Source organism: Zingiber officinale, chromosome 5A (genome assembly GCF_018446385.1).
Source record: "Zingiber officinale cultivar Zhangliang chromosome 5A, Zo_v1.1, whole genome shotgun sequence".
Lineage (NCBI taxonomy): Eukaryota > Viridiplantae > Streptophyta > Magnoliopsida > Zingiberales > Zingiberaceae > Zingiber > Zingiber officinale.
Window position 1 is genome coordinate 4,904,780 of NC_055994.1, and position 72,089 is coordinate 4,976,868.

The 72,089-nt window shown below is 37.4% G+C and overlaps 3 protein-coding genes and 2 non-coding genes across 10 annotated transcripts in view; all 5 read right to left on the reverse strand.

Annotated features, from left to right (window-relative positions):
- Positions 1–6,055: 6,055 nt before the first annotated feature.
- Positions 6,056–6,255, reverse strand: LOC121983675. Its single transcript, XR_006112693.1, has one exon. It is a non-coding gene; the product is annotated as a U2 spliceosomal RNA (small nuclear RNA).
- Positions 6,256–6,645: 390 nt separating this feature from the next.
- On the reverse strand, positions 6,646–6,839 carry LOC121983551. The gene has a single exon (XR_006112592.1). It is a non-coding gene; the product is annotated as a U2 spliceosomal RNA (small nuclear RNA).
- Positions 6,840–26,828: 19,989 nt separating this feature from the next.
- Positions 26,829–42,872, reverse strand: LOC121979338 (transcription elongation factor SPT6 homolog). 4 transcript variants are annotated; one of them, XM_042531313.1, is made up of 18 exons: positions 42,764–42,872; positions 42,496–42,638; positions 42,347–42,403; positions 42,119–42,245; positions 41,959–42,046; positions 41,734–41,869; positions 41,516–41,630; positions 41,221–41,419; positions 40,923–41,111; positions 40,733–40,840; positions 40,245–40,628; positions 39,908–40,018; positions 39,016–39,795; positions 35,441–35,570; positions 34,206–35,371; positions 33,897–34,106; positions 32,657–33,065; positions 26,829–29,269 (listed from the first exon to the last, which is right to left on the reverse strand). In XM_042531313.1, exons 2-18 carry the CDS (start codon positions 42,527–42,529, stop codon positions 27,147–27,149), a joined length of 6,366 nt encoding a protein of 2,121 aa, XP_042387247.1. In that variant the 5' UTR covers positions 42,530–42,638; positions 42,764–42,872; the 3' UTR covers positions 26,829–27,146. The 4 variants fall into 4 exon arrangements, with proteins under 4 accessions (XP_042387247.1, XP_042387246.1, XP_042387249.1 ...); XM_042531312.1 differs by having other exon boundaries at positions 42,496–42,868; XM_042531315.1 differs by having other exon boundaries at positions 42,119–42,236; positions 42,496–42,864.
- Positions 42,873–43,548: 676 nt separating this feature from the next.
- LOC121979340 (probable arabinosyltransferase ARAD1) lies at positions 43,549–48,936 on the reverse strand. The gene is made up of 9 exons (XM_042531316.1): positions 48,356–48,936; positions 47,239–47,412; positions 45,755–45,912; positions 45,526–45,673; positions 45,290–45,405; positions 45,071–45,209; positions 44,112–44,222; positions 43,961–44,029; positions 43,549–43,881 (listed from the first exon to the last, which is right to left on the reverse strand). Exons 1-9 carry the CDS (start codon positions 48,881–48,883, stop codon positions 43,762–43,764), a joined length of 1,563 nt encoding a protein of 520 aa, XP_042387250.1. The 5' UTR covers positions 48,884–48,936; the 3' UTR covers positions 43,549–43,761.
- Positions 48,937–68,737: 19,801 nt separating this feature from the next.
- The window catches only part of LOC121979341 (serine/threonine protein phosphatase 2A 57 kDa regulatory subunit B' kappa isoform-like), a 3,776-nt gene continuing 424 nt past the window's right edge, over positions 68,738–72,089 (reverse strand). For 2 of the 3 annotated variants that reach the window (XM_042531318.1, XM_042531319.1), the window contains 2 exons: positions 70,706–71,947; positions 68,738–69,415 (listed from right to left, as the gene is read on the reverse strand). In XM_042531318.1, the coding sequence (XP_042387252.1) occupies positions 69,050–69,415; positions 70,706–71,869 (1,530 nt within the window). In that variant the 5' untranslated portion in view covers positions 71,870–71,947 and the 3' untranslated portion in view covers positions 68,738–69,049. Of the gene's footprint in view, positions 69,416–70,705; positions 71,948–72,022 lie in introns of all 3 variants that reach the window. The other variant, XM_042531320.1, reaches the window with a different exon arrangement.

Below are 72,089 nucleotides of genomic sequence, written 5' to 3' on the forward strand. Positions count from 1 at the left end.
AAGCTCAAAGATAATGGGTTCAATTAAGGATCCTATTTTGGTAAGGCATTTATATTCGTTCAAAGATGAAAAACAAGCCGATTCGAACCGGGCATAAAATAAACCAAGCCGTTAAAATGATTGTTCAACTTTAACTTAATTTCTTTTTTATGAACTTGAGCTTAATTTGAACTTGGTTTATTTAGATATTATCAAACTCTCAATTCAAGCTCTTTTGATTGTTTGAAATTTTTATATTTTAAGCTTGTTTGATTAGTTATTGAACTTTATAATATAAATTTATTAGTTCATTTTGAAAGTTTTCCTTTATTTATTTAACAAATTGATAAGAGTTTTATTTATGAACATGGTTCACCAATGATATTCACAGACATGGATATGTTCACCAACATTATTCATGAAAGTACATGCGTTCAAGCTTGTTGGTTTAGTTAATCGAGTTGTTAAATCTTGTTTATTTAATTAATTTTATGTATATTAAATAAATATAAATAAATTTTTATCAAGTCAAGCATCTAGTTTATTCACTAATATTTGATTTATTTATTGCCCTAATATTCCGAATTAATAAGGATAAATTGAATATTTAATAACAACTTAAAGAAATTTGTCCGTGAAACCAAGCATCGTGTGAAATATTGTCTTCTATCCACATGGTTCACTTTTGACCGATTGAAACGTATTAAAAATTATTTTTTAAAAATATTTAGTTTGTTTTATTTTTTTTTTTGAAAAAACTCTTCGGTGACTATAATATCAAAATCATGAAACATGTTTACCCCTTTCAAAAGTTTCCCTCCTCTAAATGTTTATTCTATTCATTTAAAAATTTAATGTTCTAAATTTATGCTATCAAATTCACATATTAGACATGAATATAATAAGAAGAATTTTAAAATTATGTTAATCTTAATTTGAAATGATTTAGAGTCTTTTATATTCAATCGTAAGTTTCATCCATTGATTACAGTGAATTCTAAGGATAAAATTTATCAAGCGTTTATCATATGTCCTAATATACTAATGCTTATTAATTAACATCATCAATAAATTTTTAGAACTCTTCTGATTCAAAAAGTATCAAATTTTCAAATTGTTGACAAATGTTTCATGATTGATAGACTTACTCCCCTCGGATGGGTCTAGTGGTTAGTGCATGTGGTGTTGCCACAATGAGGTATGGGGTTCGAATCTCGGCAAAGTCGAGGTAAATATCTCCCTTATGTGCTAGTCACTATTTCAAAAGCTAGTAGCCGTTCGTGATTTATCTCCTCCGTGTTGGCCTTGGAACGGGTTGGCGGAGGCACTGGGGGCGAGCGTATTCACCTTTTGCCACAATAATTGATAGACCTACAGTATTCCTTTACCATTTTGAATTAAAATAAATGTCCTCCTAATGTATTCATATCTGCTTAGATCTGAATTTGACCCTATAAATTGAGAGCCGTTAATTTTTTAATGAGTAAACAAAACTTTACGGAAGATAGAGAAATTTTTAAGAGTTGTAAAATACGAGGGGTATAATAAAAATATATTGTGTGATTTCGGTATTATGAAAGTTAAGCGGGAGAAATTAAAATTATCAAAATCTACATGCGCTTTCAAAAATCTAAATTAAATGGCCTCTTCGACTACATTGGAAACTAACTATTTTTTCACGGTTTGAGGCATTTATGTTCCCTTGTAAGGACGCATTGAAAAAACTAAAGAAAGTTTAAAGTTTTCCATGGAAAAGTCTTCAAGCCTTTTTTCATAAGGGAGGATGAATTCCTCATCCTTTTTGATGTTTACTTGCCGTCAAATAATGGATGGAGGGATTTATGAATTAATTTGCAGATCACTTTTTAAGGGTTTTTTTGTCCACTCAAAATCGGACGGAAAACCCTTCTAACTTTGCTTGTTGTGTGGGCTACGACACTTGCCTCACCGTTGATGACTCCATTCGAGCGTCCGACTGAAAGTGGCAACGTCGCTCCTCTTGGTTCTCAATCTGCGGCTGCGTGTCTTTCAATTTGTGCCCACTTGATAGTCGTCATCGTGTTAGTCAATTCATTATATGAATTTGAATACGCATGTATGAGTGGAATCTAATTCATTTATTATTTAGATCAAAGAATTATTGATTGCCCCACCCATCAGTTTTGATCATTAGTTAATCAGTCTTCTATATCTTTTATATTTTATAATTTAAGTATCTAGTTTTTCAAATCGATTAATTCTAGAGATGATATATTCGGTCTTATGAAAATTTTTCATCAATTATCGGGATAAATCGAAAAGTATTCATGGAAGTCCATTCAAGTGGCAAACATTTTTAAGTTTGTTGTTTTATTAAAGAAAAATCTTTATAATGTGTCACAATACTTTAGACATCTGATTAACCACTTAGAGGATCTAATTGTTGCATCTAGTCTGGGGGCAGTTGATTAATTTCTTATAGTTGTTGCATGTAATCAAACTAAAATTCGAATGTGAATGTATAAAAGATAATCCAATAGACGTCAATCTAGAATTCTAGAGAAGAATTTATCGTACTGGTTGTATGATGTATTGCAAAAATAAATGTATAAAAGATGAAAATAATTTCCATTGATAAAAACAACCTAAGTTAACAATAAACTTTTTATTTGAGAATAAAATATTTTTTGTTTGAATAATATTGTGATCGATTGATAAATTGATCCACGATTAAAAATGTGAGCGAGCTTGATAATTTTAAACCATTCGAGCTATATGAAAAGTAGTGATGGGAGCGTTGGATTTATTTTCTCTGTGAATGTTCATGAATTGAACATTGATATTCCAACAACTATCTTTAAGAGGCTTTCTGTACTAAAGTTTTATAATTTTTCTTTCGTTATCTTTTTATTATATTTTATAAGAAAAGAAATATTTAATACGAGTTCTCTCCTCTACAAAAGGAATTTCTCCAAGCAGATTTTAAAAATGATCCATCTTATAAATTTGGCAGTAAACGAGTCAAGTTTTATGGCATAGAAATTTAGATACGGTAATCGAACCGAGCTAAGTCAAGTCTAAACTAAATCAAACAATTGAAATAATTGTTCTCAATCTTCACAGTTCTAAACTTGATCTTGCTGGGTTTTATTTTCCCGTTGCAACCCTGCAACGACTTGGGATACACCCATCCCAGTTACACAAGCATGCCGACGGATACAATTAGCATGCAATCCAGACACAAAAGTAAAGCTACCAGAACTTACTGCAAACAGTTGTCAAGAAAACCTGTTTGCTAAATCCAGCACAAGGTAAGGTAGTCTAGCACCTTGTCTGCCGCATCCTTCCAGGCCTCTGCTAAAAGTCCCTTTAGTCGCACCTACCACAAAACGGTGGGGGACTTGGGACTAGAGGAGGTTGCAATACTTGAAGGTAAGGCACGTTAAAGCTAAAGGAACGCAAAAGATAGTTTTTAGTCGGGCAGGACGAAGGTGAGAGAGGCTCCACACACGGGATGATTGATGAAGGCCTAGGGCCGCAGAAGTAGCGGGTGAGTCGCTCGCCTTGGAAGTCACTCCCCCTTGTGGTTGTCCCGAGGAATCGAGAAGCGAAGCAGTGTGGCCAAGCGAGGCAGAAGTACTCGCTTGGGTAGGAAAAGATACCCGAGTTAATGGACGGGTTGAAGAAGGCATTTGTAAAGCAAGGGGGGCAGGATGAACTGCACATCTGTTAACTTCTCCGAAGCAGCATCACAAGCGGGCTTGTGAAGATGGTCTCCTAATTTAGAAGAAGAAGGGAGATCTTATCACCACTCGGTCGACCAAATTACGGGAAGGAATGTTCTTAAAGAACATGGACTTGGGTCAGGACTTAACCATGAAAAACCCAAGTTCCGATTTTTTGAGGTTGTAGAAGTGATGAAAAAGATGGGGAGATATCGTATTAGCGGCAGATGATCACCATTCCACACATAGCACAAAAGGCATTAAGTGCAAATTGAGAAAGAGGAACATGAAAATACCGACTTAGGTCAGAAAAAATTAGGGAATGGGAAATCGAAAACCAGCATGACGCCGATTCTTTAAGAAAGTGACAAAATCAGGAGGAGGATGATAAGGGTGGTCTTGAGGACTAGGAATGCAAAGACAATACGTTTATGGGATCTCCATGTTCAAGTTGGCCGATTCAAGGTCATTGTTATCAATCAGAATAGAAGGTGGCATTCCAAGGGCGAGAGTTTCTTTTGCTTAAAAAAGGGGAGGTCCTCCCCGTTGGTCAGGTACGTGCACGCATACGCATCTTCTACATTTCTACAATTCGCTCGGTTCTCAGTCTGACTTGAGCGTCAGAGACCTTTTGCCAAGAACCTCTTCCCTGGTTGTGGGCACTAGCGCTCCCGTGTGATTGGTCTATGGTGCGCACAGATCCTCCAGCTGTCAACGTTCTCGCCTCATCGCCGGCATCCCCATCCGACTCAGATTCCATACAAGGTCAATCGACTACAACCTCGCCCTTTCGTTCCAGCCCATGCTTATGCTGGGCATCACCATTGGCGTCGACCTCATCGTGTCTTCCCCTACCGGCTCATCATCGTGCTCATGCTCTTCCTCATCATAAGTTCTTCCTCAAGATCAATGTTCAGGGGCGTTCAGATGTGGAAGCAGGAAACTCTCCTCAAGGCAGGCCATTGAGCTATTGAAAGTCTTAGTTATTTAGCTACCCTCTTCACTTAAAAGTGCAAAGCTAAGACAATCCAGGATGATGATGATCAGTGCTTTGAATTTGTTTGGATTGCTTAATTTGGAAGAGCTACATTGCTAGGTCTAAAAATGGTAAAGACGAATCATGGAAATTTGGCTCGTCTTGAATGTATATCTTCTATCACCCGTCAAATTCTAATTCCAAATTTTTTTTTGTCGCATCATTATTGCGGATGTTATGAGAGGTGATATAAAAGAGGTTATTTCCATTGGCGAAATATGCTCACATTTTTACTTACGCACATACGTATTTATTGTTCATCTTCTCCACTTTTTGCTCGGCCACCTCACTGACTTGATCGTCAGAGTACATGTGCTAGGGACCCCCTCCGTGGTTCTCACTCTAATATTCCGTTTGATCTCTCTGGTGTCATCTCTCCTTCATCTCACAATCTTCTCCCAATCAATGACAAAGCCACCTACCCAACTCGCAATCTCCACCGCTTTCAGACAAATTCAACTTTGGCGGTGTCTGTGGGAACTTCGTCTGAATTTGAAGCGCGGAGATAGAAGAAGCTGGACGACTTACTACGATTACTTTGACGCGAGAGGATTTGGAATTGTTGATAACTGCCCGAACGCAAAAATTGGTACCGCAATAACAAGCAGCAACCCGAGGTACTTTACCACATGATCCTGCTGCGTCGATAACGGACCCTCACACTAAACGAGGAACTATAGTAGAAGGCCCAATCGGGATCCAGCTAATTCCTCCAACGGCTTGCTTCGTGCAACAATCTGCTCAGCCAATCAACCTCCCGCCTATTCAACCATTCATTAATAAAACTATTATCAAAACACTAAATAAAAAAATAAAATGAACAATTAAATTTAAACTATGAAATCTTAATAACCAATCAAATAAGTAAAAAAATTTAAATAATCAAATAAGTTTAAATTTAGAGTTTGATAATATCTAAAAAGATCAATTTCAAACCAAACTTAAATTGAGAAGTTTAAGCTAGGCTTAAGTTATGAAGACAAGAACATCTAAAGGAATGAAAGCTTACACCATATTTGAATCAACTTATATAAAATAAAATAAACTTCAAAATATCTTTCACACGCTAAAACTTAACTTTTTATACTTGAACACGCTAAAACCTAACTCTCCTTATTTACGACCTAAGTTCAATATCTTCTACAAATGCCTAAGTTCACGAGTAATACACTAGATATGTTTTTCTATCAAATAGAATGGAATCAACAAAGGCCAACCCCCATATCTAAACCCTCGACGTGCAATACGCAAGATTGCAAAACAAAATAGGTTTTAATTAGTCTTGCCCAATTTAATATAATTTTGTAATGCTAATCTTGATATTTAAATTATATTGGTTAGATGCATCAAACCCATACTATGGTGCAACGTAAGGGCGACACACACGAGGATCCCAGTAGCAAACTACTATGGTGAACCCTCTCCCAATAAAAAATTAATTTAACATCGTAATAGACCGATGGCTCACTTATCAAATATTTAATTAATAAGAACATATACTATACTTGATTTTACCCAAAAGACTGAGAAAGATATAAATTGAATAGTTACATCCTATCTTCTTTTGAAGATCCAAACCATGCCCGAAGCGCTTAATTCAGCGACGTGAGACTAAAGTTCCATGCTCATCACCCTCTTTAGTATAGTCTCATGTCATAACATGTTGTACGAAATAGGGGTTACACGCAGCCATCCTTATACTCGATTGCCCATCTCTCCGCCGAAGCTCTCTGTCGATATAGTAGCTCGATATGTTGGGATCACACTTTCCAATTTATACATGAGGGAAAGGCTCTTGGTGGCAGCATTGTGTATTAACAAATATCTAATGTTTTTTAAAGAAGGAAACATAAAGACTTAAATTAAGAATTAACTCAATTTAATATAGCTATTATAAAGCTAATTTTGTTATTTAAATTATATTTGGTCGGGTGCGCCAGCCTAAGCAATAGTGCAACACAAAGGTGACACACAAGGATTCCAATAGCAAGCTATTGTGAACCCTCTCCCCATAAAAAATTAATTTAATATCATAGTGGACCAATGACCCACGTATCAGATATTAAACTGATAAGAACAGATACTACACTTGATCTTAGCCAAAAGGCCGAGAAAGGTATGAATTGAACGGCATAATTTTTCCTTGCTTTAAAGTTCTCAATCTCATTTGATGAGGTTGATTTAGCGACATGGGACTAAAGTTTCATTGTTATTCATTCCTCATGCCTCACCTCCTCTCCGCCTCCTGTTTCAGGTTTAAGTGCAGAACGAACGAGTACTCTCTTTCTCTTTCCCAAAAAATGATCAAATCAAAAAGCGAGTGAGGGTGATCAGCACCCGACCGAGTTAAAACCCCATGCCACGTCGCGATGCAGCAAGCACTTGGCTCCTCCCCTTCTCGGCTGAAGCTCTCTGTCGCTTTGGCGGCTCGGTTTGCCCTCTTCATTAGGCGGCACCTTCAAGACGGAACCTATTTGCTATTTGCTATTTGCTATTTGGGTGCCGAGGTCGACCCTGCCCGATTCCAGGTTCGGTCACAAGCTCACAGTCGATCCCAGCGCCTACCACGGAGTGAGTCCACCGTCGAGAGGGTAAGCAACTGCGCTTCCATTCCATTCCTCCCTTATTCATCCTTGTGGTTTGCGAATTCGTTCCTTTGATCTCCATACTTACCACGTACTATTCCCTTTTCCTGAACCACTCGTTCTGGTTGGTGCATAATAGTTCAAAAATCTCGCTTAACCAAGTATTTACTTTACTGTGAAAATAAAATTTACATTTGTAGATGATCTAGTTGATGGGATCACAAGCATAGTTGTGTTAGGAAATGAAGTAAAATATCAAATCTGGTTTCGGTTCCTCATCCTCACCAAGTTTGTCTTGTCAACATGTGAGCATAGTGTTGTTAGGAAATGAAGTAATACATGCGAACATGGGGCTTGCTAATTCATTTAAGTTTAAACATGCTACGCATTTGCAATTTACAGAAAGATTAGTTTGGATTTCTTTTGACATGTATTTCGAGCCTGCTTTAAACTTGCTAAGTTGTGGTGATAATTTATCATTTCTGCAGTCGTTTATATCCTGCTTGAACAGTGAGGCTGATTTTTGCCATCAGCAATCTAACCCCTAAGACACCTAAGACACCTTCTCATGTTGGATTTCTGCAGACGTTTATGTGGACTGTTCATCAGCAATCTAACCCCTAAGACACCTTCTCATCCCTAAGACACCTTCTCATGTTGATCGTTCTTCTCTGTTTGGGATGTTTGCCATAAAGGTACTATTAATCTTCTAGAGATAAAAAAAATTAAAAGAAAAAGCTAAACTAAGCTCTGGAATTTATCTTTTTCAAATGCTCCGACTCTGCACCAAATTTCTGCTTCAAAACAATTTTTCTTAACTTAATTACTGGTAATTGTGTCTCTTAACTGAATCAATAATGAGGTTCCAGTATCTTTTTCCAATCTAGCAAGTTGTATTACTCCACATCCTACCCAACAAGAAAATCATTTTACTTTCCTGAGTTGTGTTCCAATTGGCCTACGTGCAACGACAGCGTTGGAATTGCTAACAAATCCTTTTCTACAAACAAATGATGAGTCTTTTGTTCCATACAGGAGAGGCCAAAGTGGATGCAGATTAGCTCACTTGACGAGTTAAAAACAAAGGTGGGCACGTCATTGGCATGATTCTCCTGGTCAAGATGTTTGAAAGTAGCAAAATGGCGACAATAGCTACTAGGATGGATTTTTCTATTGATACGGCGATAAGCTGGGGGCTCCGAAATTGGGGACAAAGTTAAGAAGGCTAGCTGATGTGGTAGTCAAAGTCAAAGAGGGTTCAACAATCAAGGCTAGCACGGTCGCCGAGCTCGACCGAGCAATTCAGCCGATCGGACCTTTTGTCCGAGTGGCTCCCGAGTCCTCAAGGTACCTAACCTTTGTTAGTCGATCCGTCCCGCTCAAGAGCGATGTCCGATTGAACAGCAGATAGGACTCGTCCGGCTCACCGTTGAAGTGTTACAATTAATAGCCCCTCAACCCAATGACCCGATATTCGTTTTTGATATTTTGTGTAAACGCTGTCAGAGAATCAAAGAAATATTACCTGTGTTGTCCGTACGGTGGAAGTTTTCACCCTGCAAACTCAAAGATGGTGGGTTCAATTTAGAAAAGACTGTAGATTGGCAGAATGGTTGATCCTATTTTAGTAAGGCATTGATATTCGTACAGAGATGAAAAATGGGATTATATAAGGGGTCTCCTCTTCAAGGCGCGGGTAGGCTTTGCTCTAAAAATTCACTGTTTTTCGTCACTGTCCTTCACTCATTTCTTTAGCTCATTCTCTAACTGGAGCGTTAGAGTGCCTGCGCCAAAGAGCCTTCCCTGACCAGTCACTGACGTCTCTTCCTTCTTTGTTCTTCTTTGACACACAGGTTCGCTCATAGCACCAACTTCCTCTTGAGGGGATGTACCCGATCGGGATCCTCATAAGGGAAAGGTTTCCGTAGCCAGTAACTCTCTCGAACGGTAAGTGTGTCGTTCTGACTGGAAATCTTAGAAGACAAATTACCGAGCCTTTTTCAACCCTTGGCGATTGGAGAATATGGAGGGCGATTGACCCGGATGATCACCTACTCAAGTTTGAAAATGCAGTCATCCTCCATCAATACATGGATAGTGTCAAGTGCCGAGTGTTCTTAACTACCCTCTCTGGCTCCGCACAAAGATGGTTCAACCGACTCTCGGCGGACTCCATCTACAACTTCAAGGATTTTCAAAAGTATTGTCTGCACCACTTCGCTAGTAGTCACTGATATGACAAAACCACATTAAGTTTATTCTCCCTCAAGCAATGGCGCCCCAAGGAGGCGTTGAAGGCATACATCAAATGATTCAATCAAGTGGCCATGGGTGTCCCTTCAGCTACTCCAGAGATTTTAGTGAGTGCTTTCTCCCTAGGACTTACAGTTGAGGTCTTCTTCTGATCCCTGATCAAGAAGGCCCTAGGGATTTTGATCATATGCTAGGAAGGGCAACAAAGTATATCAACATGGAGTATGCACAATCCGCTTGATAGAAAGAGGTGGCCACCCCTGCTACTGTCTCTACCTCAGAGCGCCGAGCCTGTCTCCCTACTCATGCACACAAAGTGTAGGACCGTTGGGCTGGCTAGAAGGGGGGTTGAATAGCCCTGCAAAAATCAAAATGTAAACACTCTTCTCGAACTCTTAAACTAACACTTGTAAAATAAGAGAAATAAATTAAAACAGAAAAGAAAAAGGCACACCGAGATTTACTTGGTTACAACCGGGAAGGTTGTTAATCCAAGAAAGCGTAGCACTAGTATCTCCTTCAGGCGGAGAAGCCTTTTACAGCAATGAAGCGCACAATAGAAGCTTAAAACAGAAAAGCGTACAAGTGTAGAAAGAATGCTTGAGTTCTCAGTTGATTGACAGCTTCTGGACCAAGGCTATATTTATAGTCTTGGTCGGGGCGCCTAGAAGGGTTCCGGGCGCCCTGGGGGGGATAAAACTTTATCCCCCAACGTCCAGAACGCGAAACACGCATTCTGGTCAAACTTCACGTTCCGGGCGCCCCGGGCTGCTCCGGGCGCCCCGGAGCAAAAAGTCAGCTCTGGTTGACTTTTGCGTCCGGGACCTCTGCACCGTTTTAGTCCCGCCTCGGTCCGGGTCTTCCGCTCCGGATCCGCTTACTTGGGTGATCTCTGCCATCTGGAAAAGGGCTCACCCGAACCCAACTTCCGGTCTTCTCAAGCGGGCTTCCCTCCGGCTTCTCGTCCCTCGGAATTGCCGCGTGTTTCCTTCTCGTCCGCCAGCGTACTCATCCGCAGTCTTCGTCCCTCGGTCGTCGACCTTCTCGCTAGCTGCGTCCGTTGCTCCCCGAGCAATCTTCCGCTCCGGCTTTCGTCCCTCGGAACCACCGCGCGCTTCCTTCTCGTCCGCCGGTGTACTCTTTCGCAGCACCTCGTCCCTCGGACTGCCGTCCTTCTCGCTAGCTGCGTCTTCCGCTCGACTACCTGTGTTCCTAAGCTCCTGCACACTTAGACACAAGGTTAGAAATAACGCAGGACCTAACTTAACTTGTTGATCACACCAAAACAACCTTGGGGTTCCAACAATCTCCCCCTTTTTGGTGTGATCAACCCAAGTTAAGCTCGGGTCAAAACTAGACATAAAATTAAAATAAGTTATTGCAATAATGTGCAACAAAATTAAATTTCAAAAATTTTCAATTTTCAATTTCTACCTCCCCCTAGACTTATACTAATTCTTCTCCCCCTTTGATCACAAAAAAATGGGGTTTACAAAGAACTAAGAGTTAAAGACTTAGACTAAAAAAAAAATTCTTAAAGACTTTAAGCAGAAATTTTCAATTTCAAAATGGTCTTTTAACTTAAACAAAATTATCTTATGAAAATTTTTCTAAATTAACAAAAAATGAGAATTTTTCTAAGTAACTTAAGCAGAAAATTTTTCTAAGTGAAAACTTTGAGAATTTTTCTAAGTGAAAATTTGACTTTGGCAAAAAGTATTTTTCTAAGTATACAAATATTTTGAAAATAGTTTTTTTTTTTTAACTTTGAAAGCATTAATTAATTCTAATTTTAATGCTTTGACAGAAAGTTAATTAAACATTTATTTCAATATTTTGGCTTCCAGGTCGTGGCGAGACACTAGGCCTTCTTGGTTATTGGAGCAACAACCACTTTCTTAGACAAAACTTCATAGAGAAATTCATTGTTTAATTTTCTCACTGAAAAGCGCTAATTTAATCTTAATTTTAAAACTTAGACTAAGCAAGATTTAAGAACCCAATAAAGGTTCCAGCCTACTGGATTGATTAAAAATTTCTTAGGGACATATTTTCTAGAGATATTCTTAATTTGTTCCGGGTGATATCTATAATACCAATTTAAATTTTTAAATTTTCTAGAATTAGATGAACATGCATGATTTTTCAAATTATCTACTTGAATTTTCAAATCATTATTTTCAAGTTTCAATTTTTCATTTTCCAATTTTGATTTATCTAATTCTTCTAGAGGGCAGGATTTAACTAAGATTATTTTTAAATTTTTTATTTCTTTTTCTAATTTATAGCAGTCTTTAGTTAATAACTTAACAAATTTATAAAGTTTATCGGGAGGAAGTGAGCGTACCTGACTTACCTTGTCGAGTTCGTTTTCCGTGTCTCCCCCTGAACTACTGCTTTCCTCTGACGAAGCTCCCCCTTCATCGATGCTCTCGATGCTCATTTCGGAAGAGCTTGACTCGCAGTCGTCGTCTTGATGACTTGCCATTAGAGCAAGTCCGGAGAATGCCTCGACTTCCGACTCCGACGATGTATCATCCCACGTCACCTTTAGGGCTTTTCGCTTTTGGATAGGCTTCTTACCCTTTTCCTTGTTCTTGTTCTTCAGCTTGGGGCAATTGTCCTTGACGTGCCCTTCTTCGTCGCAGTGGTAGCAGCGGATCTTCCTTTTCTTCTTTCCCTGTGGATGGTTAGTAGATCTGGATTTACAAAGCTTCTTGAATCTTCTTACCATCATTACCATTTCATCGTCATCGAGAGAGGATTCCGACTCTGGTTCGTCTCTCGAAGCTTTGAGGGCGGCGTTATTCTTGGGCTCCTTCATTCCTGCACATCTTGACTCATGCACTTCAAAAGTAGAAAAAAATTCTTCTAACGAGATCTTTTCTAAATCTTTAGAAATATAAAAGGCATCTACTAGTGATGCCCATTTTGAATTTCTAGGAAATGAATTTAGTGCGTACCATAGCGAATCTCGGTTACTTACCGTTTCTCCGAGATTCGATAGTCCGGTGATGATCTCTTTGATTCTCGAGTGCAAGTGCGCGACTGTCTCATCTTCCCCAAGTTGCAGGCTGGTGAGCTGATTCCGAAGCAGATCTCTTCTGGCGAGCTTGGCTTCGGAAGTCCCTTCGTGCAGCTCGAGGAACTTTTCCCAAAGTTCCTTTGCAGAGTGGTATTGTCTGATTCTGTTTACTTCTTGAGGTGGAAGAACGCTTAGCAGATGGTATTCTGCTTTGCCGTTCGCCACGAATTCAGCCTGCTCCTTTTTTGTCCATTGACATTTTTCCTTACCTTCTGGAGCTACAAAACCGGATTCCATTGTTAAAGTTAATTCAAAGTCTGTGGTAAAAAATACCTGCATCAGATTCTTCCACGTAGCGAAATCTCCTCCATATTTCGGCGGGTGGATGCTTGGTCCGGCCATTATCTTTGCTTCGATTGGCGGTTAGTTCTCCTGAAGCGTCTTGGCTCTGATACCACTTGTAGAACCGTTGGGCTGGCTAGAAGGGGGGTTGAATAGCCCTGCAAAAATCAAAACGCAAACACCCTTCTCGAACTCTTAAACTAACACTTGTAAAATCAGATAAATAAATAAAAGCAGAAAAGTAAAAGGCACACCGAGATTTACTTGGTTACAACCGAGAAGGTTGTTAATCCAAGAAAGCGTAGCACTAGTATCTCCTTCAGGCGGAGAAGCCTTTTACAGCAATGAAGCGCACAATAGAAGCTTAAAACAGAAAAGCGTACAAGTGTAGAAAGAATGCTTGAGTTCTCAGTTGATTGACAGCTTCTGGACCAAGGCTATATTTATAGTCTTGGTCGAGGCGCCTGGAAGGGTTCCGGGCGCCCTGGGGGGGATAAAACTTATCCCCCAACGTCCAGAACGCGAAAGACGCGTTCTGGTCAAACCTCACGTTCTGGGCGCCCTAGACTGTTCCGGGCGCCCCGGACAGTTCCGGGCGCCTCGGAGCAAAAAGTCAACTCTGGTTGACTTTTGCATCCGGGACCTCTGCTCCGTTTTAGTCCCGCCTCGGTCCGGGTCTTCCGCTCCGGATCCGCTTACTTGGGTGATCTCTGCCATCCAGAAAAGGGCTCACCCGAACCCAACTTCCGGTCTTCTCAAGCGGGCTTCCCTCCGGCTTCTCGTCCCTCGGAATTGCCGGGTGTTTCCTTCTCGTCCGCCAGCGTACTCATCCGCAGTCTTCGTCCCTCGGTCGTCGACCTTCTCGCTAGCTGCGTCTCTTGCTCCCCGAGCAATCTTCCGCTCCGGCTTTCGTCCCTCGAAACCACCGCGCGCTTCCTTCTCGTCCACCGGTGTACTCTTCCGCAGCACCTCGTCCCTCGGACTGCCGTCCTTCTCGCTAGCTGTCTTCCGCTCGACTATCTGTGTTCCTAAGCTCCTGCACACTTAGACACAAGGTTAGAAACAACGCAGGACCTAACTTAATTTGTTGATCACATCAAAACAACCTTGAGGTTCCAACACAAAGGACCCAGTTCGGGCCCCAGTCGCATCTCTCGAGTAGAGGCCAGACATGTTTGAGCATATGGAGGTCCGTTCGTCTAGCCCCGCCAATGGGTCCAACCTTCCTGCACTTACTACCGGTCAGGAACACTAGGAATGTTATAAGTACAATCAGGGTATGCGCCGTATGGCTAACCAAGAGTTCTGGCAGCGATCGTTGTTTCCAAACAGTCGGCGTAATCAACAACCGAACGAACTACCTAGAAGAGGCCCTCGAGACGCTGACTGACCTTGGCCAGTGCTCCAACACCAAGAAAACAAGGCACCAGCCCTCGTCCAAGTCCAACCTGAGTGTTCCCTAACTCGGCAAAAAGAAAACCGCGCCAATGTTGGTCGGGGAGGCACAGACATGATAGGCTATAGCCCAATCGACGAAGATTCCAACTGGGCTAGAAAGTTACACGCATACCGACTAGAGATTCACACAATCGGCTACAGCCAAGAGCAAGCACAAGGACCGAAAATTAGTTTCGTCCCAAATGACTTGGATGGGGTGGAAGTATCCCATGACTACATCTTGATCATAGAGGTTGTTATATCAATTATAAGATACATTGGATTTTTGTTGATATAGGAAGTTCCGTTAATATCATCTTCAAGAAGATGTTTAACCAGATGTAGATTGAGAAGAGTGAACTTTAGCCCATGACGACACCTTGGTATGAATTCACTGGCAATGAAGTGCAGTCGATCAGACAAATCAGATTGAGTGTTTCTCTAGGGGAGGATCCCCTGATAATAACTGGAGGTCGATCTTCATAATTGTGGATACACCCTCGGCCTATTTTGTAGGATCGAAACGTGCTAGAGAGGAGCCACCAGCTGCGAAAGTTATCTCCAACTCCTCGTAATCGATAACCTCCGCAGCCTGTGTTGTTTATCCATCCGAAGGCGCCTTCAAGCTCATGGAAAGCGACTTCCATCCCGTCTCCAAGGCGCCATCAGGCGCATGGAAGGCCCCTCCGTGCCTCTCCGCACAAGCCTTCGGCCAAGGTGCTCGAGGCGTCTCCAACACCATGTGAGGTGCCTTGAGCATTGTTCATCTGAAAGCAACCTTTGTGTTTCAGCTCCTGCAAAACATGTTAGTCCAAATATATATAGATATCCTACAAAACAGACTTAATATATTAAAATATGATTAATAAAATGTTTGACAGTCTCCGAACTGTCCGATTCTGACTTTCGAATTTTTTGAAACCCTAAGTCGAATCGATGCCAACTGTTCTCTCACCTACTTCTCTTAGGAGAAATTACTTTTTACTATACCGGTCCTCCAGACCGTCTAGACTTTTACTCAGTGTCCGACACTTCAGAACTTCATGCTAAACGTCTGATCCATGACCAATTTAGTCTTCCATTTGGTGGTTATGGCCCCTAGGATTTTCACCTAGAGTTCTTGACTCTAGGATTTCGACCAAAGTCCTCGACCCGTTAAGATTTCTCCCAGTCCCCTGGACCAGGATTTCTTTGCCTAATGCAGTTAGCATTTCCCGTCTGTCTAGCATCAACTAGGACTTTCATGTATACTCAACCACATTTGTTACATCACACGACAGCTTAACTTTGAACCTTTTGTCATGATCAAAACTTGGGTTCCATTGTTTGATGCTTTCTATACCAAGATATTATGTGATTTTAGGTTGATCGGCGCTGAACGTGTTTCGAGCGGTCGAGCGGTCGTCTTGACTTTTTGTCAAAAGATCAAATTCCCAGTGGATGACCAGGTGGGCGAAGTAAGAGGAGATCAGTTGGTGGTGCGCAAGTGCTACATCGACGTCGTCAAGACCGAAGCTCGCGTAGCTCTTAAGATCCAGCGAACGGAGGTCAACGCAATACAAGAAGTGCCCCGGTGTAAATATACGAAGAAAAAGAAGTGAAGATCCGTCAAAACCAACTGGAGGCTACCAGTCAGATAGCAGTTGACCTGACCCCCGAGGTCAAATGGAACTAATCGCGTGTTGAGATTACTGGCATATCTCCAACCGTTATGGAGCATGTGCTCCATGTCCTACCGGATGCTCGGCCAGTTAGCAAAGTAAGAGAGATTTCGGAGTTGAGCAAAACAAGATCATTCGGTCAGCAGTTCAATTCCAGACTCTTGAGTCTTAGTGCCAAGTTATAAGCGAGTTTCCCTGTGCCCTTCGATCATCCGGTCGGAGATTTAATTTCAGACTATTGAGTCTTAGCGCCGAGTTATAAGTGGATTTCCCCATGCCCTTTGACCATCCGGTCGGAGGTTCAATTCCAGACACTCGATCCTTAGTGCCGAGTTATAAGGGGGTTTTCTCGTGTCCTATCAACTAGAGGTTCAATTCTAGACTCTCGAGCTATAGTGTCAAGTTATAAGTGGGTTTTACTGTACTCTTTGACCATCTAGTCGGAGGTTTAATTCTAGACTCTCGATCCTTAGCGCCACGTAATAAGCAGGTTTCTCCGTGCCCTTCGATCATTCAATTGATGGTTAAATTCCAAATTCTCGAGCCTTAGCGCCGAATTATAAGTGGATTTCTCCGTGCCCTACAACTATCCAGTTGAAGGTTCAATTCTAGACTCTCGAGCCTTAACATCGAGTTATAAGTGGGTTTTCCCTTGCCCCTTCTTCGAGTTATAAGTGGATTTCTCTGTCTTAAACCATCCGATCGGAGGTTCAATTCCAGGCTCTCGAGACTTAGCGTCAAGTTGTATGCGGGTTTCCCCCGTGCTCTTCGACCATCCGGTTGGAGGTTTAATTCCCATCTCTTGCGCCCTAGCGCTACGTCATAGATGCCCCCCCCTCCCGTGTATTTATGGGGAGATTATGTAGCCACACTCTCAACACCACTCAATTGCCCACTCGGCACGATTCAACCGCTTGCTCGCCATGACTCAACTGCTTGCTCAACACCACTCGCTCAGTACGATTCAGTCGCTTGCTCGGCACAACTCGGTCGTCAACTCAGCCAATTGGCCGGATAAGTCGATTATGATCAAAATGGTTGACTGTTATCTATTTATTGTTCACTTGGTTGATATTTCATCGAGGAACCTCTGGTAAGGCAACAAAGATGAGGTCATCCGAGAGCCACTAAGCCAATGGCCACGTATGAGTATTAGAGCAAAGGTTGATCGATCGATCGGGAGAATTCTCAACTTTGGGATGTTAGCGAGATGTGCTTATGTGTTTAGTAGCTATTTAAGCTTGACTAGAATAGATTTGGTCACAAAATTTGATGCAATACAAAGAGAGGAATACAAGGTCCTAAGAGCAATAAAAGATATTCACAGTAAAACAACTTAAATTCTTACAACAAAGGGGGTGATAAAGCCCCAAATACTGACGTCTCTTCCTTCTTTGTTCTTCTTTGACATACAGGTTCGCTCATAGCACCAACTTCCTCTTGAGGGGATGTACCCGATCGGGATCCTCATAAGGGAATGGTTTCCGTTGCCAGTAACTCTCTCGAGCGGTAAGTGTGTCGTTCTGACTGGAAATCTTAGAAGACAAATTACCGAGCCTTTTTCAACCCTTAGCGATTGGATAATATGGAGGGCGATTGACCCGAATGATCACCTACTCAAGTTTGAAAATGCAGTCATCCTCCACCAACACATGGATAGTGTCAAGTGCCGAGTGTTCTTAACTACCCTCTCTGGCTCCGCGCAGAGATGGTTCAACCGACTCCCGACGGGCTAGTAGTCACTGATATGACAAAACTGTTAGGATCTTCGGATGCGGCTAGAGAGGGGGGTGTGAATAGCCGACCCCAAATTCTCGTTTCTTCCTACAATTTGAGTTAGCGCAGCGGAAATAAAAGATAGAAACGAAACGGGAGAATATCAAACCTCAAACGCGACGATATAACGAGGTTCGGAGATGATACTCCTACTCCTCGGCGTGTCCGTAAGGTGGACGAATCCTATCAATCCGTCGGTGGATGAAACCCCGGAAAACTGGCTAATGAAAACTCCTTCTGGGTGGAGAAACCTTGCCACAATTTCTCTTGCAACAGCAAGATCAGAGTACAAGAAATACAGCAAGAAGCCAAGAACAATATGAATGTAAAAACACTAGTTTGCTTGCCTTCTCGTCGACTGTTGATGAAGCAGCAACTTCACAGATGCCAACCACAGCAGCAATTGATCAGTTGGAGACTCAGCCGAGGGAAGCTCACACGAAGCTTCAGTAATGGAGAGCTCAGCAAAGCTCAGATCGCAAGGAGGAATAAGAAGTTCAAAGAAGCTCTCTGGTAGAGGCCTTCAACCTCGATTTATAACCTGAACCTGCGAAGAAAGAAGACACAGAAATCTAGCCATTGTGACTCAACGGCTAGACCTGGACCGATCAGGACACATCCTGATCGGTCTGGAGTGATGCTGATCGGTCTGTGGACCGATCCCCCTATTGATCCCCCTATTGTTCTCTTCTTACTGATCGGTCACCAGACCGATCAGATAACCTACAGAGAGCTACTGTGTGGTTACTGATCGGTCACGAGACTGATCAGATAACTAAGATATCATTGGATCGGTCGACAGACCGATCCAGACAGCCAAAGTATCACTGGATCGGTCAACAGACCGATCCAATGCCTCTGTTGGTTTTAGAGCTTCCCAGCCCTAAACCCTAACGTCTTCCTGGTCAGAGAACGAGCTACCGAGCCCTCTCCGACTTCTACGTCCGGTCCAGAGAACGAGCTACCGAGCCCTCTCTGACCTAGTCCAGAGAACGAGCTACCGAGCCCTCTCCGACGTCGTCCGGTCCAGAGACCGAGCTACCGAGCCCTCTCTGACCTAGTCCGAAGAACGACCTACCGAGGCCTTTCCGACTCCATCCAGTCCAGAGAACAAGCTAACGAGTCCTCTCTGAACTAGTCCGGAGAACGAGCTACCGAGCCCTCTCTGACTCTATCCAGTCCAGAGAACGAGCTACCGAGCCCTCTCTGACCTAGTCCGGAGAACGGGCTACCGAGCCCTCTCTGACCTAGTCCGGAGAACAAGCTACCGAGCCCTCTCCGACTCTATCCAGTCCAGAGAACGAGCTACCGAGCCCTCTCCTACCTCCCATGTCAAGCCTCCATACTTGGATTTTTTCCCCGTGCCCAGCTCCCTGCTTGGACTTTTCCGTGCCAAGTCTCCATACTTGGACTTTTCCCATGCCAAGCTCCCTGCTTGGACTTTTCCGTGTCAAATCTCCATACTTGGACTTTTCCCGTGTCAAGCTCCCTGCTTGGACCTTTCCATGCCAAGTCTCCATACTTGGACTTTTCCCGAATCAGGTCAACTCAAGTCGGGTCAACCAGGTCAACCTTGACCAAAGGTTGCACCCACAATCCCCCAAGTTCCTATTCTTGTCAAACATCAAAATATAACTTCTCCATTCTTGTCAAACATCAAAATATACCTCGAGTCAGGTCAACTCGAGTCGGGTCACCCAGGTCAACCTTGACCTAAGGTTGCACCAACAAAAACCACATTAAGTTTATTCTCCCTTAAGCAACGGCGCCCCAAGGAGGTGTTGAAGGCATACATCAAATGATTCAATCAAGTGGTCATGGGCGTCCCTTCAGCTACTCCGGAGATTTTAGTTAGTGCTTTCTCCCTATGACTCACAGTTGAGGTCTTCTTCTAATCCCTGATCAAGAAGGCCCTAGGGATTTTGATCATATGCTAGGAAGGGCAACAAAGTATATCAACATGGAGTATGCACAATCCGCTCGATAGAAAGAGGTGGCCACCCCTTCTACTGTCTCTACCTCAGAGCGCTGAGCCCGTCTCCCTACTCCTGCACACAAAGGACCCAGTTCGGGCCCCAGTCGCATCTCTCGAGTACAGGCCAGACATGTTTGTGCATATGGAGGTCCGTTCGTCTAGCCCCGCCAATGGGTCCAACCTTCCTGCACTTACTACCGGTCGGGAACACTAGGAGTGTTATAAGTACAATCAGGGTATGTGTCGTATGGCTAACCAAGAGTTCCGGAAGCGATCGTCGTTTCCAAACAATCGGCGTAATCAACAACCGAACAAACTACCTAGAAGAGGCCCTCGAGACGCTGGCCGGCCTCGGCCAGTGCTCCAACAGCAAGAAAACATGGCACCAGCCCTCGTCCAAGTCCAACCTGAGCGTTCCCTGACTCGGCAAAAAGAAAACCGCGCCAATGTTGGCCGCAGAGGCACAAACATGATAGGTTGTAGCCCAATCGACGAAGATTCCAACTGGGCCAAAAAGTTACAAGCATGTCGACTAGAGATTCACACAATCGGCTGCAGCCAAGAGCAAGCACAAGGACCGAAAATCAGTTTCGTCCCAAATGACTTGGGCGGGGTGGAAGTATCCCATGACTACATCTTGATCATAGAGGTTGTTATATCCAATTATAAGATACATTGGATTTTTGTTGATATAGGAAGTTTCGTTAATACCATCTTTCGAGTGGAGGCCAAACATGTTTGAGCATATGGGGGTCCGTTCGTCTAGTCCCGCCAATGGGTCCAACCTTCCTGCACTTACTACCTGTCGCGAACACTTATGAGTGTTATAAGTACAATCAGGGGATGCGTCGTATGGCTAACCAAGAGTTCCGGCAGCGATCATCGTTTCCAAACAATCGGCGTAATCAACAACCGAACAAACTACCTAGAAGAGGCCCTTGAGACGCTGACCAGCCTCGACCAGTGCTTCAATTTTATAAAAGTCAAAAGCATATTTAATATTATAATATTATTTCTTTCTTAAATTTTATTTTTCTTTCACTATTTTATTAATAATTCACCGATATTTTCTAGCTAAATATTTTTGACTAAATAAATTTTATTAATAATTTATCAAAGTTAAAATTTATAAAAAAAACAGTTTAGTTCACGAAACTCCCGTTAATACAGGATTATGAGGAATAGTTTATTATACGTAGTGACTATATCTAGTACACGAACCTATTTCCTTTAGGTCATACAATAATTTTACCGTTGTGTCGAGACTTTCATTCCTCGAAGTTAAAAATGATTGATAATTTTTTTAAAAAAAATGTAATTAAAATTTATATTAAAAGTATTACAATAATTTATTTCTTGATTCTAAATTAGTTAATATAAAACATTTTTTATTTTAAAAATTTTGCTAATAATAAAAAAAGTGAGGTTGACATAAGATAAAGTTATTGTATGTGACTTAATGGTTATTACTTCTAATTGTATAAATAATCATTGGCAATATATGAAATTGTCCTTTTAAATTTTACTAATAAAATTAAATGTCGCCCCCGGGATATAGTTGAGTTGATTAATATGGGATAGATATTGTTACAATGGGCAAGGTATCGAATCTCGGCAAAGCTAAGAAAAATGCTCTTCCCGCAGTGGCCAATTACAGCTTTGTCGTAGGGTCGATCGTATTGGGCTACTAGGGTGGCAAATTCCACCTTTTACTATAAATAACAAAATTAAATGTTTCTAATGATATTTATTTAAAAAATATTAAATTCTTATTTTCGTCTAGTGCCTCAAGATTTATTTAAAAAAATATTAAATTATTTTTTTCCTAGGACCTCAAGAATAGGAATGGCAATTTCACCCGAATTCGATGGAGAATCCGACATCCGACCCGAATAGAGGAGGGTATGGAGGGACTATCAATACCAGATACCTAACCCGAATACCCGATTAAATAATATATATAAATATATTAAAGAAAATTTTCTTTTTCCAAAATTAACTTACTATTTTTGTTGATATTAGGAGACTATATAGATGTTTAATCTATTTTTTTAATTATATATATTTTTTAATAGGTTGTTAATTTTAATATATTTTTGTTGAATGATAATAGTTGGATAGAAAGAAGAAAAATTATAACTATAGAAAATATCCGATCATTTAATGGGTATGGGTATACTCATCGGAGATCCTATATCCGATGGGTATGAGGACGGAGGATATAATATCCGACTCGAACCTGACCCATTGTCATCCCTACTCAAGAATGATTAAGACGGCCCTACAGGAGAGGCCAAAGTGGATGCAGATTAGCTGACTTGATGAGTTAACAACAAAGGTCGGGCATGTCATTGTCATGATTCTCCTGGTGAAGATGTTTAAAAGAAGCAAAATGGTGACGATAGCTACTGGGATGGATCTTCTATGCTACTCGATATGTATATTCTATGCTACTCGATTGTACATTTTGCACAATCTTCACAAGTCCGATTGAAAATTTCCGAGTTCTCAGATGTGCTGTAAGGTAGATTATAACAAGCTCCCCTCTATGGGTATACTAAGCAGCAAGAATAGGATTATGATTTCATTTCATTGTGGTGCGTGCTACTAAGTAGCAAGAATAATATTGTCATTTCATTTCATTGTGCATGTTGGTGCATACTAACACGATGAACAAGGAATGAAATGAGTTGTATTAACAAGTAATGAAATGAGTTGTATTAGTTGCTATGACCTATGTTTTTATATGATTTTTCTATCCTACTCTTTTCAAATTTTATTCTTAACCACCTGGCTGAACAGTACATTAATACGAATTTGAGGAGGTGAAACTAGTCACCTTGGTGTCCCCTCTAAGATGCCCCTTCACTATCTAGAAGGGGAGATAAATCATGGAAAGCTTTGTACAGCTACAACAATGTATACAAGGAGAGGTTGAAACAATCAGTGGGGTATTCTACATCCGCTAAGAATTAGACCTGATCATAGTTCAGAATAGACAGTTTGAAATCGTCGAATCGATGGTTCCTGTGGAGTCGACTCTTAATCTTATCCATATAAGACGGTTATGATTTGACTATGATTCAAGATTATTCTATTATTTTTTAAAAAAATATATAAATTTATAAAATTATTTGATAACATTAGAATAATTATATAATAAAAATATTAATTAATTGTTAAATAATTAATTAATATATAATAAATGATTATAAATTACTTAATTAATAAAATATATATTTATTTTTTAAATTATTAAAAGAAAATATAACAAAGAAACCGGTTATTAAATAATTAATTAGCATGTTAAAACATTAGTAGTTGTTTAGGATGTTTATTTCTAATTTGGAAGACCTAATTCGAATCTCTTCACCCACCAATAAATTATTTTTTTTGAAATATATAGAAATTTAGAAAACACAAACACAAATTAAAAAAACAAAAAAAATCGATCTCGAACTGGCAGGCCAATCGGGTCTGGTTTAGACCCAGCCTAGGTCGGGTCTACTAAGAATGATCCTTAAGAGTAACATCCTTAAATGAATCAATCGCAATTGGTTTTCAGGATCCCTTCCGGTGTTAGGGTTTTTACTATTTAGTCTTAGTAAAGTTCCTAGACGACGTATTTTTTTTAAATGAGATTTTCGATAACGATACATAAAGACTCCTTTTTTATTTTATTGAAATTAAATTGTTTAAGAATAAACAAAAAAAAGACAATGGATGCATTTGCCATAGTTCCAGCATTACGACAAACCCGTGTCAAATATATAGTTGATTTGGGTGCTCTAACCAAAATGAATCCAATTTCAGCTATGACCTTCTCCATTACATTGTTCTCATACACACAATGGCAGAGCCAAGTGAACAAGTACCCGGGCTGTAGCTCAGGGCCCAACGGCGATAAAAAATGAAAAAAGCTTGGTGTTACTATGGGGGAAAAAAGTGAACAATAGTGGAAGGTAGCCTGGGTATCCGTGTGTACGTAGCCCACAACTTGGGTAGATCATCCGGGCGGGCTCCGCTAATGCATACACAGGAATACCCCTGTTAGCCGGCTTTTGTTGCAAATTCTAGAATTAGATTGGATAGGCTGATGGGATATTCATTTAAGAGTTCTGGAAAGGATTGAAGAAACTTTATATCCAAACTCTAGGGGTCTTTGAATAATCAAACATTCAATCAGGATAGTCGGTCAATTCTTTTTTTTTTATAGAGTAAAATTCGATTCAATAAAATTCGTTTGAGCTCGTTTAATGAGGTTTGTTAAAATAAATAAATCAAGTTCAAGTTTCACTATACTCGACTTGTTAGCTCGTGAACATGTTCATTAGTAAGCTCATGAATCAATTTTTAAATGAAAAAATAATAATTTTGATATTGAATTTATAGATTTTACACTCTACTTATGAAAAACATAGACAAATATATTAAATTTATTTATTAGAATAAAACTATAATTTTTAATAAGAATATTATAATTTTCTCTAAATATATAATTTAATTTTTAATGAATATTTAAATTTATAATTTATATTTATTAAACTCATTTAGACTCGATAAAAGCTCAAATAAGCTCGTGATTCATAAATATATTTATTAAATAAAGCTCAAGCTAAACTCAATTATAAATAAACTAAACTCAAATATTCAAAAGTTCAACTTGACTCGACTACATCCTTACATGCATGCTTCTAAACCTACACTTGGATATATAATCTGGTTGTTTCTCTGCAGTTGACTCCTGTTACACATATGAGTAATTTGAGTCTGTGTCAAGGTTTATTAAGCTGGATTCTGCGGACTTCTGTAGACTTCTGTTACACATGAGTAATTTGAGTCTGTGTCAGGGTTTATTAAGCTGGATTCTGCAGACTTCTGTTACACATGAGTAATTTGAGTCTGTGTCAGGGTTGAGTAATTTGAGTCTGTGTCAGGGTTTATTAAGCTGGATTCTGCAGACTTCTGTTACACATGAGTAATTTGAGTCTGTGTCAGGGTTTATTAAGCTGTATTGGGAGCAATGCGATGTATCCAGGTCCTGGATTGGGAACACCGTTCTTCTCTCGGTTGAAGCTGAATTGACCAGATCCACTCTTTTTAGGAGATCAAAAGGCAACAAAATATCTATGCAATAAAATGTCAACCACTTTTAATATAACTTAACAATATTCCTGATATTAAAATAAATAAAGTTTATTTCCAAACTAACTCACAATTTAATAATATTTTAGTAAAGATCCTTTTCATTTAAATATTTAGGGGGCGTTTGGTTAAATGATAGGAATGACTATGGGTATGAGTTTGATAATAGGATGGAATGGAAATAGGAATGGAAATGAAACCCATCAAGTTATATGGGTTTGGTTGATTCTCATAAATCTAGTAATCATTCCGAAAATGTCATTCCCAAACCCACAATCCAAACACTATCTTTTACTATCATTCCATTCCCTCATTCCCAAACTCATCAACCAAACACCCCCCTTAACTTATATTTGACTCATGCAGTAGTGTAACATACAATAGTGTAACACAAATATAAGTTACTATGATGAATCCTCTCCCCATAAAAAATAATATCATAATGAATTATCCTCATAAAAAATTAATTTAATATCATAATAAATCAATGTATTAGATATTAAATTAATAAGAATAAATACTATATTTAATCTTAATCAAAAATATGAGTTGTCTATCTGCAACCTCCCTTCTTTTATAGATCCAAATCGCACCCAAACCATTTGATTCAAGGATGCGCGACTAAAGTTCCATGCTCTTCGTCCTCGTTAGTATAGTTTCATACCATACTGTGTTTGCACAGGACAAGAGTTACTCGTGGTCATCCCTACCCTCGACCGCCCACCTCCTCTCAACACATAGCTCATCCCCTCCTCCGCTGAAATTCTCTATCAATTTGGCAGCTCAGTTTGCTTGGATCATACTCTCCGGCTTCTACCGGAGGCATCGATGTTTGCTTGGATCATACTCTCCGGCTTCTACCGGAGGCATCGATGATGTCACATGCAAGACTCTTGGTGGCCTCTGTTTTCTCCGGTCACTGGAAGAGCACCTCTTCCGTCGGGATCCATAGGACAAAGCAAGATATTAAATGTTTTTCAAAGAAGATAATTGTATCTTTTTTGTTTTTCTCTCTCTCTATATATATATATATATATATATATATATATATATATATATATATATATATATATATATATATTTTGCATTCAGATGCAACAAACTCAGACACAGATAACATAAACCTTGAAAACTCGCAAGTATTTCACTGCTCATTGATGTCAGCAAGTTAACAATCAAAGGAAATTTTACTCGAATTGGGAATGGCAGTAGGTACCGTGAATATTTTGGATGAATGATAGCGTTGCATTCTAGCTATGATAGTTATTTGAAAACGGTAGGAAAACAATTCGAATATTCATATCGAGATCCTTCATCATCTTTACATTCTGAGTGCCTAAAATTTTAATGAATACTAATAAGTCCTGAAATTCTTTTCAGTATGAAAGAACAAAAAACTTAACATAACTTAATTTTAAATTTAAAACTTTATCAAATCATCAATTAAAAATTAATTATTAAAGAATTCAGATAATTAAATAATAACATAATAGTACGGTAGTAAGATGAAGGTTTTAATGCATTTGCTGAGGGTAGATTCTGCTCCTTAGATCTCTACCAGAACACATACGTTGTTTACTGAATTAGATCATTAGCTATGGCACTGGTGAATATGGTGAGGCGACACTAAGCATCAAAATAAATTCATTTTAAATGTATACTTTAATAATGACCATTCATTAACTGATTAACTTACCCTGTCCATTGCCCAGGCCTGTTCGTTTTCACAAGAATCTTGTTATCATAACACAGTAAACGCAAAGCAACTCTTAAACCCGAACACTTGATCTAGCAATAAACGGGTGAAATCTAAAAGATTTTTCATCAAAAAAAGTCAAATTCAAATTTGCATAATACCACTATCGAAGTTTTATTTTTTAACTGTCGCCCTAAATAAAAATTCTCATATCTAATATAATAACCACATCTAATTTAATATGGAAACAAGGTTAGATACAAAATACCTTAGATACGCTGAGTAAAGGACAAACGAGAATATTACATCCAAGGTTTCTAAAGGGAAGTGGTTCAATGGAGGAGATTGGCATGTTCTTTGAAACTGCTCAAACTCAAAGCAAATTCACACCAGCAACATGCAACTTATTGAACCAGTTGGATCGACAAACAAAACAGTTGTTAGGCTGTGCTCCTAAGACTTTCATTTCAGATATCAGGTAGACTTGGACTAGATATGGCATCTGATCTGAGTCACCTTGATTTACCCATCCTTAATTCCACCCACTACCAGCTCCACCATCAGAGTTACCACCCCAGCCACCTTTGCTACTGCCACCATTGTTGTTGCCACCCCACCCTCCGCCACTAGCACCAGCTGAATTATCATCATTCCCATCAGCAAAACTACGTGCCTGATCATTTCCATCGCTGCTGTTCCCACCCTGACAACTTCCACCGCCCCAGCCACCTCCGTTACCAACACCACTGTTATTACCAACCCAGCCACAACTACTTCCCTCATGGCCACCAGCATTTGTATCACCCCAGCTAGGATGACCATCACTGCCTCTTCTTCCACCCCGACCACTGTTGCTTAGTGATATGTCATTAACGTCAGCAAAACCACTTCCCTTATCCCCACCACCATTACTACCCCACTTATCCTCCCCGCCCTGGCCGCCTCCAGTGTCCCAGCCATCTGTGCTACCTCTGTCACTGTTATCCCTGGCTCTGCCTCGGCCCCTGCGGCCACCATTGTTACCAACTCTCCAGCTACGACCACCACAGCTTCTTCCACTGCCAGCCCCAGTCCATTTGTCGCCGCTACCATCAGAACCACTTGCAAGATCTGCATCATTACTGCTTCTATGGTTGCTGCCCCTGCCTTGGTTGATTCCACAGCTCCATGAACCTGGGGCACCCATAGCATTGCCATTACCAGTAGATTCAGAATCCGTACTATCCTTCCCAGCATGTCCCCGCCCGCTGTTGTTCCAACCTCTGCCCCTCCCCCTGCCTCTGTCCCAGCGGCTACTAAAATTGCCTTCTGCTCCCCAGTTGCCAGTGCTACTGCCTCGTCCACTCTGACCTCTGTGACTGTCAGCACCAGTCGCAGCAGAACCACTACTCCAATCCCCATCATGATCATTGCTGCCTTTACTGTTATTCCCATATCGGTTACTTCCTCTTCCCCAGCCACTTGTGGTGCCACCAGTATTGTTACTACCATCCAGGACAGGATCAGTAATATCATTTCCAACTTGTCCCCACCCACTGTTGCTACTACCTCTGCCCCCCTGGCTACTATCATTACCAACTGCTCCCCAATTACCAGTACTGCCAGTCCCATCTGAATAACCACCACCAGTAGCAGCAGGCGCACTACCCCAATTCCCACCAGCATCATCATTGCCTCTATTGTTGTCCTGATGTTGGTTACTTCCCCAGCCACTTGTGGCACCAGCAGCATTGCTATTACCAACTGAGCCAAGATCAGTAATATCATTTCCACCTTGTCCCCACCCACTGTTGTTCCTACCACTATTCCTTCCCCTGCCTCTGCCCCTGCTGTTATTGCTACTACCTTCTTCTCCCCAGTTACTAGTAGAACTGCCTCTTCCGCTCCAACCTCTGTAATTGCCAGCCACAACTGACTTGTCACCACCAGTTGCGGCACCACCACCACACCAATTCTCACCATGGCCATCCCCGCTATTGTTTCTAACTCCACCACCTGCTTCTTGATTGCCCCAGCCACTTGTGAAGCCATTGCTGCCTCTATTTCCAGCCCCGACAGCATCAGTACCACCCGTTCCTACATCTCCTGAAGGTCCCCTTCCTCCTTGGCCACCAACATCATCCGTCGCACCCCAACTACCATCGCCACTGCCCCTGTGACTGCCAGTCCCAGAAGACTCATCACCACCAGTTCTCAGATTCCCCCAGCCACCAGTACTGCTGCCACCACCAGATCCCAGATTCCCCCAGCCACCAGCACTGTTGCCACCACTGCTATTCCCAGCCCAGACACCATCAGTACTATTGTTTTTATCTCCTGAGCTAACCCATCGCCCTTGGCCACTTACATTACCTTCCACACTTCCCCAACTCCCACCACCATCAGTACCTGAATTCGTGTTGCCACCCCAACCACTACCACCATCTCCGCCACCCCAGCCACCTTTGTTGGAGCCATCTATGTTACAGCCACCCCAGCCAGAACCTGCAGTATCACCCTTCATTTCCTCATAACCACTGTTGTCGCTTCCATCAGTACCAAAATCACTTCCTCTTTCACGACCACGCCCACGCCCACGTCCACGTCCACGACCACGACCACGACCTCGCCCTCGTTCATTTTGATTGCCAGTATTTCTAGAGTTAAATCTTCCATCTGCCAGGAAAAGCAACAACGAGAATTATCCTAACCAGGCGATGGCAAAGCTTATAAATAATACAAGACAACATTAACTCAGAAATGTGTAGCCAATTAAGTTTGTCAAACAGTGACTTCCAAAAATAATTCACAGAAGCACAAGTATCTTATTCTCTTTTCAGCTGGAAGGAAGTACAAAAGAAATCAGCAACTTTTGAGAGAAATAATAGAGAATGCATAAAACCTATCAACAATGTAAAGCCGGTTGATATACCCCTAAGAAGATCCAGCATAGAATTTCAGGAGCAGCATTCACCTATTACCACTATTCTAATCCAGATAAGGATGGTAGTAAATGCCCTTAACCATGTATCTGATAAAGATTAGAAATGAAAGCTCTAGTGGTCAAACACTTCCCTTTCTCAAGCAATCCTATAGATGGGAAGCATCAGATTTCACATATTGACTAAAACATGTGATTCGACCAATAAAATCAAGGATAATCTATCTCAACGACACACACTTCAGGACTTCTCTTCTCATTTTATTTTCTTTATATATTGCATAACTATTCTTTTTGCAGCTCTACCTAACATTTCTGCCTACAAATTTTTATTGATAGTACAGTGCACTTCAACTTTCTTAACCACTATTGTCCCATAGATGATAGATGATATATTCATTGCCTAACCGTAATTAAACACCTTTAAATTGAGAACAAATATTCTTTAACAAGTTACATGCATGTGATACATACGTGCATGAGATACATCTTAAGTTACATTAAGTATTCAAATAATATTACAATATTCATCCTTCATAATCAAAACCTTTAATCCTTTAACAGAATATTTGACTTAAAATCAGTGTTTTCAGAAGCTGCACCATGCTGCTAGGAGCGACACTCCCAGGTACATTTAGTAGTTCAAGTGAGACAGCATAATATGCTCAAGACACAAGAAGATATGCCTAAATAACACACAATATCTTTTTTTATATTCTTATATTTTTTCTTAGACCTAAAAAAAGAGCGGAAAACCTAGAACATCTAACAACTCAATCTTTTGAATGTTGAAGGTCATGATTACATCCTCTGGAATATCTAAATTAGTTGTATACTGTAACAGGTTTATGGTACTAGTGACATTGATGCTCTTGACTAATAGTGTCATGCGACATTATATGGGCTCAGTTATGACTTATAATACAAAAAACATGGAATATATGACTGTGATTCTTTAATGGGTTACATAAATATGAATTCCAAGTATTACATTTCTGTGACTGCGAATGAATTTCTTTTGAATTTAGGGAAACTAATAAAATGATGTAAGTGTTAAATGTACTTAAATATGCTGCAGATACTGATATAAAGCATATATTTGATATTTTGAAAGTTTGCCTTGCCTCTCCTAGGTACATATACATCATGCCTGGGATGTATGATGTCTTAGTGCCTAATTAACCTAACAGGTCAAAAAATAACAGATCAAATGATTAGCTTGAATTGTCACTATTTTGCCACTGACAGATTTTTTTTTACCACTTCACCAAGCTATGGCAAACTAGCTGAGCATGTAATAATCATGTCAAGAAGTACGCTAACAAACCTCATGGAATTCGAATTGAACAATTCAACAACCAATAATAATTTGCAGAGTGGAAGCAATTCAATCATACTAAAATTTTGTTTCCAGAATTCACAGAAATGTGTTGAGAACTATCAAGAGTTGAAATATATAAACAGTTAAATGCTACTAATCACCTAATGCATTGTGTTTTAGATGTCTCTAATTAAAATGGCATACCCAGAATTATCCATTGCAGGAGAGGTTACAAATTTCCTTTTTCTTTTATTGAGAAGAGCAAATAGAGTTAGCAAACTTACCCCATAAAATGAAGTGTACTTCTAGTAGTTAATGTGAGGGTGGAATAATAAACCTTTACCAGCTACCGCTGAACTTTTTCAACAGAAAGATAAAAAGGATGGACTGGATCTTGAAGAATGTGGATGATTTAAACAATAAAGATATTGCACATTGAACAAGAATCCAAAAGTGGATAGGAATCCACAATTTATACTTCTCAATTTGCTAAAGAACATATATATATATATACACACACACACTAATTTCAGGGTTTGTAAAGAGATGGTCACAAAAGGAAGTTCATAAACCAAAAAACAAAGAGATTTCAAAGAAAACCTTTCACTTTAAGAAAAAATGTAGATCCATATAAGTTGCTTATGTCCTCTCTAGTAACCTACTTGCCCTTTTAATTAAAGGGCATTCACAATTATTGTATCAGACTAACCAAAGCAAGCCTAATGAATATGCCTGAGACATTTAGACCAGCTGCATTAAATTTACGTTAAATTGGCAGCCATATCAAACCATGAATCTAAGAATCAAACTGGCAAAAAGAACCTCCAACCAATGTAGATGAATCATTAATGATTTAAGTACAAAACAAGAATAAGATGATCAAAACATATAAACGATCATAAGACGTTAATAATTGATAAATTAATCTGCAACTCTGCAGAGGCATGTACATCATCATCTATAGAGAGTTCAAATGATTTATCTTCTGGTTCCAAACAATCAGTCAAGGAAATAAAGCAAAACAATAAACAATATCAAGCTAATAAAACAATCCCAATTTCCCAAAAATGCAAGCCGGGAGTAATACAATAGAATATTCAAGTCAGTCATTTCGATTTCAAGGATCTAAATATTAGCTAAATTATGAAATCAATTTATATCAAAGTGCATGGCTACCACCAGCACATAACAGATAATGTGTATATTGGCAAATCACCACAATCAAACAATGCAAGCATGCTAGTCAATGATAGTAAATTTCATGTGTATCCACCCCCACCTCCACCCCCACCCCCCAAAAAAACAATGAAAAGTAAAACTTAGTAGAATTTTGTCCTAAACTCAGAATTCTGCATCCATCAATTAGTTACTTCTTTACTGGTAGAAATAATATTAATAAATGCAGTTGGTCCGACTGAATAGAAATCAAAATTTTATCGCAATTTGATAGTAAAGTTTCTAGAACACACTATGGCATCTATAGTACAAACTGGCTTGGCGCATGGATAAGAACTAGTTATTGTCAGACCAAGAGAAGACAGCAGGGCACTATAGGTGTGTGTGTAGTATTTTATTTTGAAAAATGGTAGCACTTCTTGTTAAGAACGCAAGTAAAAAAAAAAACAAATATAGCTGAAGATTCTCCATGAATATCAAAATCCCAACAGAATTAATGAAGCTTAAATTTAAATAATTCATAAGGGAAGTATATCAATTTTCAAAAGCATGAAGTTGATCAGGCATGGCATTGGCTCAGTCAGACAACTTTCATTAAGTAACAAAATCAGCAAAGATGAACTACCTGTAGATTCCCGATCACCAGAGGATACCCATGTAGGATTTTCTGTTGATACCTCTGCACCAAGTGTACATACAGATGGGCCCTCACCAAGTAGTGGCTTGTCTATGTTCTTCTGAAAATATGCAACTAAGTGATGAATGCTATCAAAATCCTTTTTCCGAAACCTGAAACCTTTGGGATACACCCCAACATACTCATGATGTGGATTTGCACTTCTAATATAGGATAAAATAAAAGTCCCAGGATGCTCATGAGAAACTCCAAAACAGTACACTATCCGCATTGGGTTTGCTGCCTTCTCTGCCTTCAGTTGATCATCAACCTCTTTCTGATTCCCTTTTCTGAATTTGTGAAACCCAAGCATGCTTTTCAAGTGGGTTACCAGTGGATCAACATATCGGTGCATGACCTAAAAGACAAGAGACAGGATTCTATTAGAAAGTTAGCTCACAAAACTGGCCAACAGAATTTTAAAAAATAAATAAATAAAACATGCAAATAGTTTCACAGTACATCATTGTTAAACAACTAAGGTGTGTAAGAGACAACCACTGTCAAATAGGAAAACCAAAGATTAGATTCCTATATTGCAAATAAAGACATAAAAGTTTCAATTTTGCAGCAACAAATTTCATACAGCATCAGACGGAGGAATGCATAAAAAGGCATTTCAGCATATTAGAATGGGAAAGCATTTGGCAACCTGGAGTTCAGTCTAAAAAATTTTGGATAACAAAAAATAGGTGCATCGAGTTTTGATCTCAATAAGAAGCAAAATTAGTACATGTCCTCTCCATATTAGATTCTTTATGTTCCTCATTCTCAAAATATAAATGTTGTCACTGGCAAATATTGTCTAAGGATGCCTTTTCAGAAGATAAGATAACAAAACTACACAAAGTTCAAGTATGCTATTTTTAGTTAAGACACGATATTATTTAGTCTTATGTCAATTAAATACTAGACATAAGAATTAATCTATCCTTTTTACTAGTGCAATGAAGAGTAGAAAATAGAAATCTGGTTCTGAAACTTATAATCTGAAATTTCATACATAATTGATCCAAAATTGAATATAATTATAATTATTCTGTCATGAAACATGTGATTGGAGACACTTTCAAGAGCTACAATAATTTGTTTTAGCTTCTTAACAATTGTCCTAAACTAAATGCTCCAAGAAGTGGTTGACATTGAGAAGTTGAAATTTGCAAAGAGGGAAATAGTATAATGCAGCTACCTCATTGAGATCTTCAAAGGACTCTTTATCAATTGTTAGTATCTTCCCCAGCCGAAGTAAGCTTGTCATATCTTTGTGATCTTTTCCTTTCTCAGCTATTTCTTTGTGAGCAAATACTCCATCAAAAACTTTCAAAGTCAACGTCAAAAATAATGGCCCTTTGGAACTGGGACGCATAATACTCACACCAGGTTCTTTATGAGAAAGGTACTGCATCATAGTAAGTTATAACACATATTTAATACATACAGCAGTGCTCAAGTAAACAAGAGGGTTAGTGAACTATTATATATAATTGATCATACACACCTCAATCGCCTCATCAGCTGTCAGATTCTGAAAACAGGGATGAACAATCATCCTTGATCTGAAAGGTTTATTTGCATATTCCTTGTTCTTCCGGACCTTCTCCATTTCACTGCCCATACTAATTTTATCTTCATTGTAATAAGGATCTCGCTTATCAATATAAGGGCCTTTTTGCAGGTCACTAGCTTTGGATGTCAAGTAAACCACATGCCTATTCTTATTCACATGCTTAATCTTGCATGTAAGTATATCCCCTACATGCACCTTCTCATAATCAAATCCTTCATCTGAAAAGTCATCAGAGGACACCATCCCTTTTAAACCAGAATCAAATACACAAATGACTTGACTCTCCTGTACATGGCGAACTGTCACTTGAACAATTTTCCCTTCTGGAATGGTATCATCTGTTTCTCCAGAGAGCATAGCAAACTCCTCCTCACAACTTGGTTCTTTAAAAGGTGCCCGATAGTCCCGAAATCCTTGTAGAAGCTCCATCTTTATATCATAAAGTGTCTCCCTTTTGTTTTTTCCATACTGGTCAAATATATTGTTTGCATACTCATCAATATCAAACACTTCAAGCTTGTGTGGATTTTTTTTAACATGCTCAATCACCTTCTCCAGCATATCATCCATGTCATTTGCCTCCTTTAGAGCATCATCGCGATAGACATCCTTGGCCAAATTATTTGCCAGTTCATACGACTCTGGATGAATTCTAGTGTCATCCAAAAGGTCCATATTGAGGTTACTAAAAGAAGCCACCCCACTCTGTCTTACCCTTAAAAACCCAACAGCATTGATGAAAACCTTCATTTTAAGAATCTTTCCCATAGGAATCTCTTTGCGATTCGAAATAAATCCAGCCCTCAAAAATGCTTTTTGTAAGACAGATGCTTTTCGTGGACCAAGACCAGCAATAAATTGTAAAGGAGCAAAAAGCCATTCATGACTTGCTGCTAGGTTTATATCCACACCGACTTGGTTAGAAGCATCAACCATAATCTGCTCAACAACCTCATACTTCTCATCAGAAGTAAGGAAATGTTCCAGGGGATGAAATTTCCATGACAGTATTTCTTTTTCTTGTCCACAAAGAGTAGCCACCATAGCCAAAGGGTTTTGCAGATAGCGTCCAAGTGCCACAGCACGTTTCACAATGCCTTTAGAAAAACCACATCAAATAAGTCAATTTTGAAGCTAGTGAAATCTCTAAAGAAAATAATCCTTACCTGGTTGACCAGGTAGTTGTTCTGAAGCAAGCTTTGAATTCTCATAAAGACAAGGCAAAGTTTCATCGCAAAAGATAACAGAAATATTTTCCAATTCTTGACCAAGTTCTTTTGGATGATCCTCAATTATCTTGAACATAACCCACAAGACAATAAAACAAAAATGTAAGGTATTAACATTATTGTAAAAGGAGACCCCCCAGGGCCCCATCACCAGCATGCAATCCAGTGGTTCATCAAATTCCATATGCTATATCCACTATCAATATGCAAATTCAATAATGCAATGGACAAAACATGAACACATTTGAGAAATTGTAATGATTACTTAAACCTCAACCAAGTCAATTCAATTTACTAAGTTTTAACCAATTAACCTTTTGAACACAACTAAAAGCTAAAACCCAAGTCTTTGAGGCTATAGGAATCAACAAAAGAAATAGCAGCATGACCAAACTCCTAGAATTTCCTATTTTGCTGCTTCATACAAACTATACGACAGAACTTGAGAAAGACACAATTCTCTTCCTGAAAGGATTAATAAAACTTTTACAACATTTCGGTAGGTAACATGTATCCTATTAAATAGTAAGCCTAAAATATTATATCTTATTTGCATTTCTTTTATATTACAAGGTAGATGTAAAGTATTTTTCATGAACTCTTTATGCTGATTTAAACTGTTAACAACTTATATTGTTATATTAAAGTTGAACATTTCTTGATAAGTACTACATGAATACTTCAATATTTTTGGTGTCCAATAGGTTCAAACTGAACTGAACCAAAGTAATAACACATATCAACCAAATTGAAAGCAAACAAGAATTATCAATTTGGCTCACTTTTATCTGGATTGAGTCAAATTGGCAAAGATCCATCAACGCCTCTAATTTTAACATTGTCATAAATGTTTTTACTTGTATGTAGTATGAAAAAGTTAGAAAAACTTGAAAGCCACTTGGCATGCACGTGTTGAATCATAGAATATAATCTTTACCATTTATTTCAAGAACATGTAATAATTTATCAAACTCCATCATGGGTAACACACTAATTAAAGGAATTCAAAGCATTTATAATGAGTCATCTTCTAAATAACCACACTGCAGGAACCTTTTTAAAAGAATTAAATTGGCAATTTTCTTAGGTCACTGGATAGCATTTGAAAGTTCAAAAAATCAGAAGCCATAACAAATAAAAGTAACAATACAATGAAACTGAAGTTACTAGAACATATGGGTCAGGACTCAGGAGTCTACATTGTATTTAGCAAATATCCTATCAGCATGTAATATTATAAACTAAATTTGTTGCAGAAAAGAGAGGCAACCTCAAATCTGATTAATATCAACAATCTCATAATCAGAAGAAAAAATAATAGAGGCAACGCAAAACAGATTATAGAAGTAAAAAGTTTGAGTGAGATGGTGGATAAAGTAGGAGAATGGAGCAAATGGCACGTGGTTTATTCTAGTTTGCTAGAATCCATCCATCCCTTCAAAGCCCGCCAGTTTGCCATTTAAGATAACTTAGGTCCTGTTAGAGTATCCACACTAGTTTCTCTATAATATCTGTAAAATTTGGGATAAGCCACTCACTTTATTAAATCTAGACAATCATTTTTCAATACACTGAATCAATTACCCTAAAATTTCCATTATCTTCATGTTTTTATTATTTTCTTCTCTCTTTTTTATTATTATTTTTGTAATAGTAGAGAGTTTAACTGGAGAGTGATTGAAAAGAAATATTATTTTATTTTTAGAATAGAGAGTTTCATTCTCTATAATTGGAGAAGCACTGTAGCATAAATCTAAATTTAGATAATTGAAAGGGATTCTGATATAAGTGGTTTTTTTTGACAAAAAAAAGTAAAATTTAGGGTAGTAACTGATTTTACATAAGCGGGTGTGGATGCTCTAATGATCAAGAATCACAAGAATAGAAAGAAAAGAAAGGAATTGAAAACAAAATGGAATAACAATAGGTCATTTAAGGTGGTTCTTTCCATCTAACAAACACTCATTTGAAATTTAAGTGCTGCATTTAATTGCCATAAAACTAAAATTCATATATTGAAATAATTTTTCAATATAAATGTGGTTACATACTTCCACATTACAAAATTTTACACACCAAACCTCACCCATGGGAATGAAAATTGCATACAAATGCATTCCTAAACCCATCAATTCAAGTTGAATAACTCAGGGAATGTCGCTTCATTATTTTTCCTGAATAGTTATTAAAAATAACCAGACAAAGCATTATTGTATACATGATATATCACGAAATTGAAACCTGAATTGACATCAGGCAAAACAAAAACAAATAAATAAATAACTCAATATCACTCAAATGACACATCAGACCAGAGAATTCTAAATTGCAAAAATAAAAAAAAATTAAAATAGAAAATTAAAGGAAAGAGGAAACACTTGTTAGCATGAGGAAAAATCAGAAATGTAGAAAGGCAATTAATAGATTCTACAAGACAAGTCAAGTGAATTGATGTTGAAGGTGTTGAAGGTGTAAATATAGAGGGAGACCAAAGAAACCTAACGTTGAAGGCATAAAAGATAGAGGCAGATGCACAGAAATCTTTAGTTGAAGTATTCAGTAATAGACAAATTTGAACCAATTAGTGTTGGAGATGTAAGGAATAGGTGGAGACCAAAAAACACTTCAGTTGAAGCATTCACTAATAAAAGATTATAACTGCAATGTAGTTGTGCATAAATTCTAATGTACCCCCAGCCTCAAATAACTTGGAATAACACAGCTAGATCATGATGATGAAGTACAACTCAAAAATAATCATGTGAAAACTCTACATACACCAATAAATAAATATCTTCTTGTTGTGCATATCCCATCATCATCTTTCACTAGTTTGATAATTTACTAGTGATGTGGCAATTCACAGATATTAATGGAAAGACAAATTAGGAATGTGTGCAGGGTAGGTCCATGTCAAATTTTGCTCTCCTTAACAAGGCAATGCAAGGCCGCAATTTAATTAATTTATAATGTTTAAGTACACAATTAATGCATAATGAAAGAGTGGTCATATTTAAATACAATACCTATAAGGCTATATTCAGATAGTAACCATTTAAGCTTTATTCAATTTTTTAGATTTTTTGTTTGCAAATAATATATAATTAAATTTAGATTGATTATTTAACATATTTATATTTGATTGATTTGTTTTAATATTTTTTACTAATATAATTTCTTTCATTCGCTCTTTTACTCTTTAGAATGAATACCGAAGAACAATTTCAATCAGTTTGCAGCCAAAAATACAAATTTTTAGTAAATATCAAGTGCTCTCCAACTTTTCTGCCCAATCAGACCCATTTTTACATCCCGCTCCTATTCGTGACTAATTTGACTTTATATTCCACTAACTTTAGTCAATTCTAGATGAACTCAACCAATTCGGATTGGCATCAGCTAGTTTTCAACCAATAGACATACAATCATAAAATAGAACACATGGTTGCAACAAAGAACTCCAAAATAGTTACTGAAACTAAAAAGATCAAAATGAAAAACTTTGTGCATACTTCATTAATATCATCCCTTAGCTGTGTGCAAGCCATGTTTGTTGCTCCTATGCAGATAACATGCGGTTGGTGATTGACCATGAACTTCAGGAGTCGTTGGCAGTCATTCCTCTTTCTCTGTTGATCAGTAACAGCCTGGGATCGAACACTAATTGAACCAGCATATAGCACATCCACCAGTTCTCCTGCTGAATCTAACATGACAAAAGTAGTTGCTGGCTTTCCAGGTCCCCAACAACAGGCCAGAACTCTTGCCTCAGATTCATTCTCCAAATCACTATCAGTGTGCTTCCTCTTGAAAGGACCAACCAAGACCTTATTCCACAATTGCTTTCCATATTCCACACAAAGCCAATTCTTTGCCTTAGCTGTCAACAATGAGCGAGCTTCCTTTTCTATTGATGGCAAAATATGAGTGAGAAATGAATCTTTCAATATCATCGTCCGCTGCTCATTCCATAACTGAGCAGATTTACTGACACCTTTGCTCAGATAACAATTTGAAGCATCACTTAATAATTTCATTTGGACATCTTCAGGTAGTTTAATGCTGACATGAAGCAATTTATTTTCTTCACCCTTTTGGACAAGCAACCATTGAGCATCCACAAACTCCATTAAAGGCTTATTGCGCAGCCATTTCACACCCCCAAGTTGATGATAGGCATCAATCGCAAGATTTCCTTCAGGAGTAGGACTTATTGACACAACAGCCTTCTCCATGAAAATATTGCGCACATGTTTTTTAACATTAGGCTCACATGAAATCTCCACAGCCGCCTGCCAAAGAACAAAACCCAACATATAAAAGGGCCCAAAAGGCTTTAAGAATAATATTATAGGTATGCAGCATCTTTATATTAGAAAAAAAAAAGGAAGTGGAATATCAAACCATATGTCTGGCTCCATTAAGCACATCTTTTGGAGTTTCAAACGTAGAACATGTAAACTTTGCAGCAACTTCTTCAGGAGATTCTATGTTATCTTCAACTTCATCAGATATCTGAAAGGGGAAAAGGTATTTTGATAGTTGAAGAACAAAACTTGCTACCCCTAACATCTCAAAAAATTAGATAAAATTATTAGATAAATACAACCTTACTGAAACTATAGGGAGGGTGGTAGCAAAAGCCAGAACAAGCATAAAAGATGGCTATTCCAATAGAAAAAAAGATGATGCCATAGTTTTCTTTTATTAAACTATAGGAATATCTGTTAACATATGCCACCTTTTCTAATGAAAGCAGAGACCCAAATGTTTCAGAACTAGCACCAAACTTGTTAGTAATCTGCCACAGCCTAGCATTATAGGAAACAGCGTGCAATGACTTTCGTTTAGGCCTCTTAAATTGTCCATCATATGTATCATCTTCACAAGGAGGAAAACACAGATTGAACTTCACATCAATGTCATCAACCTCTCTTTCAGATTTTGCATCATTCAGTGCCAAAACGACTGAATCAAAAAGTCTGTTATTTAAATTGAGTTTAGTTTCTTCATCAACTCTTTGACTTTCCTCTTCAAAATGCTTTGTATAATAGGAACAAAGAGCACTCTTCCTCTTCTGAAGCAACAACCACTTTCTGTCCAAAGACTGAACTGTCCATAGTATCTGAAAAACAAATGATATTCACCTTCAGCACATCCTTTATCATCCCACAAAAGATGATTGTACAATTGTTTCACAAAAAAACTAGAATGGTGTTTCCTTAGTACCTTATGCCACTTCATACTTTTCATTTCGTCGCCCTCCTGCATGCCATCATCAAGATCCTTCAACAGGCTATCACATAATTCCTTGCGATACATGCTAATGAAAGGAATCTACGGGTGAAAATACAGGAATTAGTTATCCACATTCTCGTGAATCTTAGATATCAGAAACTTATAGAAGTAAAGTCCCTACATCAAATTTTTGCACATGCATCATTCTTAAGACATTATCAATATTGTCTTTATTTATATCTTTGAGTACTTGATCATAGCCAACTAAAGGAGAGAATCTGCCATCAGTAAGCTGATCATAAATCCAGTTTCTCTCCTCTTCTACATTCTGATCATCTATAGGTGGTGGCCCAGTAGTATCCTCAGACAACTACAAGTAAAGAAATATCAGACGAATAATAAAATGTTGGTCAATCTATAAGCAGCTGCACTTCCCAACAGTATTCCACATTTCAATGACAAACAAATTGCTTTGTTACCTGAATTCTCTCTGGAATATCTCTCTCTCGTATGATGTCATCCTTCTGTGTCATACAATTCTCTGAAAGAACAAAAGGTTCAAACTCATCGTCCAATCTTTTTTTCACAGATGTGTCAAGATCACCAAATATCTCAAGCGCTTGTGAAGTAGATGATGCAATGCAAAGCACTTGGTGTGATTTCTCTTTTGTCAACTTTCTATACAAATTAAATTTACAATCATGATAAATTATGAAAATCAGAAAAGAGACAATGTATTCTTAAAAGCTAAAGTTCAAGAGGAACATATCAGACCTCACAAGGGCACCAGCGTCATCCACATCCTCATCCACGATAAAATGAGCCATTTCATCTTCATCACCAATAACATTCCTATCTTCTAATTGACCGGCTTCATCAGCAAAATCATCTAGGGCCACCAGTGTGTAGTGAAAAAATATGACTAATCCCTTCCAACCAATAACAGTCCAGCAAAACATAGATTGCTAGCACAAAATACTTAAAATATTTACCATCATCACCGAACAAGCTAATCTTAAGTTTTTCTTCAGCTGAACGGCCACCTTGACTATGCCAACCAATTGCTTTCTGTTGATCCTCCAATTCATTGTCCCTTCCAATCTTTAGACGCTTGAATTTACCATTCCCCTGCAAAGAAACAATATCATTAACAACTCAAACAAGACACAGGACTCAAGGGGTGAAATCAAACTAGGCAGCAAGAACAGCAAACATACTGGTTTGGGTGGACAGAAACCACTCATCTTGTTTTCGTCGAGCAACTCATAATCATCCTCATCAAGAACAAAGTTCTTCCCCAAAAGCCTTAAGTACGAAACACGGAGAAGATATATTTAGCTACTAGTAGGTCACCATAGAAAACTCAAGTTACATTACCTTTTCTTCTTATTCTTCTTCCTTTTTATACTACGCATCTCTTCATCACTCTCCTGAGTTTCTTCCTCTTTTATGTCATCCGCCATAAATCCACCTCGCTCATACTCATCCTGTCCTTCTACTTCTTCTTACAAAAAGGGAGGAAATGATTTCATTAAGCATATAGCTCATATACCAAATCCAATATCTTAGTCATCCCAAGTTCTGAACAACAATAATCAATGCTACCTTCCTCTTCGCCATCATCCGCATCAACCACCACGGCTCGTTTCCCTTTGAACTTATCTGCAAATATGAAAAGAAATCGAAACAGGGAGCAAGCGCTCTAACGCAGACAACGCAGAATGGCATCTAAGAAGGAGCAAAACTAGAAGTACCTCTCTTTCCAGAGTTCACCGCCTTGCCTTTCATCTAGGTGGACTCAAATGCGCAGACCTAGTTTTTTGTAGCGTGGAAAAGAGCCACTGAGCCAGTAACTCCTAACGCTGGGGAATGCGGTAAAGGGCTTCCCGATTCCAGGCTGAAAAATGGGGAGTCACGGAAGCGGCCAAAGGAAGAGAGCAACCATAGGCGACCACGGATCGAGAGAGGCAGATTCCCTAGGGTTTAGGAGAAAATATGGAAATGCAAAGGAGAAACCCTAACCACTATCTCTCCGGCACGTCAACTGATCGGGAAGTGCGTGAGTGCAATGATCGAGAGAATGCGAGCCGGTGCGGAAGCAAGAGATGCAGACAGCAGCGGCATTGAAGGTGTGGGAAGAGAATATGCGTAAGCCATGGATATTGAGTGGAGCAGTCAGACGGACCGAACGGGCCGGCCCAGCGGGTCGGCCATTTGGTAAGCGGGACGGAGAGAATGGATCAGCCGATTGATAGATTTAGGACGGATTGCGAATTAGACATGAATCCTAAAAAAATAATAAGAAATAGATTAAAAAAATAAAAAATTTTAAATCTGAGATACGGAGTAGACGGTCAACCGGCTAATTTTCCATAATTTTAATAAATCCAAGTCCGACCGAGGCTGATCCGCGTTGGTAGTGAGTTCAGACAGTTGATCCGTCTTGACCCATTTTGAAATAGGTAGATAAAATTCCAATTCAACCATCTTGGTACAAAACTCATACATGGTTATTACGTCCCTTAGATAGATTTAATGATTAACGCATGAAATGTTATCATCATAAAATCTGGAGTTCAAATCTCGATACACTTATTTACGATGTGCCACAACTATTTGGTATAGCGTTTCGTTTATTCACGTTATTTATTATATTATTTATTATATTATGATCAAAATATATTTATTTGTCTTTTTAATAAAATAATATTCATGCATTACTTTGTTGTGAATTAAGATGTCGGCGAACTTTGTCTACCCAACACAAGAAAGCTCTAAACCTCAATTCGTCAACTTGATCAATAAACTAGCTAAATGAACTTGTTTAGCTTCAATTGGTCAAATAAAATGTGAGAGTGACAGGAATAAATGGGCAACGTGAAATACTTGCGAACTTGTTTAGGCAACAAAAGGATAGCAAGAAGTTGTCATCGCAATTACAAGATGAGCGTCCACATGCCGTAGTAGAAGAATTTTCTATACAGCTAATAAGATAATAACAAAAGAAGAAGAAGAAGCATTCACGGTACCCTGGTGATGTTTCCTGTTCTGCATTCACAGGTGCACAAATTTCTTGAACCTTCTACCACGCGTTGTGACCTCCTCATATGCAGCTTGATGTTTACCAACTTGCCAGCAATCTGTTGGAATCAAGAAGATAATGACTGGCAGGAAAAGTATTGGCTGCGTCAACAATTAGTTCAAAGATTAAGGACAGACCATTCTCCATGCCAAGTCCTCGGCGCCGAGAGGCTGAGCTGGACTCGAAAATAAGAAATGCCTCGAGTACTATAAATATCAACACGATGGCACAGTAAGGTATTATATAGAAAGAGTAACTAGTAAATGTTCGATGAAATCTAAAAAGAACCTTAGCGAGGTTATTTTGCATTTCGATAATTTGCTTAGAATCCACATTCATAAGGAAATTGACGAGCCATCCCGGTTGTACAGCATCGTTAGAAGAGACAAAAAGTGCTATCTGCAGAAGAAAAGGGCAAAGCTTCAGTTTATGTGATATTATCAAACCGCTGCCAGTGTAGAAAAGATGCACAACTACAATTTGTGATAATATACAGTTGGTGCTTCAGCCAAAAAACACAAACCAAATTATGTTATGCATCTCCAACCTTTTTCATTTGGGCATTGGATGAATCAGATGGATAAACACACACGACTATTGAGATACTGAAGCTTGTATGATGCCTTTGACATAGAAAATAGAATCATCTATCACAACTGATGCAGTATAATATTAATGAATTGAGGGAAAATTACTGCTAATATGAATCCTAAGTAATCTTTCTCTACCTTTATTTGATAAAATAAATATTACAATTAGGCTGCTTATACATCAAATGCTTGATTGTACAGTAAAGTTTCATTGGCTTTAGGGGCATATTGTATCTCACTCATCAAATGCTTGCTCATTTGGGTAAGTATTTAATAATCATGACACCTAAACTCACCTAGGACAAGGTGCTTGCATCTTGACTGGCCTCAACTCACTTTGATGATGCTCCTCATAGTTTATCTATGTTTGAGTCTATCCCAGATCCTAGTTTGATCAAAGTATCAAACGCTTCCCAACTTGGTCTTCTGTAGCCAACTTACCCAACCAAGATATGAGCAGCTCAAGAGACAAGTAGATTTCCACGTGTGCTATAATTTTGGCTATAATTTTGTCTATAACAAATTCTTAGTTATCAATAACCTTAGAATTTTAGGTGACAAATTAGAGCATTTCCAAGAAGAAACAGCTTTAAAACTTAATTCACACAATTTATGAATTTCCATGACAGAAAAGATGAAAACATAAATTCTACATACCTTACGATAATCAAGTATTCCTTCAAATGGAAGCTCCAATTCATCACTGACAATGACTGGAATACAACCACTAACTATTGCATCAAACAACCTAGCTGAAGAAGGCGTATCACCAGCTGGGCTCAAGCAAAAGAGCGACCTAAAAGGATGCAACAGAATAAGATGACATAATATTAAGCTTCCAAAAGAATTGAACATCTAGAATCATAAGCATGTTACTTGCGCATCCCAGCCTGAGCTGTTGCCTTTCCAGTTTCACCAGCACTTCCCTCTACCATAACAACATTCTCACTATTATGTAGTGCTGCTGCAAGTTTACTACGAATTTTACCTCCCTATATAAAGAAAATATCCTTAGGACTTAGCATGCAGAAACCAAATATTCAAGGGCCTAAAATGATTATCATATCCATCAAGAAGGCTATCAGGCATTATCAAAAGAGACAAACTCATACAGCGTTTCTCTTCAGCCTTCCACGAAAGAATAACAATGTGCTTCTTTTTGACTGAGAATCATGTAAGCATTGTGCATCACAAAAATCAACATTAGGAACATAAGGAAGAATAAGGTCTTTTTCCAGCCAGACATCCCCTGGTTTGTACCTACACAAGGCAATTAGGTTCAGCTCACCACTCTAATAACAGAGACACAAATTCACTTAAAAAGCTAAAGGACACAATTACCAATTTCCAGTGGAATCCATATCTGGAAGAAGCCAAATTGCTTTTTTCATAAATCGGCGAACAGATTTAAAGGACCAAGGATGATGGACTGGAAGTATATGATCTCTTCCTCCAGATCGTCGCCAGGCTGGCTGATCAGTCACCCACTTTAGAGCTTCCTAGAATCACACAAAACTCTGATACAGGAAACTGAATACTAATAACAAACTAGAAGCAATCTTCGTTGCGAGTGATAAAGACTCACTATCTTACTTCTAAATTTTGAAACAGATAAATATTTACACGTATTATGTATAAAGACATTAGTCATGAACAATATTCAAGCTATAATTAGGTATATTGAAGTAAATTTTCATACTGTTCTGAGGTCTTCTACTAGAGAATAATGTTACAAAATATAACAAGCCAACTTAGATGATCCAATAACCAAAGAAGAAGAAAACACAAATTCCAACATAATTATCACACTGCTAGAATCAGTAAAGTTAGTAGTCAAATGTTACTCTTCTCGTTGTGTAAACTAAGATTTTAGCAAATGGGAGAACAAATGCAAGAGAAGAGATGAGAATAAGTATTAAGAATTGAGATTTGAGAAGACAGCAAACAATCTTTGCATATACAGCACACTTTCATAGATTAAAAGAACTGAATGATTATAACTCAAAAAGATTAAAGAATTAAATTATTATAATTTGAAAAGAACTTTCATAGGATCAGGTTAGCCAACATAGATTATAAGAACTGAATGATTATAATTTGAAAAAACAAAAGCAGAGTTATGTTTGTGAGGATATGTTAATGAGGCATCTCAATATTACATGAGAAGGTCTAGTATAGTACTCCCAATAAGATCAACAAGGCTTTGGATTTAGGACAGCCATACACAAGACATTAACTTTTCACAAGTCATAACTTGCTCTAGTCAATATAATGATTTCTGTTTTTCTGCCACTTAATTCCTGGAAACACAAAGAATAGTGAACTTACACATATTACTTCTAATTTTAACTTGTAAGAAACTCATTCTAATGTCTCAGTACCATACAGTCCTCAGTTCAATATGAGCTAAATGTCTAAACCAGAGAGAACTAACTAGACACTCTCTTTTCCACATGAAATATGAGGGAATTCAAAGTCATACAAATCTGTTACCAGGAATGAGGGCATATTCAACTATTAAAACCAACTCATATGAGATACCAAAGTTCCCTAAATAAAGATTATAAAATTTGAGGTTCTTATTTCTGAATTCTAATAGCACTGGGTCTACATCATTTTAAGTTGCATTCATATTATTAAATAGGGAGAAAGGAGTAGGTTGAACAACAGTGAATGTGTTTATATTCCTAATATTTGATTTCTTAGAGTCATCTAGTATAGATAGCAAAAGCGGTTGTAGATTCAAACCCTGCATGCTCTACAAGATAGCACAGTAAACAATATGTTAGCTCAAAAAATAATAAACCTTGAGTCATTCATCAGACCCTGTAAAGTGCCTTGCATTGCTGTCTCTCAACCAAGAAATAGCTAATTGTTGTGAAAATTGGGATGTAGAACAAGTCTGCCTCCTCTTGCCTATGAACCCTAATGACATTCTTCAGAAGCCTCTCAGACTCTGGTGCAATCAAATCTGCCCAGATCCAGTAATCCACAGAATGCTGCACAAAGATTATAAAAGAATAAGTCAGGTTTAAAATGATCTAACATCTCTTGATAGAATAATTAATTTGAAGAATAAGAGATGCATTTCAGTTAGCTTCTACATGAAAAAAAAAATCAAAATATTGAATTACTGGACTCCAGTATGAACTAATATCTCATCTACAAAAAACCAGGAGCTACTTATGAACACTAAGGACAAACTGTACTGACTAAAGAACAACCATTGCAAAATAATAATAATAATAATAATAATAATAAATGAATAAAAATATAAAATCAAAGAAATTAAAAAATATATCTTTAGAAACCTTATGTTATACAACTTAAATACAAATCCATAAGAAATATCTGAGAGAACTAATTAACCAAGAATGAAAGTTTGTTATTGAGCTCACGCAATCAGCAACCAAGTGAAAAAAAAGATAGTAATAAATGCATTGTAACAACTGAAGCTGATGAGGAAACAGTCAACATTTTTTGCACTTCCAGCAATGTTGCTTTCAGTCTTCCAACAATGCTCATCCAGTAACTTTATATGCTCATTCAGTCCTAAACCAAGTTGATTGATCAACCAATATCTTTCCAAATTTCAAAATTTTATGTATGGCTATTTTAATTGGCTTTTGACAACTCCTTTTGTAGAATTAAAAACATGATAAGAGTATATGTTAATTCTGTGCGTTAAAAAGTAGGCCTACCCAAATTCAATGCTTTGCTCCCAGATAAGAAGGATTTAAATGGTTTATGTCTGCAAAAATCAGAAACTGATCGCCGAAACTTTAATTTTTAGACTAATCAACAAGGATTTTCCTTTCTAGCTCAAACATTCCAGTGCAAATCAATGTACTTTACATTCCGTCAAATATCAGTTTTCCTACCACAGCTCACATAAAACGTCCAGATCTTTGAAACTACAACCCAATGGAGATCGTAAGTTACCTGCTCGATCAGCCGGTGCACAGGGCTGCCATTGGAGGTCAGATTCCAAGTCTCTCTATACGTGTTCCTGAAGAGCCACAGCAGATCGTAGGTAAATTTAGGCGGCATCTCGTAGACATAGACCCGTACCACCGAGGGAGATGACCACGGATCCATTGGTTCTCCGTAGAGCCTCTCCGCCTCTTCCTTCCAGATCGAGTCGTCGAGCGCCTTGACGGCGGCGGAGGGAGCATCGCCCTCACTAGCGGCAGCAACGCCCGGGGATCCGGAAGGGGTTGCACGCGTGGCTAGGAACTTCTCGAGCGAGGCGAGGAAGGAGTACTCGGCAGGCGGGATAGGGTCAGGGCCTCCTTTGGAGAGGTGAAGAGGAGCATCCAGAGAGTCAGAGATCAAGAGGCATCTCGACGAAGAAGAGTACCTCACGTAATAAAAGAGGAGGAACGCGGAGAAGAGGGCGAGCAGAGAGAGGAAGGCGACGACGGAGGACGTGGATCTTGCAACGGCGAAGTGCTTACCCGTCCCCGCCATCGATAACCGCTATGCCACTGCGAAGGGAACACAAACGATGCCCAAAGTTAGGGGTGCCCAAAGTTAGGGGTGCAAATGAGTAGCTCGGTCAAACTCGACTCAAGTTCGGAGGTGACCGAGCGAACGATTCAAACTCGAGCCCATTTAATATCGACGTGATGGTTCATCGAATTTGTTCGAACCAGGTTAATTCATATTTTAATATTTAAAATAATTTATATTTTAAAATTAAATAAGAATTTGTTCGAACCAGGCTAATTCATATTTTAATATTTAAAATAATTTATATTTTAAAATTAAATAATAAGTTACAAAGTGTTTATGAATAATATATTGTATTAGATAAATAGAAGTCGAATCCTAGCCTATGTAATTTTTTTTCGTTTAAATTCATTATTTCGAGTCAAGCTCGAGCTCAGATTTAAAAACTCGCTCGAGCTCAAGCCGAGCCTCTTTAGCTTTCTCGAGCTCTAGCTAATCCAAACTCGAGTTCGGCTTGACTTATTTACACTCCTAATCCAAACGCAAATCCATGCTTGTGTCCGGAAATGGGAGAAAAAATAAATAAATGTTAAAAAACAAGAATCATAAATTTTTCTCAAAACTAAACTAAATTGTTTGTTTAATTAATTATTAAATACAAATGAATAAGGTAAATTGCATTAGTTAATAATAATAATAATAATAATAATAATAAATCACTTTAAGAAAAAAAATTTTATTAATTCAAATAGTCAGGTGACTGAAGTTTCTTATCGGTCATCCGAATAAATATGAAAGTGTCAACGAAGCTGTAGTTGAGATTCAAATGGTGAGTAATTGGGCACTGCTATAGTATCGTTAACACTGAAACGTAGTCCGGGACTCTTGGCTTTCGATATAACCACTATATTCAATAATGTGTCTAGACACACATAAATTTTTCACCGTCCACCATATAAATTTTAAAAGTGCTCCCATTGAAGACCATCGACAATTGACGTCCACAATCAATCCATCATTATAGGTCACTATGCTCCACCTGGGTACTAGAATGTGAGCCGCATGTTGGAGCTAAAGCATGGAAATAAGCATACCAATTAATTCTTAATATGTAAAAATTTACAATAATCTCCCAACGTGAAGCAGTCTCTTGAAGACAAAGAACGAATTTTTTACTTACTCGTTGCTGGAAGAGCGATCACAAAATCAAAAAACTCTCCATAATTTCACAAACTTCCTACGACAAGAAACGAATCTCACATTTTGAATACTACTCCTCTTTCACCCTTGGACACATTCTTTATAATGGGAATTATCCCAGGGGTAAAAAGAACATTTTATCCAAAAAAAAAAGTGGGGAACGTGGGCATGCTCACGTTCCCATTTCCTACATCTCTCACTTGTCCAAGATAAGTCACTAAGACTAGTTAATTACAAAGACTAAATAAGTTACATAGACTATATAAGAGTTTAGTCACAAAGACCATATCAAAACATCCAATCTATACTTAGAAAAAATAGTTCATGTGATAGTAAACACACTGAGCGATCAATGCTAGCAAAGTTGTTATACTTTACTTAACCGCTCTTCCAAATGAATTAAAGACATTCTCATAATAACACATAATCTCTGATCTCCTAGCGGTACATATCCGTTATCTAAGAACACTATGCCAACAACCTTTGCTCAAACATTAAAATCTAGGGTCACATAGATTGCTTCAACAACCTTCACATTCATTAGACCATAAATATCTGAATAAATTAATTACAATGGTGATTCAACTCTAATAGTCTTACCAAATAGTTTCATAATTACTTTTCCAGTAAGACAATGCTCACATATAGACAAGTGAATCTTAACCTAAGTGCTTGATAGACCCTCTCTAGCCAACCAATTCATTGTGATTGGATCACAACTAGTGATTATCTCTACATGTGCAATTATGAACGTATTGGAATTTCCCTAGTCATCGAATTGATGTATTCAGACATCATCAATTCTACACTACAATAATTACTGTATTTTGGGACGAATTTACAAAAAAAATTCGTTGCAAAAGATTTGGGGACGAAATTTGGGACGAAAAATTTTTCGTCCCAAACAGGTTCATGCCAACTTTTGGAACAAATTTATGTTTGTTGCAAAATTGGCAATGAAATTGGGGACGAAAATAATTTTCGTCCCCAAATTCGTCGCAAAATTTGTAACAAATTTATTCTTTCGCCGCAGAAGTTTATTAAATTTTGGGACGAAAATTTTTTTGTTGCAAACTTAGCAACGAATTTGGGGTCAAAAAATTTTGTCGAATTTTTTTTTGTTGCTAATTTTGTCCCAAATTTTACGTATGATTTTCCAACGAATAGTAATTTTGTTGCAAAATCGGCAACGAATTTGGCAACAAAATTTAGCAATGAATTTTATTTTCGTTGCCAAAGCCGTCGCCAAATTTGCAACAAAAACCCTTCCTTGTTGCAATATTTCATACAATTTTGGGACGAAAAATTTTTTTGTTGCAAACTTAGCAACGAATTTGGGGTCAAAAAATGTTGTCGAATTTTTTTTTTTTGCTAATTTTGTCCCAAATTTTTCGTATGATTTTCCAACAAATAGTAATTTTGTTGCAAAATCGGCAACAAATTTGGCAACGAATTTTATTTTCGTTGCCAAAGCTGTCGCCAAATTTCCAACAAAAACCCTTACTTGTTGCAATATTTTATACAATTTTGGGACGAAAAATTTTTTTGTTGCAAACTTTGCAACGAATTTGGGGACAAATTCAGTGACGAATTAATTTTTGTTGCTAAATTAGTCCCTAATTTTGCAACGAATAAGATATTTGTTTCAAATTTGGCAACGATTTTGGCAACAAAATTTGGCAACGAATTAAATTTTCATTGTAAAATCCGTTGCTTTCTATATATGGGATTCTGGGACGAATCCACAGATTCGTCCCAGAATCTGGGACGAAATTTGCAACAAAAAATCTTTTGTTGGGAAGTGACGATAGATTGGCAACAAAAATTATTTGTTGCCAAATTCGTTCCTACTATCAAACCTACATTACAGATATAGCTGATTTCTACAATTCAATCCATACATACATATGCAACAAATTCAAATAACACATTCAACACATCCTAATTAACATTAACACATCTTAATTAATTCACATACATCTATTCATTCAAACTCAACAAGTCATACAATATCATAATTTGTTCTTTAAGCTACTCAAAAATATTTCACAAGTTCAACACTCCAACAAGTTTCCATACAAGTCCATCAATCCAAGAAGTTAAACAAACTAAGATACATCAAGTTATCTTCTTATTCCACAAAAGCTTTCATCCTCATCAAGTCTTCTTTTCCTACATAAAAACAAACAAATAAACTAGATCATATGTAACCAAAAAGCTAATTAATTACTTAAAATCTAACAGTATCATAATTAGTTTGCTTGCATGGGAGTGTGACATCACAAACTTGGTTTGAGGCTTGGTGCTTGAGGATGTTATATAACTTGTATTGTTGGCATAAAACAAATCCAACCAGTAGCCCTAGTATTTGAAGATGGCAAACACACATAAAAGATGTAGAGGGAGAAAGTATTAATCCGAATTATATTGAGTAGTGTAACAAAAGGGAAACAATCGATCAGAAATTCTTCTTATAAGTTGGAACCTGAATCTTACAAACCCAACCATGAGATGCTCATTTTAATGGGATGTGACAAGTAGGAACTTGTAAAGCAATGTTGTATTATGTGATGCCAATATATAAGTTCACAGTCCTGCTGTGCTTTATCAGAGAAAAAAAGTAACAAATTGAGGAAACATGAATGATATGAGTTTGGTATTAATTGTTATACAGTAGAGTTAACACACTGTTACTGAAACTACCATAGATTCCCTAGGTAAAAGATCAATTGTATGCAGAATAAGTAAAGCCCGACAGAATGTACAGAAATGAATCAGAGATCTTGTAGCTACAAATTGATAGAGAGGAGTAAAGCTTGGTTTGATATTTCAAACTAATAAGAAGACAAGTCAAAATTAAGACAGGTCAAAAACTTTTAATTGCCCATGGACTGAAGTTATCAAACTCAAGACAATTACTCTTAAACACCTTTATACAAGCAATCAAAAATTCCTTGAACATTCAAAAAAAAGGCCCTATTTATCAACGGTATCAACTATCCATTTCATAGCAACGGTAAATTAAAATATAAGAAGTATCTTGAAGCTAGCTAACAGTTTCTTAAATATAATACATCCTATTTCACCATAGCAAATAAAAGCTACAAATATCCTATTTCCATTTGACATGAATAGCATGAGATGTATTCTTAAAAATCCTAACATATGAAAATATCTCAAATGAATAAAACACAAACTAGTTAATATCAAATTGGTTCCAAACACCTTCCTCATTGATTAAAGAAACAAACTTTGTATCAAACATTTGTTCACCTGTTGAGGGAAAACTAGAACTTGCACCAAGCGTATTGGGAATAAAATTCTGACATCTTGCATCAATTACCATCCTCTGATATGGATTTACTTGTTCATCATAACTCTGATCCCCACTAACAGAGGCTTGGAAATTTCGTTCATTATCCTCATTAGATATGAACGGTTCACCATGACATGTCCAATTATAATAATTGAGGGTAAAACCAAATCTACAAAGATGTTCTTCAACTTTATCGGTGGGTAAAAATTTGCCATTGTGACACTTTCTACATGGACACCTTATCTTCTTGTCATCCATATACTTAACTTGACTAGATGCAAAATGCAAAAATTGTCTCAGGCCAGTGATAAACTCATTAGTTAACCCTTCACGATTAGGTAAATTCTTATTATACATCCAACTTCTTTGATTCTGCATTTTACCTGTATGTAATTATTTAGTTAAACATTATTAAAAGTTACTACAAATTAAATCTTATCATTGAAGACTAAGCAACAAAGAACATCAGATCAAAATGAAGGAACACAATTAAACACCCAACTATAACCTAATTATTTAAAGTTAACTTAATATACAGATAAGAAAATGTATATTAATGTACTTAGGAATACCGAAAAGAGGTGAACAAAAATGGTTGTCCTGATCGTACACTGATTTCACGACAAATTGATCGAGACCTGCAAAAAATAACACAATGAATTATAAGAGCAACTTTCAAATTTTAAATAAAAATGTATACAATATTAATTTCCATGCTGTCGCGCTTAGCGGGGGCAGCGGCGGCCATCCGGGGGCATCCACGGCCAGCATGGGCAACCACATCCCTCGCGTCCGACAGCGGCCACAGTGGGCAGCCGCTGCCACCCTACGTGTGTAGCAGCGGCCACGCCCCGTCACGGCCAGATTTGGCTAGTCACTGCCAAGGCCTTTCAAGTGGGCACCTCCGACCAAATGCTGCGACTCGCCCACCCACAGCCAAAAGCGGCCAAGCCACAGCCAGGCCAGGATTCGTCGACTCCCGCCTGCTGGCAGCCACGTCCAGGCAACGGCCAAGCGCGACGACTCACTCCTGCCGGCATCCACGGCCAGGCCACGGACAGGCGCGGCCAGGCGCGCCGACTCGGCCAGGAGAGGCTACAGCCACCCGCGGGTGACACCGTCTGCGCGGCCATAGAGGGGAAAGGGGAGATGCATGGGAGAGGCCGAGATAGAAGATGCATACCTACACAGGATTCCACCGTCGGAGATCAACGCCGCCGCCGGAGTACAAAGCTGCCACCGAAATGACCGCAGATCTGGGAAGGTCGCAGTGGCAGAGACGAAGGGTAAGGGACAGAGACGAAAAGAAACAAAGGAAACTAGAGCCAAACATATTAGATCTAGGGTTTTTTGCATCAAACAAGTTTTGTTGCCAATTTCGTCCCAAAATTTGGGACAAATCCTAGATTCGTCCCAGATTTGGGGACGAATCCAGGATTTGTCCCAAAATTTGGGACAAATAGATGGATTCGTCCTAAATTTTTTTTAAAAAGAAAAACAATTCAAAGACTTACATATAGACCTAAAGATATTGAAATTTCATAAAACAAGTTTCTATGCGTTCGTATCATTGTTCTAATCGTAAATATATATTTATAAATATTTTTGACCAAATATATTGATTGTTTGAATTTTTTATCCTAATTTGGCCTAATTTGATTTTAAAAAATGAATCTCTCAAAATATTAATTAAAAATTATGGATGATGATATATTTATGATCAAGATAATAATACAAATCTATAGAAATTTATTTCATAAAATTTCGATATCTCTAGGTCCAAATTTAAGATTTCCATCACTTATCTACTAACAAGCGTTGCATAACAACTTTTAATTTAGTCGTAAACTATATATGTTTTAAAAAACATCTACCTAGAGACATCAGAATTTTATGAAACAAGTTTCTATGCGTTCGTATCATTGTCCTAATCGTAAATATATATTTATAAATATTTTTGACCAAATATATTGATTGTTTGAATTTTTTATCCTAATTTGACCTAATTTGATTTTAAAAAATAAATCTCTCAAAATATTAATTAAAAATTATGGATGATGATATATTTACGATCAGGACAATAATACAAATCCATAGAAATTTATTTCATAAAATTCTGATATCTCTAGGTCCAAACTTAAGGTTTCCGTCACTTATCTACTAACAAGCGTTGCATAACAACTTTTAATTTAGTCGTAAACTATATATGTTTTAAAAAACATCTACCTACAGACATCAGAATTTTATGAAACAAGTTTCTATGCATTCGTATCATTGTCCTGATCGTAAATATATATTTATAAATATTTTTGACCAAATATATTGATTGTTTGAATTTTTTATCCTAATTTGACCTAATTTGATTTTAAAAATGAATCTCTCAAAATATTAATTAAAAATTATGGATGATGATATATTTACGATCAGAACAATAATACAAATCCATAGAAATTTATTTCATAAAATTCCGATATCTCTAGGTCCAAATTTAAGGTTTCCGTCACTTATCTACTAACAAGCGTTGCATAACAACTTTTAATTTAGTCGTAAACTATATATGTTTTAAAAAACATCTACCTAGAGACATCAGAATTTTATAAAACAAGTTTTTATACGTTCGTATCATTGTCCTGATCATAATTATATATTTATAAATATTTCTGACCAAATATATTGATTTTTTGAATTTTTTATCCACCTAATTTGATTTAAAAAATTGAATCTCTCAAAATATTAATTAAAAATTATGGATGATGTTATATTTACGATCAAGACAATAATACAAATCTATAAAAATTTATTTCATAAAATTTCGATGTCTCTAGGTCAATATATAAGCCCTTCATGCTTTTTTTCTTTTATTTTTAATATTCTCAATTCTGGGATGAATCCTGGATTCGTCCAAACTTTTGGAACGAATCCAGGATTCGTCCCAAATTTTGGGACGAATCCAGGATTCGTTCCAAAAGTTTAAAAAGATAAGAAAAATCGTAAAGCTTACATATCGACGTAAAGATATCAGAATTTCATGAAACAAGTTTCTATGCGTTTATATCATTGTCCTGATCATAAATATATATTTATAAATATTTTTGACCAAATATATTGATTATTTGAATTTTTTATCCTAATTTGACCTAATTTGATTTAAAATTTTAAATCTATTAAAATATTAATTAAAAATTATGGATGATGATATATTTATGATCAGGACAATAATACGAATCCATAGAAATTTATTTCATGAAATTCCGATGTCTCTAGGTCAATATATAAGCCCTCCGTGTTTTTTTTCTTCTTTTTTTTAATATTTTGAATTCTGGGACGAATCCTGGATCCGTCCCAAATTTGGGGACGAATCCAGGATTCGTCCCAAACTTTAAAAAAAAAAAAAAATCAAATTGTAAGACTTACATATCGACCTAGAGATATCGGAATTTCATGAAACAAGTTTCTATGTGTTCGTATCATTGTCCTGATCATAATTATATATTTATAAATATTTTTGACCAAATATATTGATTGTTTGAATTTTTTTATCCTAATTTAACCTAAAAAATTTAAATCTCTTAAAATATTAATTAAAAATTATCGATGATGATATATTTATGATCAGGACAATAATACGAATCCATAGAAATTTATTTCATGAAATTTCGATGTCTCTAGGTCAATATATAAGCCCTCCGTGTTTTTTTCCTTTTTTTTTTAATATTTTCAATTCTGGGACGAATCCTGGATTCGTCCCAAATTTTAAAAAAATAGAAATTAAATCGTAAGGCTTACATATTGACCTAGAGATATCGAAATTTCATGAAACAAGTTTCTATGTATTCGTATCATTGTCCTGATCATAATATTGATTGTTTGAAATTTTTTATCCTAATTTAACCTAAAAAATTTAAATCTCTTAAAATATTAATTAAAAATTATGGATGATGGTATATTTACAATCAGGATAATAATACGAATCCATAGAAATTTATTTCATGAAATTCCGATGTCTCTAGGTCAATATATAAGCCCTCCGTGTTTTTTTTCTTTTATTTGTAATATTCTCAATTCTGGGACGAATTCTGGATTCGTCCCAGATTTGGGGACGATTCCTGGATTCGTCCCAAATTTAAAAAAAAATAAATAAAATCATAAGGCTTACATATCGACCTAGAGATATCAGAATTTCATGAAACAAGTTTCTATGTGTTCGTATCATTGTCCTGATCATAATTATATATTTATAAATATTTTTGACCAAATATATTGATTGTTTGAATTTTTTATCCTAATTTAACCTAAAAAATTTAAATCTCTTAAAATATTAATTAAAAATTATGGATGATGGTATATTTACTATCAGAACAATAATACGAATCCATAGAAATTTATTTCATGAAATTCCGAATTCTCTAGGTCAATATATATGCCCTCCGTGTTTTTTTCTTTTATTTTTAATATTCTCAATTCTAGGACGAATTCTGGATTCGTCCCAGATTTGGGGACGATTCCTGGATTCGTCCCAAAGTTTGGGACGAATCTAGGGTTCGTCCCAAAATTAAAAAAAAAGGAAAAAAAATCGTAAGGCTTACATATCGACCTAGAGACATCGGAATTTCATGAAACAAGTTTCTATGCATTCATATCATTGTTCTGATCATAAATATATATTTATAAATATTTTTGACCAAATATATTGATTGTTTGAATTTTTTTATCTTAATTTGACCTAATTTGATTTAAAATTTTAAATCTCTTAAAATATTAATTAAAAATTATGGATGATGGTATATTTATGATCAAGACAATAATACAAATCCATAGAAATTTATTTAATGAAATTCCGATGTCTCTATGAATATATAAGCCCTTCGTGTTCTTTTTTCTTTTTTTTTTTAATATTCACAATTCTGGGACGAATCCTGGATTCGTCCCAGATTTGGGGACGAATCCTGGATTCGTCCCTGATCCTGTCCGAACCAGGGGTCAACGAACGCTGGGGATGTGGCGCTCCCTACTAGATCCTCAGGTGCTCCGGCGAACCTGCAACAAAACCGAGCCGGGAGGGGTGTGCCGGCGACGGCCCTCCGACGCTCAAGTCAGGCGAGGAAATAGCAAAGAAGTGACTTTAGAGATCCAGACGCGCGTACCTCCGGTGAAGAAATGGAGGCCTTATATAGAACTATCGAAAGAGCCCAGGCACGCCAATCGAAGCAGTCATCTGCTTTAGACCATACCCAAGTATGGGCCTGTCAGAAGAGCATATATGAGGCCATACTGCTACTGTATCCACCTCTCCCTGATGTGACGGCGAGATCTTCCATCGTGCAATCTTGTGTACGGCCTAATCATCAGACATGCCTTCTCTGACATCCCATATCCCGAGACAAGCGCATAGGCCGCTCGGCTACCTTTGTACCCTCGCCCTTATCTTAGCCGAACGGACCACACACTCGGCCCTTCGGTCCCAGCCGATCGGGATCCCGCTCGGCCCTTCGATCCTCCTGCCTTGGCGTCGGAAACCCAAGCCCATGGATGGGTTATCTCTAGCTCCGCTCGGACCATTACCCGCTTGACCAGCCTTCCATCCGTCCTTAGGCTGGGACCCTTCAGAGGGTGGGCCCCCCATTCTTACCGCCGGATCAGTCCCAAAAGTTTAAAAATAAGAAAACAAATCGTAAGGCTTACAAATCGACCTAGAGATATCAGAATTTCATGAAACAAGTTTTATGTGTTCGTATCATTGTCCTGATCGTAAATATATATTTATAAATATTTTTGACCATAAATATTGATTGTTTGAATTTTTTATCCTAATTTGACCTAATTTGATTTAAAATTTTAAATCTCTTTAAATATTAATTAAAAATTATGGATAATGGTATATTTACGATTAAGACAATAATACGAATCCATAGAAATTTATTTCATGAAATTCTGATGTCTCTAGGTCAATATATAAGCCCTCTATGTTTTTTTATTTTATGTTTAGTATTGTCAATTCTGGGACGAATCATGGATTCGTCCCAGATTTGGGGACGAATCCTGGATTCGTCCCAAAATTTTTTAAAAAAAAAGAAAAAAATTCGTAAGGCTTACATATCGACCTAGAGACATCGGAATTTCATGAAACAAGTTTCTATGTGTTCGTATCATTGTCCTGATCGTAATTATATATTTATAAATATTTTTGACCAAATATATTGATTGTTTGAATTTTTTATCCTAATTTGACCCAATTTGATTTAAAAATTTAAATCTCTTAAAATATTATGAAAAAATTATGGATAATGATATATTTATGATTAAGACAATAATACAAATCCATAGAAATTTATTTCATGAAATTCTGATGTCTCTAGGTCAATATATAAGCCCCCCGTGTTTTTTTTTATTTTTAATATTCTCAATTCTGGGACAAATCCTGGATTCGTCCCAGATTTGGGGACGAATTCTAGATTCGTCCCAAAAGTTCAAAAAAAAAAAAAATCGTAAGCCTTACATATCGACCTACAGACCTCGGAATTTCATGAAATAAGTTTCTATGTGTTCGTATAATTGTCCTGATCGTAAATATATATTTATAAATATTTTTGACCAAATATATTGATTGTTTAAATTTTTTATCCTATTTTGATTTAAAAATGAAATCTCTCAAATTATTAATTAAAATTTATGGATGATGGTATATTTACGATCAGGACAATAATATGAATACATAGAAATTTATTTCATGAAATTCTGATATCTCTAGGTTTAAATTTAAGGTTTCCGTCACTTATCTACTAACATGCGTTGCATAATAACTTTTAAGTTAGTCGTAAACTATATATGTTTTTAAAAACATCTATCTAGAGATATCATAACTTTATGAAATAAGTTTTTATGCGTTCGTATCATTGTCCTGATCTTAAATATATATTTATAAATATTTTTGACCAAATATATTGATTGTTTCAATTTTTTTATCCTAATTTGACCTAATTTGATTTAAAAAATTGAATCTATCAAAATATTAATTAAAAATTATGGATGATGGTATATTTACGATCAGGACAATAATACAAATCCATAGAAATTTATTTCAAGAAATTCTGATGTCTCTAGGTCAATATATAAGTCCTTCGTGTTTTTTTTCTTTTATTTTTAATATTCTCAATTCTGGGACGAATCCTAGATTCATCCCAGATTTGGGGACGAATCCTGGATTTGTCCCAAATTTTGGGACGAATCCAGGATTCGTCCCAAAAGTTAAAAAAAAGAAGAAGAAAAATCGTAAAGTTTACATATCGACCTAGAGACATCAGAATTTTATGAAACGAGTTTCTATGCGTTCATATCATTATCCTGATCGTAAATATATATTTATAAATATTTTTGACCATATATATTGATTGTTTGAATTTTTTATCCTTATTTGACCTAATTTGATTTAAAAAAATTGAATCTCTCAAAATATTAATTAAAAATTATGGATTATGGTATATTTACGATCAAGATAATAATACAAATCCATAGAAATTTATTTCATGAAATTCTGATGTCTCTAGGTCAATATATAAGCCCTCCGTGTTTTTTTCTTTTTTTTTTAATATTCTCAATTCTGGGACGAATCCAGGATTCGTCCCAAAAGTTTAAAAAAAGAAGAAAAATCGTAAAACTTACATATCGACCTAGAGACATCAGAATTTCATGAAACAAGTTTCAATGCGTTCATATCATTGTTCTGATCGTAAATATATATTTATAAATATTTTTTACTAAATATATTGATTGTTTGAAATTTTTATCCTAATATGACCTAATTTTATTTAAAAAATTGAATCTCTCAAAATATTAATTAAAAATTATGGATGATGGTATATTTATGATTAGGACAATAATATGAATCCATATAAATTTATTTCATAAAATTCCGATATCTTTAGGTTAATATATAAGCCCTCCGTGTTTTTTTCCTTTTTTTTTAAATATTTTTTATTTTGGGTCGAATCCAAGATTCGTCCCAGATTTGGGGACGAATCCAAGATTCGTCCCAGATTTGGGGACGAATCCTGGATTCGTCCCTAAATTTGGGAACGAATCTAGGATTCGTCCCTAAATTTGGGACGAATCTGTTATTCGTCCCTAAATTTGGGACGAATCTGTTATTCGTCCCAAATTTGGGGACGAATTTAGCAACGAAATATTTTTCTGTTGCTAACTTGAAACGAAATATTTTTGTTGCAAATTTTGTTGGAAAGTTGGGTCGATATTTATTTTTTTCGCTAAATTTATCCCAAGTTTGGGACGAATTATTTTTGTTCCAAAATTTTGTCCCTAAATTAGTGTTCTTTTGTAGTGCTGTAATACTAGCACGGGTTATACTCCTTGATTTGCTAAGTAGTTTTTTTCTCACTAGCTGGAGACATTGGGATGTCGAGAGTTGAATGTGAATGATAGTTATGGTAACTAGTTCATTGGAGTGACTCATTGTAAGACTTTATATGATTATCTATATATATGGATATGTCTGTGAAACTCTTACTGCAGCTCGAGTGCAAGTTTCCTTCGACTTGAGGTATTCAAGTCATCTTAGCCGTGGAGATTTATACTTTAACATCTTAAGCAAGCACCTCATTAAGGTGTGGACTTGGGATTATTTGGTATAAGTCAAAATATACAAAGATGTTTGGATAGCCCACAAAGGATTCATTGTTCCTTGTGAGGAGACATATACCTTATGGTCACTCGTTAGAATTATTACTCAAAGTTTTTGGTCAAAGCATCACGTGTTAAGAGTATGAGACTCTTGTACACATGTACAAGTAATTTGAATCTGTAGAACGAGGAAGTATTACTTGGGCTAGGTATGATGTAATCAGTCTAGTGAGGGCAGACACATAAACCATGTCTTGAATTAAGTGAGTATAAGACGAGTGAAAGGAACAAGACACGACTCACTTGTAACGACCCGCCTTCTACTACTAGGCTGTAGGGCGAATCGCTACCCTCGTTCTACAGTATACTGTGCGGAAAGCTGGGCTCATTAAAATTTTACTAATTATCTTATTAATGTTAATTCGGACACTAACATTCCGGGTGTACCTTGGAGTTGTACATATGCTAGGGGAGGTATTTATAACTGGTAACACCCTCCGGATCGATCCACAGACCGATCTACTGATACGGGTACGTCACAAGACCCTGGATCGGTTGGTTGTCCGATCCCGAAGCTACATCGCTTCTGTCCCCAGCTGGATCGGTCTACCGACCGATCCAGGTGTGGCCTGATCGGTCGGCATGACCGATCTAGGTATGTATGGATCGGTCGGCTGACCGATCCAGGCACTTGGAAGTCGGGGACTCGCCACTGTATCGCGCTGGATCGGTCGGCTGACCGATCCAGGAGGATACAGTAGCATACTGTATCTGGCTGGAACAGCCAGGCCCTGATCGGTCGGGAGACCGATCAGAGTCTGATTTCAGACCCGGGAAACTCTGATTTCAGCACTTTGGCGTGCCAAAACCCCACATAACATCTAACTAATGCATCATAACTATTCTAACAACATGTAATAACATTCTAACGACATAAACTAGTAATCTAACTTAACATAAGACATAGTTTAGGAATTCATGGCAACACACACAACTAAAAGTGCCTAGAACATGTAAACCAAAACCAATAAATAAAGTGCTACAGTAAATGCTAAAGAGTCTAATGCTCAATTTGCTACGTCCCCTAAGGACCTTTGATTCCAGTTCCATACACACCCACCATCTTTGCATTGCCCCCCAGCTTCCTCTGCTAGTCCATTTTCCTTTTACCTGTATCTGCAGTATAAGGAAAATAGTATCTGTAAGCCAAAAAGCTTAGTAAGAAACCATCTACCTCACAAAAACATGCGACGATGCAAATATGCTTTGAAATCATGCCGTTTAAAACATATGCTGAATGTACTGAATAAACTAAGCATGGCATGGCAGATAAGCATACAATCATAGCATATCTAAAGCTGTACATGAAATCAATGGAGATAATTGAACTAAGCATATAAAAGCTAACTGGAGCTAAACTGATACTGAATTCAAACTCAACTAGCAAGACCAATTTTGAGTTTTGAAAACTAATTCGTAATAAGTGAAAATACATAATCATACTGTTTTGGGCCCGACAACTGTACTTGCTGTGCGCGCATCCCTAACTAGGCCCGGGATTGCAAGTTCCGAATCTAGTAGGGTTTACTAGGTTGTCTGAACCTAGGGACGACTGTGGGAGTCCAACCCAACGGATATCTGATCCTGTACAGTGCCTACTGAAAATAAAATACTGAATGTAGCTAATTACTGTGTAACTTACTGATTCTAGGTTATCTGAACCTAGAGCTAGGTTGTCTAAACCTAGAGGCGACTGTGGGAGCCCACCCATTGGACCGTAGTCCCATATAGCTAAAATAAACTGATTTACTGTTTTAAACGCTTCTAATGCATTTAACTGTACTATCAAGATGCCTAAGCTGCATTTTTACTGATCTAGTTATTTTGTCGAACACTTAGTGTGCCCCAACTCTCCTCTTTATTAGGGTGATCACCTTTAGGCACCCGACAACGTCTACAACCCCAACTGAAGAGGGTAAACGTGTCCGGCCCATCTAAAGGTGCTCAACTAAATCCCTAAATCTGAGAGGAGGGTTAAAACACCCTACATGTCCACAAAATCTGCATATTACTAATCTAATGCATAGAAAATCCAAACGGAGCTATTATACTGCAGGTGAGGGGTTTCTTACCTCTTGATCGTAATTTCTTACGATTCTATTCGCTAGAGTTTCGGTGGAGATGATCCTCTCGACGATCCGATCACGTCTTCGCGTTCCTCTCGCGGAGAAGAACCTCTTTCGTGTTGGAGTCATCGCCGGAAGATGAACCTATGGACCCTTGCCTTGGTGTGCCGTGCGTGAGGAAGAGGAGAAGGAGGGAGAGGCGGCGGTGAGGTTTTGGAAGGGAAAAGTGGCGTGAGGTGAGGAGGTGCCGAACCAATCCTAAAATAAACCAACCCAACTTAAGTTCTTCTATTTATATTGAGTGGGTAACTAGGCCCAATTCTAATATAAATATAACTGATTCCTCTTTCTTTCAGCACGGCCCTGCTGGGTTCACCGGTTACTAAACTTATCCGTAAACCATAGGTCTCGGGTTCGATTCCCGCCTAAGCTATTTTACGGTCCTAATTATTTTTGCTACTTCCGCTACTCGGAAAATTCCGGAAAAATATCTAAAAATTCCAGAAAAATCATACTATATTTCTAAAACAGTTTTGAGAATTTTCGGGTGTAATGACTCACTGTAGCTGCTGAAGGGTTTAGAATTAGTTCTAAGATCACTATGATTTTTTGATTAATTGAGAATCATGATGTACTACTAAGTGTCACTCATAATCATTCTATAATTAAGTAGTTAATTATGGATGATCAAGATAAATCGGAAACATATTGGGTCACACATACTAACGAGTCTCTAAAAGACATAAACCAAGTTAAAAAATAGGATTCTCAGATCAAGAGATAAATATTTGGTTTAACCATACATAAGATAAATATAGAAATATTTGTCATAATAGAAACGCGGATGAATTACATCTTTTATGGTAGAGTTGAACCATATTTGGTTTAATCATGAATTAGTCATGAACCAACTTGATTTAGTTATGAACCAAATCAAGGAGTTAATGAGTCAATTTTTGGTTAAGGGATAATGGGTTGGATTTGGATTTTCTAATCCAACTCATTAAAGAAGCTATATATATATATATATATAGGAGATAATTAGATATAAATTTCATTATTTGGTTGATTGACTTTTGGAAATCCAATCCTCCTCTCCCTTTTTTTTCTCTCCCGCCGCCAACCGCCAACATGAGGGTGCTCCCTCTTGTTGCCGTGACCACCACAAGGGAGAAAAACTCTCCCTTGTGTGCTTTTCTTCTTCCTCTTAATCCATCTTCTTCGCTCGTGATAAGTAACTTTTGAAGGAGAGGTTTGTATTCAAGGACTTCTCTCGAGGAGCTCGGTGTGGATATGAATAGAGGCAAGGTTCGACAACATCACTACGGTTGATGTCTTTCTCGTTACAAGTCATCCGTAAGATATATATCTAGCATAAATTTACTTTTCTTAAAATTTTAATTATGTGATCATGTATGACATGTTGTATCCTTGTATGTGTGTGGTGTGTATGATATAATAAATAGAAATTATTATTGCTTTATTTTTCGTTCTGCATATTTACTAAACGTATTCTAGCACACACCTGCATCAGGTATATCCATACATCGCAGCAGTAGTTTCTTTCTTCTTTTCCATCCCCTTCTTGAACTATTTCCTTTTCTTAGATCCATATGATCCAATAGAACTAACAATCACATAGGCTAGTCTAGAAATCCTTGCAGATTCTACTCTTTCCGCCTTCAATTCTACATGGCGTGAGACGACAGTGAAAGTCTTGATACTTTTACTGTGAGTTAGAGTCTGCTTCATGGTTTCCCAAGAATCTATAAGGTAACAAATTAAACTACTTGAACCTGTTGTTCATCGGTCAACTCATGACCAACAATTTTAAGCTCTCGAATCATGTTCGACATCTTCCTGAGATGTTGAACCATTGAAGCATTCAAACGCTTCTTATAGTTATCAAACTTGATTGTCAACTGTCGAAACTTCCTTAGACTTACTCCACTGTATTTCTCTTTAAGGGCTACCTAGACTACATGAGATGTAAGATACAACTCATACTCAAAAACTAGGTTATCAATCATTAAACTAATCAATATGTCCTTTGCAGTGAAGTCCTTTTTCTTTCATGTCTTATAGACATCAAGATCTCGTCTGTTCTGTGCAATGAGACCATCTACAGGATCTACCATAACCTGATTTACAACTTCAAGAACTTCTTATTCTTTAAGTACATATTGTATCTTGATGTGCCATATTTTATAGTTATCGCCATTAAGTTTCTCCCCCTCATTGAGTTTAGCTATGATATTTATAATTGTCATGATCTAACATAAATAAATACATTATTTAGTATTCAGTGTAATTTATATGTATGCAATATATGATTGACTCAATGTTAATTTGAATTGGTTTACAAAATCAAGTGATAAATATGTTTTCACTCATCATTCGTATGACTAATCAAGTTAATATTGATCAATACTATTACACACATTCCAACAAATTAATTAATCATTTAATTAAACATAAACTAATCATGAAGTGAACTAATCATTTTCAATTTTATTAATATGTAACATAACTTCTCATAAAATAACTTTATTTGTAGATAACGCCAAAAATTATTACCTAACTTGAAAACCAAATGAACTAATACATAATGACAGTAACAATAAATGAACTCTAATAAACTAGATAGATCAACACCACTTCCATTAGGACAAATACTTTGGATCTTCAGGATTTTCCTTTTGATCTTCGTTAGATTTTTCAGAATCTTCCTCTGGGAACTCATGGTGAAGTAGTTCTACACACAATTATGCATATGAGATTCACCTTTTTGAGAACCCCCATATCTGGTGTGCACATATCAAAGCCCAGACCCTGTAATTATCGAGGATGGGAAACTCTTCTTATTCGAGTTTTCAGAACAACAAAACCATCCAATATGTCATCCGACTCTATAATATGAGTCATACTCGATCTCTTGAATCTTCTCCCATAACTCATTTCATCACACATCGCGACGAGTCATCATGCATATCATCCGAGGCATCTGAAATTGAAAAATAATAATGTCGATATAAAACTGACAAACCAATAACAAAATCAATTTATTTAATTCACACACATATATAGAAAAATATACAAAATTCATAAGCAAATAAGAAAAACTAATTTTCTTTATTTGAGGAGCTCGAGTGGACTGATACACTGAACCGATCAATTGGGAATCTAGATCCTTAGATTAGTCCATTATCCTTATTAGAACTAATCTAATTGGATTGAGATTGCTTTATTTATATTCTATTATTGTTCAATCTAAGTCCATTTAAGACAAATTCTCAGATTTATTAATTAAAGTAAGATCTGTTTGATTAAATCAATATCCATTGGTCTAAATCTAAATCATTAGATTAAATCTAATCCGTTTGATTAAATTTAACCCAATAACTAATCTGATCTAATTTTGATCAAATAAACTAGTCCAATTTCGTAATTAGCTTAGACCTTTTTAATTAAATCAGTCTAAATTGATTCTAATTTAAATCAAATTGATATAGTTAAACTAATTAATAATTTTAAATAAATCGGAATCTAATTGGATCAAAAATTGATCTCGTTAAACTAATCGTGTGTTGGTTTGATTCAGTGAACCAAATTATTAGTGATTAATTAAACAATGAGCCCAATTTCATTAATTTAATCTAGCATGGATTAATGCATTAATTTTTATATGCATTATGAAACAAAATACTTATGCCATGCAATAAAACGTTATTTCGTTTTTTTTCTGTTCGCCGAACCACGAAACCACAAAACATAAAGTTTCGCCTTTTTTTTTTTAAATTTTGATTTTCTCAAATCTCATTCTCATTTGTTGCACACGTCTTCTGCCCAACACGCCGTGCTTCACGCACGCCACGTCTTTAGCCGATGCCACGACCACGCAGACCTCTGCCGCCCTTGCAGCGTAGTTCGGATCCTCTGTTTTTAGTTTTCTTTGTTTCTGTATCTCATTATCGATTGGACTGATCATATTAAATTTTAAAGTATCATGATATTTTTAAAATATATATAATATCCTCATAATGTATAAAATATTTTTGAGATTTAATCTGATTCATTCGATCGACAATGAAATATAGGGATAAAGAGAAATGAGGACGGAGGATCTAAACTACTTGCAGTGGCTTGATTGCCAGCTACAACCACTATAATATGTAATATTCTAGTGATGTACAAAATATCTTTAAGATTTAATCTGATCTGTCCGATCGATAATAAAATATGAGAACAAATAAAAATAAAGACAGAGGCTCTGAACTACTTGCAATGGCTTGGTTGCCGGCTACAACCACTAACTGCCGGCCTGCCGGCGCCGTTTCTAGCGCTGGCCTATCACTCTGTTAAGTGGAGGCCTATCACTCCCGTCTGAGTAATCGTACTCGGAGCTACTTCCCATCATTCTATATGCTTCAGCGAATTATAATTTTTTCTCAAATCTAAACGAAATTGTTTGTGTAATTAATTATTAAATACAAATGAATAAGATAAGTTACATTACTTATTAATAACAATTAATCACTTAAAAAAAACAAAGTAGGACTCATGGCACTTGATCTTTGTAACCACTGCATTCAATAATGATCCGTCAAACATTGCCAAATTTCACTGAATCTTTGGACTCGCAATGCACGAACGCAATAAGATCTTGACAAAATTCTGATCAAAAGCAATAGACGAAAACGATGGAATAAGCAATCTGCTTATGCTGATAATAAATATCATCACAACAATGGATGCCATAACTCACACAAGCTTTTCTCTATGACACATCTCAACACGGATAATAGTAACTAGAGGATCCAATAAGGTTCAAATACAGGGAGGGGGTATCAGCATGACCTCGAGATGCTCTTTGTAGGTTTTCTCACAAACGATAACATCTCTGATACTTCAAGAGAGAGCAGCAACAACTGGAGGAGCAATAACAGGTCTCACCTGGACAGCTACGTTCCTAGTTGCTGGTTGGAAAGCAGCAGTCGACTCCAGGTGCTCCCAGGTCATCCTTCCCTTCTCCATTAAATCTTGTTTCACTTCCTCCTCCTCAAACTTCTTTTTGCATGCTAGAAATAGTTCTTCATCCATCTCGTATAATAACTTCTTAATGTTTTGCGTCAGGTTCAAAACAGCTTGATTCCAATGACTGCGAATGTTCCTTTCCAACGCCGGCAATATTAGTGGCATTACTGATTGCCAATTTTGTGATACCAGACTAATCACTCGGTCATTGTTCCACATGAGTAAGGCTCTCTCTGCAACCTGGAAGCCATGTAAACCCTTTTGTAAAAAGAAGGCACAAAATTGGGTATTGAATATCATTATCATCACCAAATGTGCTAGTCCATGCAGATCATTCCAAGAACCACTTTACTGAATAGAAGGGATAGAAACACTTGCTTAAGAACTAAACATGATTCAAAAGGGTTTAGGTCACTAATTGCCATCTACAGACCACTATTACAATCAAACTAGTGATGAATTTTAGAATACAAATGGAGAATCAGACTTAGAGTTTGTGATCTAAGCTCTAGGAATTACTGCATGTTCTTCATGAATACTCACACTACAGGTTACTTTTTCGTGGACATACAAATGCTTACTTGACCCACAATTCATTGTTAAAGTCAGATTCGAAAGAGGCACTAAAATTGATGTACCTTCATTTATCAGATGCCCTATGAACAAGGTTTTACTAATCACAAACCATTTGTATCTATACTTCAAATTCGTTCAGTGATTTAGTATAGGACTCCATAAAGAAGCAGCAATCCAATTGTCTATTTGATACTAAATGACTGGTTAAACAATTAACTAACACCAAATATAGGTCCATATTAACACAGACATAATGACAGCATTTAGCTAATTACAGGAGCATGGCGTCATGCATAAGTAAGAACAGTCAAAAGTTCATTGTAAAGGTTACATGAATTACTAAATTGCATATGCATGCATTCACCCTGTGCTGTTGAAACATATGATACAAATAGATCAAAGTGGCATTCAGCACTTGCAAGTTCAACTAATTCAGCTGCAGTTGAGCTAGAATCGCATAAAATGCACAAATGTTAGAGATAAGTGAAAAAGTTTTCAATGCTCGAAGGTGTCAACTGGCTCAGTTGGATCGTGTTGGTGGTCTTGCTGGAATAAAATCCTAAATTTGTCTAGGGTAGAAGTTACTCCTTTCATTCTCCTTGAGAAGAGGTTTTTGAATGCTTGCCCTTAACTTCTAACAAGCTATGTCTTAAATTGTAAGGTCATTATTAAGAGCAAATAATGGAACATGAAAAAACCCACATTGGACTCACTTTTTTTTAACAAGAAAACAGAAAGTACAAGGAAATTAACGTACTCGGCGACAATAATAATATTTTCAAGAAAACCTATCAGTGAACCTCACACAAGAATTCATCCCCATTCATCAGTAGGTCAAAAGGATTTACCTTTATGTTCTCAATAACAAGATCAGACATAACTCCGTTATGCAGTCAAAGTAAGTTTACATAAATAAGATAATTTGAGCATGACTGGTTAAAGGGTTTAGATCACCTGGAAATGGGGGCTATTAATACAATATCCAATCCTCTGGAACAAAGGAAGCATACACTTCTGGATATCCACTTCATTAGTGGCTTCCAAGATTTCCTCCAACTCACTTAAAAACATGATTTCCTTTTGACTGTTAGTCACAGGCCAATATCTCAATAACCCATTTATAACTGCAATTATTAGCTTAGGCTCTTTCTCTACAAATTGTGTCACACAGTAAGTTAGCTGTTGATGATAGACACCTAGGCCTTTTGGCTTGTGCAAAGGTATTAGGACCCTCCATAGGAACAGTTTATGCTCCTCTTTTAGAGGCAACGCAAACCCACTGATGACACTTCCAAAAACTTCAAGCAATTCAGCAATACCATTATGTCGGTTTGTCTCAAACACAAACTGGTAAAATATATTGCTCACTGCTTTCCGGATGAACGGACGATGCGCCATGAATTTTCCATAGATTCTGTGCAAGATTGCTTTCAAGCAATCTCTTTCCCTGGGGTCCTCGGAATCAAAGAGGTGCAGCAGTCTCACAATGAAAGAATGATGCACATACTTCTTCGCAATCTTGGCATCAAGTGAGGACGACTCTAAAAACTTAAGGAACAAATCATAGACAAGTTGCAGGTGTGACCAAGCTGGTTCAAACGTGGGCTCTTGCTCTTCAGTCTCGCCACCACCAGAGCTGGAGCGAGTATTAGGTGGGAAGGCCCTAAACAAGTTGCTAGCAAACATCTTACAGCTAGAAGAAATGATGGGCTCAGTGAAACAAGAACCCTCAGAGTCAACGTAATCGATGATATCTAATAGTGCCTGCCGCTTCTTATCCTTCTCAGCAGAGTTCTTGTTGGGATCCGAGAAATCGAAGACAACACAACAAAGATTCAACTTGCTGACGAAAAGGTTCTGCTTTTCTGTATCAGAAACATCTTTGAATAAAAGTAGAGGATCAATGCTGGTTACTACACTCGACGGGAATATGGAAGAAGCAGTCCGCTTGACAGTGGTCGATCGGGAGGCAACTACATTACCGCTGCTGGTCCTCTGGATTGGGTTCCCGTTCGCAGACGTCGTCACATCGCTGCCGGATTGGCCATGGGAGGAGCGAGGGGAAGCATCAGATTTGGAAGACTTTCGAGGTAATCTACTTAGGAATTGCTTCCACATGGTGCCCAAGTTGGGGGTTGAGTCAGATCAAAAACTCATGCTGCCAAAGTTTGGCGACGAGAAAAAAATGTCCCAAACCTACAGCAAATTGCAGTTCAATTTCAGACAAGATATAACAAAGGTACTTTTTTGCGCAAAGAAAAAGAAACCAACAATTGCAACGCAGGTTCGAATTGTTTCGAGAAGGAAAAAGGAGCATTTCTTTCGTAATGAAAAGAAC

What these genes read in the sequence shown, in the direction of transcription:
- LOC121979338 (XM_042531313.1), bottom strand. Translation starts at nt 42,529, where the DNA reads ATGAAAGGCAAGGCGGTGAACTCTGGAAAGAGAG. An exon ending in GTTTCTGTCCACCCAAACCA is followed by an intron (nt 41,870 to 41,958) that starts GTATGTTTGCTG and finishes GTTTCTTTGCAG; the next exon opens with GGGAATGGTAAATTCAAGCG. An exon ending in AAAGTATGAAGTGGCATAAG is followed by an intron (nt 40,629 to 40,732) that starts GTACTAAGGAAA and finishes TTTGTTTTTCAG; the next exon opens with ATACTATGGACAGTTCAGTC.
- LOC121979340 (XM_042531316.1), bottom strand. Translation starts at nt 48,883, where the DNA reads ATGGCGGGGACGGGTAAGCACTTCGCCGTTGCAAGATCCACGTCCTCC. An exon ending in GAAGGCTGAAGAGAAACGCT is followed by an intron (nt 45,406 to 45,525) that starts GTATGAGTTTGT and finishes TTCTTTATATAG; the next exon opens with GGAGGTAAAATTCGTAGTAA. An exon ending in GCTCAGGCTGGGATGCGCAA is followed by an intron (nt 45,210 to 45,289) that starts GTAACATGCTTA and finishes GCATCCTTTTAG; the next exon opens with GTCGCTCTTTTGCTTGAGCC.